This window comes from Vidua chalybeata, chromosome 2 (assembly GCF_026979565.1).
Source record: "Vidua chalybeata isolate OUT-0048 chromosome 2, bVidCha1 merged haplotype, whole genome shotgun sequence".
Taxonomy (NCBI): Eukaryota; Metazoa; Chordata; class Aves; order Passeriformes; family Viduidae; genus Vidua; species Vidua chalybeata.
The window spans coordinates 92,758,631-92,830,719 of record NC_071531.1 but is presented as its reverse complement, the minus strand read 5'-3'; the positions used below and the strand labels follow the sequence as shown (position 1 = coordinate 92,830,719).

At 42.5% G+C, this 72,089-nt stretch overlaps 1 protein-coding gene across 3 annotated transcripts; it reads left to right on the top strand.

Annotated features, from left to right (window-relative positions):
* Positions 1-27,198: 27,198 nt before the first annotated feature.
* Positions 27,199-64,615, top strand: KATNAL1 (katanin catalytic subunit A1 like 1). Of its 3 annotated transcripts, XM_053932042.1 has the most exons (13): positions 27,199-27,285; positions 35,092-35,175; positions 36,061-36,236; positions 42,977-43,137; positions 45,068-45,236; positions 51,902-52,026; positions 52,526-52,631; positions 57,144-57,302; positions 58,496-58,573; positions 58,864-58,921; positions 59,257-59,391; positions 61,707-61,833; positions 63,327-64,615. In XM_053932042.1, the coding sequence occupies exons 3-13, from the start codon at positions 36,075-36,077 to the stop codon at positions 63,523-63,525; spliced, it is 1,479 nt and encodes a 492-aa protein (XP_053788017.1). In that variant the 5' UTR covers positions 27,199-27,285; positions 35,092-35,175; positions 36,061-36,074; the 3' UTR covers positions 63,526-64,615. The 3 variants fall into 3 exon arrangements, with proteins under 3 accessions (XP_053788017.1, XP_053788008.1, XP_053788023.1); XM_053932033.1 differs by lacking the exon at positions 35,092-35,175; XM_053932048.1 differs by lacking the exons at positions 35,092-35,175; positions 58,496-58,573; positions 58,864-58,921 and adding an exon at positions 58,162-58,288.
* The last annotated feature ends 7,474 nt before the right edge of the window (positions 64,616-72,089 follow it).

The window sequence follows — 72,089 nt, the reverse complement described above, 5'->3', positions numbered from 1 at the left end:
GTGCAGAGGCTGAGCTTTTGAAAAGCCTTAAATAACAACCACATTTTAAGGAGGACTGCACTAATGGGGCATGCAGATAAGCACACCAAATGGTGCGACTGCAGAGCACACAGCACTGCAGACAGTGATATATACAGAGCGTATGAAAAGTTTGCTCTGACACGCCAGCCATGCGTACAATCAAAGGTGTGCACATTTTAGAAACATCAGCATCCCTGAAACCTCAATGACTTAGCAATAAAACATCAGGAAATGATAAGTCAGGGTCAGAAAGGTCTGAGAATTCCACACAGCTGAAATAAAGATTGAGCAAGAGGAATTAGCATCAAGAAATCAGACTCAGATGTTTAAAGCTGGTTGTCTGAACCAAGTTAATATAATGCACCATGTGTCACTTCAAAACGTTCGGATCATGCAGCTGGGAAGCCCTTCCCATGATTGTGAAATGCAGCAGTTCACTGTATCTGAGAAGGCTGGGATGGACATGTCTGCCTGGACACGAGCAGGCTATAAATGATGAGTTGGGATTACAGCCTTTAATGTCCCAGTCCAGCTTTACCAGTTCCCCAAACCACTAGCACAGAAAACAAGCCCTGCAGTAAGGCCTCATGAAGATTCTACCTTCACATATTCTGGACTTGCTTTCTCTCTCCATTCATCTCCCCATGGACTGAAAATACTCACGCTCTTTTTTCCAACTGTGAAGCACTGATGATCTGCACCCCTTGCTCTCTTACTTTGATCCTATTTAAAAGAATCCCTATTCAGCTACCCAGTCTTTTCAAGGAAAATGGTCCTCTCTCTGTCCATTCTGCCAAGTCTAGAGTTCACGGCTCTAGAAAATCATGTTTTTAATCTGTCAGTACTATGGGACAATCACATTTTCACTCATCCTCACACTTGCATACAAGGAAGCCCTCACCCGTATGAATGCAGACCAGCACAACAGCCACCTGTGTGGGACACTGTAAGTCTGCAAAACTTGCACAATTTCACTGCTAATTTTTTTAGTCTCAGTTGGATTTATATCAACTTATAGATACACATGTATTGTCTATGCTCCTTCAGCCTAGCAAAGTAATCCAAGAATCCAGCACTGCTCACCTGAAATCCACACCTCGCAGGATATGAGAATTCCATAGGTATGAGGGTTTTGCAGAATTGCAAGATGTTTGTTTTGTGGATTTGTGAAATTATATAGATGGTGGGAGTGGCTCTTTCCTAGAAAAAGATCACACACTCATCAGTCCTTGGGTGAGAAACTGATTAACTGAAGATCAGAATAAATTCTGTAATCTTCCATGCACTGTTTGTGGTGACCAGTTCTGGATTGGGGTGATGGTGTACACACAGAAATATTTGACGATACAGGTATTCGGCTCTCATATCACAGATCTTGTCTCCTGTTCTGTTCACATGCATTTTCATAGCAGCTGGACATGCGTTACACAGCTATGGGCTAAAACTCTCTGGTACATTTCTAGTGAAGCCACAGACAAATGTGACACTGTGATTTATGTTGTGAACAAAACAGACCAGGGAGTGTTCTCTCCCCCATCAGCAAACAGCACAGCAGAGCTTTTATACCTGGCAAGCTCCTCTCCCACAGCCACCCCCAAACAAAATAGGGTGGCCAGCCTAAGGAACAGCATCTCAGGGAGGGCTCACAGACAACAGAACTGTGCCAAGGGATGCTGGAACCTGGGCTCTCTCCTGGGGCAGACAGAACCAAGACAAAGACATTTCTTTCATCTCCAGCACTTGCTGATTTCAGAAGACTCTGTGTAAAATTCAGCATCTTCTGTCACTTGAAGCTGAAGTGCACAGCCTGGGTTTTACGCCCCGGCTATGGGAAGTTTGTTGGGGTTTGCTCTGTTGCTGACAGCTTGACATTTCCATTTGCAGCTCCTTCCTGTTTCCTTTTCAGACATGCATCATACAAACCCAGAGAGGCTGCACAAATGTACCAAAATGGTGAGAAGAGAGGACATTCCTTACCATAGTGAATTTTTTAGTTTGCCTAGTCAACACTGAAGCAGCAGAAGCAGACCTGGGCAGGCACTTCCCATACCCACATCCTGCAGATACATACCTTGGTGCTGATGGCTACTTGAAGTACACGCCTGCAGCTCCCATCCCACCTGGGATGCCACCTGGCATACTCAGACAGCAGAACTTAGGGACTGGGAAGTATGCTGGGACATTTTTTCTTTTAATTTAAAACTTGCAGCACTGCCTCATAGAGAGTTGGGTCATTCACTGCTAGTTGTGAAAGGGACAGTGTGCATGCTGGGGAGGCATACATCCCACATGTCCCCAGCATGGGATGGGACTTCTAGGAGGGATCACTTGGACATAAATATATACCAGACACATCCCTGATTTCATATGTAGGCCACATGGGAAGGCAGGACTTGCTGCCTGGAGCCCATAACTGCCCACAAGCCCTCCAGTCCCAAGATCCCCTGGCTACATGGCACTCCACTATGACTGGGGATCTCCTAGCCATACATCACCTCAGCATGCCTGGCAGGGAGAGCTGATGGAGTCCATGGCACTGCCCCCCCGCCCCTGCTACAGCTATGCACAAGAGCTTTGGCTATCTCCAGTGTCTCTTTGCCTCACCCCATCAGCACAGAGAGTGAGTGGTGCCAGCCACATTGTGAGGAGCAGATGACATATCTAAAACAAGGGAGGAATTTTAGCCCCCTTTGCTTTCCGTTTGCCCCACTATATTGCACCTGCCATTAGAATGACCAAAATTACCCAGTGACATCATTCATCACCCATAGAAAAGCGCAAACCACGCAAATTCCCCACAGAAATTTCCTGAGGAAACAAGCTTTCTAGTCTCTCATTGCCTAGAAAAATTCCTTGACCAGTTACTTCTCTCCTAGACATTTTATCAGGAACTGAAGCTCATTGAATCAGTGATTCACTCCCCAGTCAGTACTGGCTGACAGCATTTTGTGTGCCTTAGGATAAGAATCATGTTTGCTCAGGTCCAGGACACCTCTGATATGTGCTAGAATATCTCTGGTGTGCTACAATTAAGATTATTCCAAATTTCATGGGAGAGGCATTTTCATGCACTGCCTTTTTTATAGAGGACTTCAGCAGGGTCCACCCAAACCACCAGATCAACAACACAAAAAAATCAAAAAACACCTTAGTATGGTGCTTTCCTTGCCTATGTTTGTATAAAGCTTGTTTACAGCCAGCAGGCCAGGATAAAAAGGTCATTTATAGTATGTGTTGTGGCACTGCTTGCCTCAATTTTAGGAGTCAGCAACGTTGATAAAGTCTTGACGCAGCTTGCAGACACAGTTAAGAATGTCTCTTCCGCCTACTGCAGGAAGCTGGTCAGTGTATCAAAGATCAAAGTTGCTCACACCAAAGCAAGAAGGTTACATACAAGCAAAAAAATAACTACAAATGCTCAGGTTTGGATGCAGGATTTGCATGCATTGGTCTCTAAATTTGACCATAAACCACTTGAAGCAATTAAAAAACCCCCAAACACTTGCTGCAGCACTACCCAGATTACTCACAGGCTAATCCTCCTGTTGCAGGGATAGCAAGATGTTATCAAGATGTTTGATATGACTTTGAGGAGATGAGTTTATTGACAGCCGTGTTAGAGACTTAGAGAATGTAATGACCTTAAGTGGATGTGTTTTAAAAGGGCTAACAAAAGAATATGTGACCTGAAATGGGCATATATTGCAGGGAAGTCACTTCCTTCTGCTACACATACAGCATCTACAGAACAGGCAAATATTTATCAGGAACTGAAGCTCATTGAATCAGTTAATTGTTTAAAAAAAAACCCACAAAAACCAACCCAAAAACCCTAAGAGATGTTTTTTTAATATATCTCAAAAAATCAGAAAGGTAGTCAGGACCTTTTCAGAAGTTGTTCCTGAAATAAGTGTCCCTGGGATAAAACACAACTAGGAATGACTTTTGAGAAACTTTTGGTCAGCTCTAGCAGTTTTGATACAAACCTGACTGCTGCTGCAGTCACTGCTACAGGACTGCACAGGGAGGAAAGACTGGCAGGGGAATTCAAGCTAGCATGTCTGCCCTCTCTTCTTCTCTCTTCTCCACTCCACTACAGAATAAGGAATCAGAGAAAAGACAGGCCCGATTTTTAAATTTTTGTGGTGGCTGTAGTGGGCTCTTGCACACAAACAGGATTCAGAATCATTGTGGGTTGATTTCCTTTCAATTCTGCATCCCTGCTCTGTTCTGGTTTGCTATTCTGCAGCTCCCTGTACAAACAGGATCTTTCCTCAACAATGTTCTGCCACATCATCTTCCTTCCTTTGTATACAGGCTGCTCCTGCCTGTTACATACCATGGAGCTTCCTAAGGCACCTCATTTCTCAATGCTAGCAAAAACAGGAACCAAAAGCAAAGCAGTAATAAAACGCTAAATTCTCACCGCAGTTAAAAATGAAATCTTGAAAGTTTCCGATTCAAGATGACTTTTCTGTTAACTGATTATTTTCCTAGTTTAGTGCTCTGCAGTCCACATGCAAATGAGGTGCTTGTAAGTATTTACCAGATTCAAATGCCTCTCCAGCAGAGTTTGCAACACTGACCCACGCTTTTCCTCCTTTATTATTGGTGTTGAAAAGTGAACCCAGCTGAGCAGAGTACACATTGCTTCACTGCTCACCTCTTTTCTGCCATCTTGTAAGGCTTTGCTGTCTGATTTTTGCTCCAGGGAGGTTCAATAGCATGTGTACAGGGACAAGAGAAAACCACAGGCCGCGGTACATATTGCACAAATGCTGTTATTATTCTGAGGCCTGAAGAAACAAGGAAGGAAGCTTGAGGCTGGTGGTTTGGCAGGTGTGAGGCCTTTTTCACACAGACATCTGTTTCAAGTGGTAGCTCTGGGCTCAGGGATGAGCAGGGAACGTCTGTCACTCCCACCCTTTCTCTGTGTCACAGCACAAGGGGGTTTGGGCTCCTGACGAAGCGATGTCAACTCCTTGCTCAATCTGTGCTTCGAGACTCTGCTCTCTTATATTTGTGGGGCAAGGCTGCAGAGTGAGGTGATTCCTCCCTGCAAACTGCATGATACAGGGATGCTGCTGCTGCTGCTGCCATGCCAGCATGCACAAAATGGATGGGGTTAGAGTACAAAATGGGTGAACAGCAACATGTGCACAAGATCAACAAGCCCAGCAAGCTCCATGCGAGGACCTGATAAAAATTGTTTGGATGCTACCACGTACTCCACATCAAAGTGAACTTTTCCAATCCCACTAGATTATTCCTAGTGTTTTGGGCAACCCTACTAGTGATCCCATTACAGTTTTGAATAGACTGCTTCATTTGGCAGGATATTACAGCACAATCTCTGTGGCGCCTTGCACCGTATTTGAAGGAATTCATTAGTGTTTGGTGGTTAATTATCTATGCAATACCATATCTGGGATTCTACCTTACAAATAATCTAAAAAGAACTTAGTTTTTAGGACTGGATCCTGCTCTACTAAACACATGTGTAGGGAGGAAAAAAAGGGTTCACAAATATCCTCCCCGGCAGGGATTCTTTGGGACAAGTTAGTTTTGAGCCACATTGTTATTTTAAATGACAAAAGGTTCTTTCTCCTGTAGTTCATGGCCAGCTTTAATGAACATTTAGCAACTTAATTATCTTTAAGACTGCTACTCCTCTGTTACAGATTGCTGACACTGGTCAGAGAATTCAGAAGTTGCTGGGAGAAGGGCAGATATGCAGAAAAGCAGAGCCTGAGATATATGTGTACAGCTGCCCTCATTTCCATAAGAAATCAAGCTGAAGCAATTTCAAGGTGAGGGACTGTGGTTAATCCCTCCCAACACACTCATTAATACATCTCATAACAAGTCTCCTTGTCCACCGACAAGGAGAGTCAATCAAGCAACACTTTAGTCTGGGCAGGAGAAAGGCTACAGTTTCATAGGGGATGCTGGGTTTTATGGCTTCTTCAGAGGTTTTAAGCTGTGCAGTGCTGATGTGCCTTCATTCAGAACTGAGCAAGGGGTAGGTGAAGTGATGGGAGAACTCAGCTGCTGTCTCTGCTTCATGTTGCAAATGACAGTAAAATCTGCTGATGTCAACACCTGAATGGACAAAATCCTGGCAAAATGAAAGGCTAGGTAGTATTTTGACATTGAAAAGGAAGGCAGAATTCCTGACATGAAGCATCCTTCTGCCATGCTTAACATGATCTCTAGAACCACCATGTCATCTGTGGTGGTCATGTGTGAGGAGCACAACTGAAGCACTCATAGAAATCTAATAAACTTCAGAGCTGGACTGCAAGAAAAAAAATATTTTGTCCAGAGTATTAAAAGAAAAATAAGAAAAGCAAGCCACACACAAGGAAGCCTGATGTTCCAGCTTTGGTATTACATTTTTTTTTTCTTTTTCCTATCTGACAAATAACAGCATGACAGCAAACAGAACCCTCCTAGTTCACACGGCGGCACAGCTTAACTGTGCTGCTAAGTGGTGAATTGGCTCTTTGCTCTAGCATGCCCCTAAATAGTACCATTAACATGTGGTTATAGTCAGAGAGCACATTTGGTAGGAAATGACACCTTGTTACTTCCCAGATTATCTGCTCTCTATGGGGTAAATATTTTAAACATCGTGCCGGGTTTTAGCAGCAACATCCCTATTAAAGCAAATGGGATCTGAGTGAGGGTAAATCCAAGCAGGCAGTGCTGGGACAGCACACCTATAAATCTTCTGTGTCTTACGCTCTGTGCTTTATTCGCTGACAAAGGACAAGTGTTTGCTGCCTTTGTAAGGTTCCTAAAGCACAAAGGGAGGGTGTGTGCTCGGCATTACTTCCTGTAGCTCTGGCTGCTGCTGCAGCACGACAGCCCGAAGCAGGAAGAACACAGGGATTCCTCAGCTCCGCAGCGCAGGCTGCAGCCACGCCAACGGGAGGAATGTGGCTTTCAAGGGCCAAGGAGCTCAGTTCACTCTGGGCTGCAGTTACACGGTGATAAATTTAGTTTTGAAACAGCACCTACCTTTAAGCCAGGAAGTATTTTAGGCAACAGATGCCTTACAGGCCTCTTCAAGCTTACTGAGTATGTATTAAGCAATTTTTGTGTAAATTTTGTCTTCTGCTCGTATCAATCCCATCACAGTAGTGATGATAAGTGCCCCAGTTTATGTAACAGCAAAGGCTGGGAAAGGCCCTTTCCTTAGGGTAGCTACCTTAAAACAAATAACTGGAGTTTGAAAAAAAGAACCTGCTCTCTCCAGTAGGCATCGTTTCATGGTTTAATACGATAAATACAGTGCCTACATGTGCACGGCAGCGTTCTTTGTTACTTCACTAGATGGCGTGTGGTGGTGCCTGGCAGGGGGGAGAGAAGGGAGAAGAATTAATTCAGTGTGTAACTGGGTGCACCGCGTGCACCGCACTCCTGCCTCTGATGTGCCTTTAACAATGTGGATCTATGAGTTAATGTTTCAAGAGTAAGAATTGAATTTCCAGCTGAAACTTTTGCCAGAAGAGTGCCCTTAAATCAGCAGTGGGGCAAGACCGGTGGAAAAGATGTTTATTAGACCAACCTATTTCCTAGGCAAAACATGCTTTCAGAGATGTAAGTTCTTCAAATCTAAAACAGGCCTGAAGAAGAGCTTATGTGTCTGCTTACTACAACATGATGAGCTGGTAGACCTAATCTCTTTCTATAAATTCTTTCATGTTTATAGCCTCACACCATCACTGCTGCTACACTACTCTAAAAACATCCAAAACTTTGTGTGGTTCTTCAAAAGGCAAACCATAAGGTTAATTTGTGCTCTCACTTACCCTAGTGTATACCCTGACATAGCTGTCCTCTTTTGTTCTTCTATTAACTATTTATGCCTCCCACTTGGCAAAAGAACAAGACCCAGCTCTGCCCTAAGGCACTTCCTCTAGTGGGATGACACAAAATCACCCTCGAAGGGCACTCACAGTGCACGTACAGTGAGAATCTGCAGTTTTCTTGCTTGGGAAAATAGCCATTAAATCTTCAAGGCCTCAGACATGAATCACGGAAGTGACTGGATCCATTAGGGATGTTCAGGCTCCCTAAGACAAACACTGACAGTGAAGCTCTCCACAGAGAGGTTTCTTGGTGAGCACACCCACTCTCTCGGCAGCACAGGGGCTGTGTGGTTTCACAACTGGCCTAAGCTGACCTACAGCTGCGCTCCAGCCAAAAGGCAGCTCTCCCCCTCTGCCGACTCTTGTGCTCCTTTGGCTGTAGGGTCTGTGGTGCCAGGGGCTGATTGGTCTCAGTGCAGTCCTCCCCTCCTGTTTTTTTTCTCTTTTTGTAGGGTCAATTTTCAATTGGCTCAGTTTGCTGAATTGGCCAACTGCTTAGGTGGACACTGGAGCTGGCATAAGGGGATGGCCAGGGGTGCCGAGCTGGAAAGTGCAAGTCTGGCCTTTCTGCCATCGGTGTGGGCTGAGCCCCCAGGAGGCAGAGGGCTGTGCACCACAGCTTCTGCAGTGCCCACAAACTGCCCCAAATGCCCGTGGGAGGCCACTGCTTTAGGATGGGATGGATGCAAACATTCCTCTGCTCCTTTGAACACAGAGAAAAGGCGTTTAAAAACCATCTGTTAAAGAATGGTGCCATGAGGAAAACACATCTGATACACATACAAGTGTGGGGTTTTCCTGTGGTGTTTAGGCCTGAGGTGTTTACAGTTTTACCATCCAGCTATGCAACCAAGCTGCAAATGTGTTCAGTGCAACCCATGCACTAGATTTAACACCTGCTGCGCCATGGCTATAGCTACAACAGCCACATATACCCTGGCTGAATCAGCCACATCATGGTCAACACTCTCCCCAAAGAACAAAATTATGTCCAAAATCAAGTGTCTTTCTTTGCTGTTTATGGCTTGTTGCTGATGGGAGAGTGTATTTGGTAGGTACCTGGACTGAGGGAGAGTGTCTGGAGAAGTGCCAGTGCTGCAGCTGTGTGGGGAACTGTGCAGAAAAAGACCTAGCGCTCACACTGACTAGGCAAAACAGTGGCAAACACTGGCAACCAGCTGAACTAGAGGCCCTTCAGCATTCCCTGAAGAGAGAACTCATTCTTCCGTTGTCTGTCAGGTTTGTGTGGCCCCTGTAAGATGAAGACACAGAGTAAGACAAGTTCTGCCAGGGTTAAGCCACTGCAGCCTCTCCATTAACCTTACCCTGAAGCAAAAGAGGTTTAAGATGTTAATGGGAGAGGAAAACCAGGGTCATTGGATGGCTTATAATCTGTTCTGTAGGAGAAGCAAGTCACTACCCAGCTTTCTTCTGTATTACCATGAAATGCTCCTCCGGTTTTAGATCAGCTCATTCAGCTACCTCATCCTCAAAGTGCAATTGTCTAAGCTAACTCATTTGGTTCACATTTCCCCATGCCACTACTCCAATCTAGTAAGTTGAAACATCTGGATGAACCCAGGGGAAAAACCTGCAAGATAAGTCCTTACTTTATTCCAAATAGTCTGTGCTTTGAAAATCACTGTACATGCAACATTTCTCTGCACATAGCCACCAGTATCCTCTCAGCTCAGGCTCCTGGTTCAGGGTCCCATTCTGCTATTCCTTCACTCAATTCTGATAGTCTCCCAGGGTTTAAACCTGTCTTACTGTCAGTATATTGTGTTTGAATTACAGAATTGTTCATATATGTCTCTCCCTCTAGTAAACTTACAGCAAAGAGTAAAGATTCCCATAAGAAAGAACTGTTTGGGCTATAGAGAAATGCTGCCAACTACTGTAACAGGAAAACATTACAGCTCCCTTTTGCCCCAAAAATAACATTTTCTTGCTGTGGGTAAATAGATATTTCAGTTCTTCTGGGAGCAGTAATCCTGGCCCTCCTTTTCTCCAAAGGCAGAGTGGAGTCCTCCATCCCATAGAGAAGCTCATTTCCACAAGGCATGTCCAGACAGCATCAGCATCTGTCTAGGAGTGGGGATAATAGAGGATGAGAACAATGGCAGAGAGGGATGCTCCAAGGGAAGTGGCTCATGCACATGACAGAAGCTAAAAAAGCATTCCTCACCAGAACAGCACTCAAACTGCTTCATATGCCTGCCTGAGAAGGGCTCTCACTTGGTTTCTTCCCCCTCTACTCCATACCCTGGAACCTATAATTCTGAAAGTGAGTCAATGTCTACAGAGACACTGATGGCTGTGTTTCATGCAGTGCCATCTCAATTCTGCACTTTGAGGCATGTCCCCTTGCCTCTGCCATGTTCTTGCCTAGGTTCAATGCATCTGCTGCTCAGGAAGGTCACAGGGCCATGAACTGTTCAGAGCGTCTAGTGAGCAACAGTTCACTGTGATTAGCGGGGATTTCCAAGTACAAAATAAAATAACTGTAAACCAAGGAAAGTAATGACATTTGTCAAACTTGGCTATACCACAAAGAGCAGATAAACAGATACCAAAATCCACCTGTTAGTCTGGTTTTAGTTTGTAGGAGTTTTTCCCCAAAGACCCTTTCCTCACCAAAATGCACAGGTCTTTCTCTTCCTCATATTATCAAGTTGTCAACCCGTAGTAATTTCCAAGCAGCTACTCAGGTTCCATTAGTATTGATCTAATTCAAAATGAACACTGGCCTCATCAGGCTTTACTCTGCTTCCTGCCCCACTGTTCAACAGTGAAAGTTTGACTGAGATAACACCTGAGAAACAATGCTGGTGCTTAGAGCAAAAAATCAGGACAAGTGAATCCAATCCCAGCTCTGCCACTGACAAGAGACAAATCCATGTCCCTTTTGTTTTAACTTTTCTTATCTGTAATGGGAGTAATACTGGTATCTCTTACAGCAGAGGAACAACTGCTTGTTTGTAGAACACTGACATGGTACAGCTTGGTGAGATCTCAACAAGGGTACAAAGTGCTACTGGTGTTTCTTAGGTGGCTGAAGTGTGTCTTCAACTAACCTTGATCTGACACTTCATACATCTGATCCCCTTTCACGTCTCTACTACAAAACAAGCTATGATTTGGGTGACTTGTTTATTAAATATGTAACTTTAAAATTAAAAGACTTGTAAGAGGCTGCTTGTTTTTTAATCACTGCGTATTGAAGATTTGAGATAACCTGAGAAAAGCAAATATATGGCCACAAGAAGAGTTCATTGAGGATGCTCCAACCCTTCTATCGATATGCATCATGTTAATGCAATGTCACCCAGATATTTAGGGTTTATGGAGGCCAAAAAGCTGTGTAAGGTCTTCTGATCCTGACAACAGCATGAACAAGTGGGTTATATAACTGGCAAAGCTAGTCACATCTTGGTAGGCATAAAAGCATTTATTTTCTTGTCACCTAGCAATATGACAGTGGATTATACCTGCTTCTTGCAAGCCTTGCTGCAATATGTGCTTTGTCTGTGGATGCTCATCCAGCAACAAAGGGTGTACTGCAGAAGGGCACATGGCTCTGGATTCCTACCATAAGGCCCTGACTCTGGGGCTGCAGATTGTCCTGTCAGCAACAAACTCATTTGAGGTTTACCCACCTCCCTTCATAGCCCCTGTGCCTTCCCATGTTTAGCTGAACCTGACCTCCATCATGCTCCTTCTCCTCTGCACCCCTTCAGTGAAGTGACAGGATCTCCAGCACAAAGCAGCTCAGGCCTGGATGGGTGTATTTGCACAGATCCTCAGCACTGTCTCCTCTTCAGCATCATGGAGTGCCATGCAGTGTGCACTGATCCTTATCACTGATATGGCAGTGACCACGGAGCACTTCCATACAGGTCCTGAACATGGGGTCCTGGGTATAGGGTCCAATTCCTCCTCTCCTGCAGATGTGACTACATTTATCTTAGGTCTTCTGGATATATAGAAAATGTGTGTCGTCCTCTGAGCAGATGACGGTGAGGCAGAAAATGCCTTAAGTATATATCTGGCCTTACACCATGCCATAGCAGAGCCACAACTGTCTACAGCACACTGAGATCTGCATGTCCTCTGCTCATCCAGAGCTGCCCCACATTGTCTCTGCACATTACAGCACACCAGCCAGCACTTTGCTTCCTGGTTTATGAATGGTGTGTCCAGAAATTGGCTGCTATGCTGGTGCATTTCAGAGAACATAATGCTGTCCTTTTCCGTGCTGCTTATCATAACCCTAATTTCTGACAAATAAAAGAGATAATTCTGGGCATTTTACCAATAATCAAGTGCAGGGTGAGCAAGATGGCTTTACAATATATATAGCCTGTGAGTAGGGCTCAACAAATCCCCCTGATACTGGGTATCACACTTGTACCAGGCCCTTAGACTGATGATTAGTGATAACAGCAGCCAACACTGTCTGCACTGCAAATTGCAGCCCGAGATATAAATAAAACTTCCAAACTAGCAACACAACAACAGCATGGGAAGCCTATGATGTTAAATACATGAAAGGGATGCCCTGGGACTATGAGAAGAAATTGTCTTCAGCACTGAATGGGTAATCCTCAGGAGACTATTTAAAACTCATTGACTCGTTATGCCTACACACAGCTTTGTCAGTCAACAGAGATGTCAAAAGTTTGTGCAGGTGAAGTTTACTCAGGTACAGAAGAGCAGAGCAAGACTTTCCTTTTTGATCAGTTGCCTGGCTCTGTCCTTGGGGCAGAAATCCTTCACACATCTCTCGGGGTTTCTTTGTCATTCGATGGGTTTGCCTCTGATACATGAAATCATGAGCTGAGCTGTATGGCTGAGGCAGGGTGGTAATACCAGATGCAGGTAGGATGTGTGTGGCAGGGTTCATTTCATGTCAGAGACATAACACACAGCATGCTCCCTCTACCTGCGGTGCAGCCCAGGGCCCAGGTGGAGAACTTGAGTGATCTGTTCCTCAGCTCCCTTACACAAACAGAGCTCAGGAGTGTGAACTGCACTGCCCTGTGGATGCCCAGGAGACAGACTGGGCTGCTATTACTCTGCAAGTACAGTATCCTGGCCCTTCCTCACACTGCATTGCTTCCTTCCCTCTGCCAGCCTTCTTCATTTCCATTCTATGGTGACTCTCATCCCTCCCTCCCTACTGATAGCCATTCCTCAGCCCCCAAATATGGCTGGAGGGGTGACATAAGACAGGGCTGTCAGCATTGTGCAGAGGAATGGTGGCAAGTAAGAGAAGAGCCTACAACAAGGTAAACACTCTGCACCCTCTAGTTCCTGCTGGGACACAAATTAAACTGTTCCAGATAATTCATCGTAGTCCTAGATACATGTTGCATGAAGGCACGGCTTGAAAACAGCAGAGAAACCTCTAAAACACAGGCTGCATAGGGGTGATGCCAGTTACATGGGTAGAGTTCATTGAACAAATGTAGATGTTTAAGCAGTAGGTGTCCATTTGGGACTCAGTCACCTTAGGATGCCGTTTTAAGTGAGAAAAATAGACACTTTTGGCATAAGATAGAAATTTACACTCAGCTGAGCACAACTGTGCCTCGTGAGCTCCTGCTGCTCCCCGCTGATAATACATGGAGTCAGGCATAGCCAGCTCCCAGGTGAATGCCTGCATGACACACACCAAGCAACGGGTGAGATAAATCCCATTTTGCACGGCTGCATTCTGACACAGGGATGCTACATGTTCTGGGGCTGCAGAAAGGGGCTTTGTAGGGTGCCTGGTGCAGCACGCTCTGGCACGTAACCCCAGAGGCCAGGGAGCCAGATTCAGAGGAACAGAGACACAGTGACAAACACAGCAAAACCTTTCGGGAACGTGGCTGCTGAAGCAACCATGACTTCATTAGACTTGCTCAAGATGCCCTCTACCCTAGACCTTTCACCTCATTTAATGGTTTCTTGGCCTCAATCCCTTATAATTCTGAAATGAAAAAAAAAAATCTCTTTTGACTCCTGTTTTCAAGCCAGGGCTGTTTGATTTGGAACGCTGCATTGAAGTCTGTGTTACTGATTGATTTCAGGTTTATTATATTTTCCCCTTTGAAAAATGCTACAGTAAAAAAAAAACCCACTTTGTCGTTTTTCATGTAACCCCCCCCCTTTTTTTTTTTTTCAATTTTAGCAAATGCTCAGTCTTTTCCACTTCAATAGCTTGAAATTCTCCCCCGGGAGCCCTAAGCTCTTTAAATATTTTTAGGTTGCCAGATTTCTTATGTTCTCTCTCCAGGAAGCCAATTTTGTTTCTAAGCTCTTGAGAGTAGTCCAGCTTCATCTTTTGCGCACTCACTGCATCACAATAAAATGCTGCCTAATTGCTGCCTCAGCTGAGTCCCAAAGGTGCTGGAGTTTGTCTCTAGGCTACAGTTGTGGACAATAAACTCTTCTCAGACTGGAGTTAAGCCTTTTTATTATTTAAATCTGAGTCATGTAAAATTAGTTTACTAGCAAGTTACCCACAAAGATCTAGTATGGAAAGAAACTCCCACATATTGTTTTCCAACACAATGAGAGAATGATCAGATATAAAGATTTGCAAGTGGCTTGTAATACAAGATGTGTATAGAAACACCAGCATTTAATTTTGCCAAAAAGCCATGAAAATGTTTCTGTGAGCCTAGAAGTTACTCTCAGACCTTGTCTGTTTGGTGTTCTTTACCTTCAAATTGAAACTGGTGGTATGAAAAACTTTCTTTTTTCCTCTAGTTTATCCATGACCTGAAAGACCTATGAAAGAGGAAAGGCAGCTGAAGATAACAAATGCCAGATGGGCAAGAGCTTTCTGTTCTCAGTCTAGCACCACACCAAGATGATTTAGTGATCATTTTGCGTAAAAATAAACAAGAATATACTAAGACCAGCCACCCAGGCTGCACCCCCATCAAGCTTGAGAAGACCCCTGTAAGAAGGGACAAATGGACAGTACAGGGAGTGAGAATGAACACATATTCGCTTTCTCATCAGGACCATATCCATCTATCCTCAATAGCAGAAGACATCTGTATACAGCATTTTCTCTCTTTGTGCTCCTTTTTGTAATCTGTATTTTAAAGTGTTTGTATTTCTGTTGTACAATATGGCTTCTGATGAAAGTGCATACTTCACAGACAGTATATAAAAAGACTTAATGATCATTGTTTTGAGACTCTTAATTCCTTAAGACAACAGTTTTTTTGGATGCATTTAGTGCTGTATGCCCAAATCCACAGTCTTAATTAAGTGAATAGGAAGCTGCAATAGATTGCTAGAATTTCTCAAAATGGTAGAGTGTCCTTTAATTGAAAAGGTCAGACATGGTAACAGAGACCTGACATGGTTTTTGTGGTGGTGCCAGCAGCATATTTGCAACCTGGGACAATCTTGAGCAAGGACAGCACACATCCAGTTCAGGGCAAGCCTGTCCAAAGGGCTCTTCACAGGGCTCCTTTTGTCAGCACAGAGAGCGTGCAGGCAGATGCAGGGATCTGCAGTGACTTGGGGAGACTGTTAACCACACACCACACATTCACCCCCTCCTGTTGCTGGGGTCTCTCATTCCTTATTTAGACTTGTCTTAATCACTTTTTTGGGGGGGAAATGCCAGGCACAATGTGGCAGGCATGGTGTGACAGAACCTCCATTAGTAACAGTGACACAGAAGATGGGAAGGATGCACAGGTCTGAAGTTGACTTTGGAAGGCAGCAGTTAGAAAAGCTAGGATGTGATTTCAGCCTTATTCAGATCAGTGGGAACTTTGCCACTGATGTAAGTGGAATGAAGACTCTGCTCTACATGTCTGCCTGTAATCTGAGAACATGTATTCTGCACATCCTGGAGACTCAGTGAAAACCAGACCCCACAGAGTTCACCTTAGATTCACTGTCTCAAATGAAATGATGTGGATTCTTTGTGCCCCTTTTACTTATCGGTAAAACAAGTATGATAATGCTTTGAGTGCTAAGCAATACAATGTGTGTAGGAAGACAGTATCTTTTATTAGGCCAACTGAAATAGTTGGGGAAAAACAGACAAGCTTTGAGGCTTGTCTGAAATGCTTTGAGATGCTCTGATGAAAGGTGTTTGAGCTGTGCAAGGGATCATTAAATTACATTCTTCCTTTCTCTGGAAATAATTTAGTGATATTTCAAAGGAAAGATGCTGTACAGAAATAACTGATTTCTATTGCAAGTGCTGTCTGGAGCTAAATATCTTCCTTCCTCTTTCTTTATGAACTAATCTAAAGAAAAATATGTTTTAAATTAGCATGGTAAGAACAATGTTGTGGTATAATGTATAGTTCTGTGAAATGTTCTCTGTGAAGCATGACTCACAAGATCCTTAAGCATATTTCAGTACGCTCAGACAAAATGGCTGGATTTGTGGAAATTATGAAGGTATCACTGTAAAGAAATTAGAAAGCATGGAAGGTCAGTGAAAATGGTACATGAAAATTAAAAAGGCAGATATGAGTCAAAAACTACATTATGCTTGTAAACACTGGCTAACAAGCCCCCAGTGTGGTTATCATGCCTTGGAAAGCTGTGAAGCAGCTAGTGTTCATAAAAAGTGTTAAACAGCCAAACACTTAACCCCCTCCTGTCCTCAATTTACCAGGAAGGAGCTGGAAGTGCTGACTTGAAATTAGCCAGGGCTGAGAGCATTAGGGTATTACAACCATGGGTGCAGCAAGATAGATCAGTGCTATTGTGGAGTCTGTGCAACACTGAGGTTACTGAGGGCATGAAGGGGTAGGGGAGGGAAGGTTTAACTCTACATAAATCCTACTAATATCACTTTACTAGTAGTTTAGTTCAGTGTCAAAACACAAACAATGTCAAGCAGAGAGAAAACTGGGGGCAGGGGAATCTTTAAATATGTGAAAAGTATTTGTGAAAAAGGATGAAATAAACTTGTTTATGTTTATTAGAACAAGAAGCAATTGGGATAAATTGCAGTAAAGGATATTTACATTAAACCACTAGATAACAGTCCAGGATTAAGGACAATTAAGCATTGGTATAGACTGCCTAGAGAAATGGTGAAACTTTCATCACTGGAACATAAAAAAAAAATGGCTTAAATAAACACCATCAAAAGTTTCACTATGGATGATCATTCACTGAAGCAGAGAAGACCCAGAGATTGATTTGAGAAAAGTTACAATATGTGACCAGGTCTTCCTGGATGCTCATTTTTTTCCCAGAAAGATGTTGTTGAAGATTTTCTGTTTGTGTGAGATTTTGAGATGCAGTCATCTGAAAATATTTGTCTAAGAGAGGAGGGACCATTTATCTTTTGAAGTCCCTGTTCCTCTCCACTGATCACAGATGCAGTCACAGATGACTGGCTTAGTATGGACACCTACTTATTGAATTTGCAAAGTGAGATGAGACAATTACCATCCTTAATGACAAATTCTGCCCTTTCTCATATATTCCTAAATATAAAACTCAAATCTCCATTACTCATTCCAACTATAATTACTTGTTGTGCACGTATGAGATGGCACCCATAACACATAATCATAATGTTATTTATTGTCCTGCATTAGTAATGTAGCACATTATATTTAGATACCATATGGTCTGATGAAAAATGTAATAAGGACTTCCTATGCAGTGAATAGAAAGCTTTAAGACAACAATTAATATAATCTATTTCACTTTTGCACTGCATTTCTACTAAAAATATCACTGAAGTGTAGGCTATCTCAGGAAAGAAAATGTTATGTTTACATCTAAGACCCAGCCAAAGCTCTGCTGAGTTGCAGGTAAAGCTAGTAACTAGGAATGTAAGCAGTTTTATTTCAGCAGTATGTATGAAAGAATAAGGTGCCTCTGATATATGTTATTAACCACTTGTGTTTCCAAAATCTGCATACAATAACAAAGATGCTCAGCTAATGTATAGGAATGTGTATGTTTATATAGAACTCATCCCACTATTGGACTAAAACTGGGTACATAGGAAATGTCACCACTATGTCCCACACTGACAGGGAGGAAGTCTGAGCACCCAGCCATCCCCTCTGCTGAATTGCAGCTTTCTCCCTGGGGACCTCTTCAGGTACATCCCCTGCATTCACTCTCGAGATTCCCCCCAAATGGCAATAAGGCCAAGAACACTGCATTTGGCTCTCTCAGCCCCGTGTTGTCTTCCAACACTATTCCTGCAGGTTCTGCACTGGGCAGAGATGGACATCACGGGGTACGTCCATATGAGATCCAGGGTACAGGCTGTGTGGCATGGACAGAGCAGTCTGGAGTAGCCCTAAGCATCCTAGGTGTGCATCAGCACACACCAGTGAGCCTTGGGATGGAAAACTGCTCTCTCTTGTGTGGATACAGACTTTGCAGACACTTGCAAATAATGGCATAGGTTGTCTGCCCATATCTGCCAGCACTGCACTGAACAATGGCACTTGGAGACTACCTTCATCAGGTAGAAAAGTCCCAAGGACTGTCTCAATAGGAGGGTTTTTTTTTTGGTGTCCGAGCAAAACAGAAATCCAGAATAAAAATGATAAAAGGTGGCAAGGAGAGAGAGCATATGATTACCTTCCCTATCCTGAGAAATCCATAGAGTATTATTCTCCTGTGCACTTGGAACAACTTCTTTTGATAACCTTTGTTCTTTTGTAAGCTGTAATTATGGAAACCTCAATCTTATATCTTTTTATGCACAAGCACCCTCATCCTACATGTATTTCTACACTGTAAAAGGATGTGAAGACTTAAGGCTCTTGTATTGATTTTGGCTGGGATAAAGTTAATTTTCTTCACAGTAGCTGGTGCAGGGCTGTGCTTTGGATTTGTGCTGGAAACAGTAATAACATGGGGATGTTTTGGTTACTGCTGAGCAGGGCTTACACAGGGTCAAGGCCTTTTCTGCCTCTCACCCCACCCCTGCAGCGAGTGGGCTGGGGGTGCACATGGAGTTGGGAGGGGACACAGCAGGGACCCCAACTGACCAATGGGATATCCCAAACCATGTGGTGTCATGCTCAGCATATAAAGCTGGAGGAAGAAGGAAGAAGGTGAGATGTTCAGAGTGATAATGTTGATCTTCCCAAGTAATCATTAAGCATGATGGAGCCTGGCTTTCCTGGGAGATGGCTGAACACCTGCCTGGCTCTGGGAAGTTGTGAATTAATTCCTTAATTTTCTTTGCTTGCTTGTGGGGCTTGTGCATTACCTATTAAACTGTCTTTATCTCAGCCCGTGGGTTTTCTCACTTTTACCCTTCTGCTTCTCCCATCCCACTGGCTGGGGAGTGAGCGAGCAGCTGTGTGGGGCTGAGCTGCCTACTGGGGTTAAGCCACAACAAGCTCATTTTGTAACTTCATTACATTTAAAAATGCATCAAGTATGAAAATTAAATGCAACACTTCCCCTCCTTTTTTTTTTTCTTTTAAGGTGACATGAAAAATTATTTGAATGAGGAAACGCATACAGGAAGACAGGAGCATATATAGGTTTAACTCCAGCTTAGCATATAGAGGTTTAGCTCCAGCTGTGCTTCCTTGTGGATTTTAGCTTCTTCCTTATTTAAGTCTTTAGGAATATCTTTATTCTCACTTGCGTGGAAAAGGAACAGAAAGAGGTGAGTACTTTAGCTAAAAGAAACAATTAGGTAGGGGAAGCTATAGAAGGTCACAGATAAATATAATTAAACAATCTCTTCATCGGTTATATAAGTACCTGATGACTACTGAAATTTAAAAAGCAGCAAAAGATGCAATGCAAAACTATTTTAAACTACTTATAATTCTCTCACCTCATTGGGTTTGTGGCTCACATTCCTAATACATGCTTGTTTTAAAAGAATACTGTTTTATAACTGGATGGTTAATTCTGTAACAATTTGAAATGCTAGAGACTTTAACTGCCAGAGACTGCAAAAGTGTCCTGGTGGTGGACACCAGTAGCATCAAGTCTGTCTGAACTGGAATGAGTTTTAATAATCAGAAAACGAAGCTTTAGTGACATACTAGCAGCTGAGCCTGGGTGGTTTTAGAGGTCAGCACACAGGGCAGTTGAAGCTTGCTTGTTGTAGTCAGCAGTGCTCCATGTACAATGAGCAGCTGCTCAGCCTGGAGGTGGGATTCAGCTGCCCAAATGTAGGTACTTCATATCTCAGCATCTCTTACAGGTCATGTAAAGCATCATCTAAAAGGCCGGATTTTCCACTGATTTTGAAAAAAATTTAAGACAACTATTTTACAAGCAGATGCCTGCACTGTAAACCATTAAAGGTAGGTACACTGCATCCAGCATGTCTGATGAAACATTAGCAGCCCTTGGCTGATGGGTGGGGAACTTCTTAAGCTACTCCAACTTGACTGCAGCTGCTCTATTCTAGTGGCAACACCATTCTTCTAGGCTTATTTATAAAGTTTGGCACACCTTTTCATGGTACATTTGTAAATACTATAAATAATTCTGTTTAAATTATGGCCACTTTTTACACAGATAACAGAGATACATGGCTAGATTATATCTTTCTTACAGTGGTGCAAACCATAATAAACTTCCATGACATTTTTGAAACTGTAATGGTATAAAAATAATATGCTTGAACAGAACAATCCTTAGTACAAGATTCAGTCTCCTTATCTTACATCTTAAAGTTAAACATATCTTTTTCTTAGTGACACACTTGGCAAAAAGGTCAACAGTGCACTTCTGTCCCTTGCTAAAGATCATCCCTTCCTCAGACCTGTTTACAAGGTCATGCAATTAAGAACATCAGAGACATGACCTAGGTTAAAAGTTACACTTTCTTTTGCAGGGTTCAACTCAGATGATTTCACCAACCTAGCTGGCAGTACCACCACATCAAACCCTATACTAGTTCAAGAGACAGAGCGGTATGTAAAGTAGAAGGCAAGACCAAGTGCTGAGGGGTGGAGACCAGGTAAGTCCATTTAGTTGCCAAGGAAAAGATGCAAAGAATAGCACAGAAAGGCACTCAAAGTTGAAGAGGCTCCTCTAGATAATTCAGAGCAGAAGCCCAACTAACAGTCTGAACTGCTCTCTGGAGGAGCCTCTCTCACTCCTTCAACTATGCAAGGCATCTGGGGAGACAAGCCTCCTAATTTAGGCATCTAAGTTAGATGTTTAAATGTAGGCAGTGAATATTCCCCCCGAGAATGTGAATGGGATGTTATAATAGTTTAAAACATGTTTCACCAAAGCTGTGATGCCAGTGTCTTTTCTTTTATGAGATACTGTTCTTTGTGCCACTGATCCTCTACTGACACAACCATGTTTCTCATTTATAAGATAAATGAGCAACATTAACAGAATGCACATTATTCAGTGATGGTCCAAATTCTGAAGTTAAAAAAAGATTCCCAATTTTACTCTCAAAATACGAACCAGATTAAGTTGTTCACATGGAAACCACTGCAAATTCCCAGCAGTAATCATTTTAGGGGACCAGAAAGGGAAAAGAGATTCTTCACAATGATCACCAGTGTACATTAAACTTTATTGCTCTCCTCAAACATTTTTTAAAAATTTTTCAATTAGGAGCTTTGATCTGTAATTACATCTTGTCTACATTGCTCTTATCTACTCAGAACATTTTACATATTCAGTGATGTGGGTTTCAGAATTTATCAATAAACAACAGAAGTTGTGAAGTTGTTCTTTCAGTGCAGATGCATGGCTTAACTCCAGCCCTGCAAAATCTTGATATTAAGGCATACACCAGAACACCAATTTTCAGTGTCTTTCTCCAGTGTAAACACTGTCATTGCCATTGATCACAGCACTATTCAAAGGACTACTTGAGACTACTTGAGACAGTTGTGGAAGGAATGTTCTTTAAATATAGCAATCTTTTCTCCTGGATGAATATGTTTACAGGAGTGGATTGGTAAAACCAATTCATTTTCTAGTGTCTCACACTGCAGAATTGCAACTAACACACCTAAGAAATCAAACATGCTGGGAAAGCCATTAATACGTATTACACTGTGATTTGTTTATTCTAGTGGTTTGGGCATCTACACAGTGTGTGCAAAAAGCTGCCCAACAGCTCCCTGATTTGAAACTGCCACTGCTAAGTCAGAAAAACATCTACAGGCGAATGAGAATAATATATATCAACCAGCATGACTTCAAATGGCCGTGCCTAAGTTAATGGGTTCAACTGAGGTAACTGTTCAAAATATCAAAGCCTACTATCCTGTGGTGTTGTATCCATTCCCACTAAGTCCCCATCCCTTCAAAAAACTTGCCAATGGTATTGCAACTTGTGCACTGAAGCAGGTGCTGCAGGTATTGTTAAGTGGGGAGCTGCCAGTCATTTTACATGGGCACACTGGGCAGCTTGCTGCCAGATGAAATCTAGAACAGCTGAGCCTGCTTGTGCTCAGCAGAAGCACTAGCTGAGTGTATTTTTTCTACTGTGATACTACAAAGCTAAAAGGAACTTGGTTACACTTCCAACCTTCTGGAAATGTGGTAGAAACTGAGAAGTGAGGCTCAATGTTATTGCAGTGGGACAGACAGTGCAACTCCAGAATGTCACATCTTTAAAAAACAGCTTAAAGTTCACACTTTACCATGAAAGAGTTATACCACCAAACAAAAACACATCACGAGAGATTTTCTCTCAGCTGTCAACCCCAGCAGATGGATTAAGGGAACTTTGCCACTTAATACTGTCCAGTGGTCTGTCACAAAGTTGAGATGGTGTGAATAAACCTTCATTCCTGGTCCAGGTTTTCACTCAACAGTTGCTGACATCCAGCTCCTTACGCATGACTCTACTTTCTCTGAGGTTTCTGTCCAAGTTTCCTCTCTGTTTTGACTGCTGTAAGTTCCCTTCTTATTCCTCTCCAAAAAGTAATACTCCAACATATTAAGTATACACATAAAAGAATCACAATATCCTAGTTCCTGTTTATTTTTCTAATTTCTGTCCACAGACTCAAAGCAGAACAGGTGGGATTTTTTCCTAGTGTACTGTGGGTTTGTTTCAACTCATCTCAAAGACCTGTATTCTCTTCCACCTGTGATTTCCATTAAAGTGACACTGGCCTATTCTTCATAATTTTAATCAACCAACTTAAAACTGCCATGACAGCTTTCCCTCTCTAGGGCTCTAACAACTCAACACATTGGGTAGAACTCCTCTCACCTGCGTTTAGACATCTACAGTGCAAACACACTTAGGTTGATCAGATGAGTCTGCTATAAGCACTGGAAAAAAAAATAAGCACATTCAGGGCACAATCCACTTTGGTTGAAGCAGGAATTGTATCCCCAAAGTCTTAACTCAGAGGCAAAAGTCTACATGACAGATGTCTACATTGACCAGATAAATAAAAACATCCTTGCCTATTCCACATCTCACCTTCTGGCTTAATTGCAATCAATCCTGTTTAAAAATCAACTGCTTTCTCTTACACTGTTCTCTATCAACAATTGACAGCACTTTGAGATGTGCCTTGTGGAAAGGATGTTGATTAAATCTGTCTCAGGGTTCAGAGTCTGAAGTTCTTTCCTAGGAGAAAAATTGGTGGATGTGTCATACTGGTAAATATAATTCCATAAAAATATCTATGCAGAAGAACAATTACTATGTGTGTATGAAAATTAACAGTCTAATGATGCCTTTACTGACTTGTGCATAACTTCCCTTGCAAGGTTAATGTCCATGAATATGTAACATGCACCTTCTTCTCCCTACTGCTTCCCTATTGTTTTTCCCTTTTCATTATTACAGCATTTCTCCATACAGCCTGTAAGACCTTCAGTAAAGAGTTATGTTTGCATCTAAGCATTAAAGCTTATTACTAAGGCACAATAATTCCTGTAGTCTAGTTAAATATAATTGCAAGGGGAAGGGAAGACAGAAGCAGAGGGCAGTTCATAATTCACAGACTTCTCACATGATTTCAACCTTCTCCTTGCAGAACTTTGTGGGTGGGAGGAGGTTACAAATGAAGCTCTCTGCTACTTTGTGCTAAAAGCCTATGCTAGCCCTTTAGTCAGTGGAATTTATGTAATGATAACCAAATCAATTCAGAAACCAGCTTTGTTAATTTGTCAGAGACCCGAAGAGTGCACAGCTTTAAACTTCTCTGACAGTGTCTGCAATTACTCTAGCTGAAGAGACACTTCTGAACCAAATCTAATGTTCATGGCAAAAGAGTTACATTAATTTCTATCAGCTTCTGATTGAACTGACTAGAATAAATCAGAGCGAGCGGGCACACAATCAGCTCTGCTGGCAGATTTGCAGATTGCTGGAAAGGGCCATGATAAGTCTCTGGGGTCTGGCTGTGAGTAATGTTCTCCTCCACCAACACAGCTGGATCCTGCCTAACCACACTCACTGACACCCACCGTCATCATGTCTTATCCAGAACTACTAGGTTTATAGCTTCTATCAAAAAATAAAGAAGTTGTAAGCCATGACAATATGCTCAGAGTAGAACAAGCTTCAGTGGCTTAAGGTGTCACCTCCCCTCCCAGCAATTTCCTACGTCCTCTTTGCCTGAAATTACTGCCTCACAGCAGAATCGGTGGAACGAGACACACACTAGTCCCAGCTACTTCAATACAAGGTCCAGCAAATTAGCCTAAACTGCTCATAAGATGACTTTAACATCATATTTTGCATTAAAATGGCTTAGAAATACTAGTGTTTTTCAATCCAGGGACTGCTGTGGAGGCAGGAACCTTCAGTAAGGAGGTCAGGGAAGCAGTATTTTTTGCAGCAGTTCAGCCAGATTTGCTCAAATTTGACCCAGCAATAGGAAAGACTAAGAAATTTCACACTTAAAGTTATCATTCTTATGGCTTACTAACAGGCTTATGAACTTCTGATTGTCTGGCTGGACTAGATGACCCTTCTGAGGTCCCCTCTAACATGAATTACCCTATATACCTAGTGTGCATAGCCAGGAACCTGAAGACACAGTACTTCCTGCTGACACAAGCACAGCACATCGTGGCAAATTGTGGAGACCCATGCTTACCAAACTTTCCCTCAGAGTGGTCAAAATAGGTTGACACTGGTATTGTTCTGGTGCTGAACAAATGCTTTACAAAAGGGAGGTCAGCTGTAGCATAGGGACCCTCTGCCACTAGGAAGCAGCCCCACTCGACTCAATTGTTACTAAAAAAAGGGATGGGGGAAAAAAAACCCAACCAGAAAAATAGAGATTACACCCAAATAACCAACCTTCTCTGGGTCACAATTTCCTAGCTGGAGGATACAATCCTCAGACACAGCACTTATTGTGTTGCCTATGTGGTAAGAGGTACACAGTCTCGTGGGAAGGGATATTATGGAAGTGCTGGGACGAGGCTGCTTATCATCTGCTCTCCCCTAGAAAGGTTGAATTCTATAAGGTCTGCACAGCTTCTATCTTCTGCCTATGCGAAAAAACATCAGGAATTGATGTTAAGGACAGGCAAGTTCGAAGAAATCTGGAAAAGGGGGAAGCCAGAGTTGCAGCTGTTATGAATTCATCACGATTTTGGTCCCGGTTCCAAAATTCTCACAAAGACATAAGAATCTCCACATGATTTTGAGGGAAGATCTGTAGATATATGAGTGACACATTCATGCATGCTGTATTGTTTAAGAGGCATACTGAGCTTTTAGTTTCAATCCTTGCTCTTTCACTTGTGTCAGTTAGCATTTCTGAGAACCTTACTGTGAGATACAACCTCATGCTGCTGCCTTAAAGTAAAAACAACAGAAATTTTCCAGAGAAATCATATACTACTATCAGGTAGGATCACAAGATCACCACTGGGACACTCTCAGAACCGTCACAAGGCAGTTTCAGCAGTAAGGGCTTGCTGCAGTGGTGCAGCTGCACACAGAAACACAACTCTGATTCACTGGGATTTCAATGGGCTGCTCCTGCCTCCACATCTCCTCTGCCTTCCTTGTGCCTGCAGCAGCTCTACAGACTCAGCTAATTCGGGAACTTTCAGTTCCAGCAGAACTCGGTTAATTTTTTGGAGGAGCAAAACTGGCTCTCCACCAGATCTGATCCCAGGCTTGCCTTGCCAGATGGCATCATCAGCGTTACTGCGGTGTAAATAACAAACAGGAAGGCATATCCATGATCAGAGAGGAATGCAGGACTGCCCCTTTCGGTGGCAATACAGACACAGGCTGTCTTGCATTAACTGTGAAATTACATCCCTAGAAAGGTTTATAATTGCATGGCTCCCTTCGCAGGACACCAGGCTGCTCGTATTGACTGTTAGCTGCACGCTTCAGGAACACTAGGTAACATTCATCCTCAGGCGGTGACACAAACTGGGTGGTGCCACCCTGTGAGACTGCCTATGATCACCAAATACCACTTCGGTCCAGGAACAGGGCAAATCCCTAAATCTGTTCCTTTACGATACTAGAAAAATGTATTACACTGCAATAGAAAAGATAGTCCAGTGCCTTTCTGCATGCCCACGTAGGACAAACGTACGCTCTGCACTTCGTAGACACTCCCACAGACGAGGTGGAGGCACATGAGGTTTGCATTCAGAGTATGAATGAGCTCTGATGTGTATTCAGAGCTCTTCCCGCTGGTTCCAGCTGCAAGGACACGACGCAAGGGCAGAAACTGATGCACAGGAAGTTCCAGCTGAACATGAGGAAGGACTTCTTTAGTGTGCAATGACCGTGCAATGGAACAGATTGCCCAGAGAGGTTGTGGAGCCTCCCTCACTGGAGCTATTCAAGAAGGGTCTGGACGCAATCCTGCGCCATGTGCTGTGGCATGGCCCTGCTTGAGCAGGGAGTTTGCACCAGATGACCCACGGCGGTGCCTTCCAGCCTGACGCATCCTGTGACTCCGTGTTTTCAGCCTCCCCGCCCCGAGCCCTGGCGCAGCACAGCGCAGAGCACGGCCGGCGCTCAGCAGCCAGCCCGGGCGCTTGGCTCCAGCACTCCCTCCCTCCTGGCCGGCCGGGCCCCGCGCCGCTCCAGCTCCCGCAGCGAGCGGGACGCTCTCCGCCCGCCTCCGCCTGGGATGCTCAGCGCGGAGCCCTGCCGAGGGCTGCTAAACGCGGGCTGGGCGGCGGCACCCGCAGCCATCGCCGGCGGTGTCGCGGGGTTTTCCTTGAGGAAAATCCCTTTCCCCCGCCGCAAGGACAAGGCGGAGGCGCTCCGGAGGCCGGAGTGGCGGTGCCGTCCCCTCCCCGCGCCCGCCGCCGCCGCCATGGCAACCGCCCGTCGCCGCGCGCGCGCACCCCCTTCCCCGCCCGCCCCCCCCGCGCCTCTCCCCCCCGGCCCCGCTCTGACAGAGCCGCAGCGCTGCGCCCCCTCCCCGCGCCGCTCCCGCCCGCGGACACGCACCCCCGGCTCTCCCAGGTAACGGCAGGGCCCGGGAACGGGGCAGCACCTCACGGCGCTGCTGCCCGCGGCGGGCGGCGGCTCGGACCCCGCCACGCCGAGAGAGGCGGCGGGGATGGGGGGAAACCAGCGGTAGAGGCTGGAGGAGGGCGGGGGCGCCCCCCATCTCCCGCGGAGCGTGCCGGGAAGTGTAGTCCGCGCCCCCCCTCCGGGCGCTGGGAGCTGCCGGGAGAAGCGGCGGGAGGGAACTACAGCCCCCAGAGCTCTCGGCGGGGGGGGGGGGGGGGGGGGGGGAATGGGTGCTGCGGAGGGGATCCCTGTGGGGACGGGAGGCTCCCTCTGAACGAGGGCACTGAGGCGGCTCTTCCCGCGGAACAGCGAGGGAGAGAAGCCCCTGTGCCGCTGCCGGGCGGGAGGGGCTGGAAGGAGGGGCGGTGCGGCCGGGCCGGCTGGGAGGGTGGGCGCAGGGACTGTGCGGCTGCAGAGGGGAGGCGCGGGGCAGGGCAGTGAATGGGGGGTGGGTGCGGGAGAAACATGGGTGGGTGCCTGCGGTGAGGGGAGGATGGGTTGGGGGGCGTCTGGATGCCAGTGGAGGAGAGAAAGAATACAAGGAAAGGGGCACATGGGAACATGGCTGGATGGATGGAGATGTGCTGGAGCAGATGGACGGAGAGAGCTGTGCAGAAGGCAGGGCAGACTGGAATGTGGGGATGGGTACGAAGGAGGCAATGGTCAGAGGGAGCTCTGGAAAGTTTCCCCAACCAGTTTGCATTTACAGTTTCCAGTTTCACGTCTCCTACAACGCTTAGGCTCTGTTGAGCTTGTTTCACTACATGGTCTGGACACAGTGTAAATTTTTTAAAAATTATTCTGCTACATTTCTATTTTTCCCCAAAAAATTTCTGTCATGATGTCAGCATTTGTCCCTTTTCTCTTTTCATTTCCTCTCCTGACAGTTCTCGTGTTATTCTTTATCTTGTGTTTTCTAACATTCATGAGGGGGAATAAAATTATAGTTTCTCTGTATATCATACTTAAAATACATGTGTTTATGATTGGTATATAAGGGGGTGTCATTTATTCTTCCTGAAAATCTCTATCTTAAAAGCATCAGTACATTAGTACTCCCTTGTATATGAATATTGAATGTCTATTCCTACTAGTTTCACATTTCACAGAGATGGGTTTCTTTCCAATGAATGCTTGATTGCAGTTGCAGATTGTTGAGCAGTTTCTTTTTTCTTCCTTTCCCCCCCCCCCCATCCCTATGTCAGCTATATGCTAGACAGGCTTCAGCTTCTTGCAGCTCCTGGTACTTGCCACACTGCAGAATTGAACATTGCAGCTGCAGCGTGCTTCCAGGGTGCTTGGCTCTTGGAGATTTGGGCTTTTGAGCAAATAATGGGGAGAAATAGAGCCCACCCTGACCTAATCCCAATCAAAAGCCTGAGAGGTAAATGAAATACAAGAAAAAAAAATGATAGGCCTTTATCTGGTTTTCTGTGTAATTAATTAAAAAAAAAAAAACAACAAAAAGAAACTGATTCTGGGGATGAACTGAGAAATCTGAAGAGTTGATGTCTGTAGCACTAACAGCAATATGCATATAAATGCATATTTTTTTAAAAAAAGTATGCTATTCTATTTGAGTAATACATATCCTTAGTCCTAAAGAGCCAATTCTTTGAAATTCAGAGTGGGGTTCAGGAGGTGGAAAATTCAGCCCAAAATTCTGACCTTATAAATCAGGGTTATAAACACCTATGTGAGTGTATTAAACCTGCAATTATTCATGGAAAGCTTATCTGGGATGCAGCTTGGCTGAGCTGGGAATGGAGCAGCAGCAGCACCCAGGCTTTGTGGAGCTGGCTGTGGTCTGGTAGGGCTCATGGGCTGCAGCACAGGGGGAACGCAGGAGTGCTGTATCCAGGCCAGGTGCAGGAGCAGTTTCACTGCCTTTCTTGGCACAGAGCCTGACCTAAGAAACGCTCTGAACCCGAGCTGGCTCTGCGCAGGCCCACCTTGGGAGCCTTTGGTGGCATGTTTGCTCTACCAGAAGTGCTTACACACATGATACACAGAGAAGCAAGTGGCTCCACAAAGGACCAGAAGGATTATTGACTCGGGCTGGGTTCCACTTTGTTGAGCTCCAGACAGAATCCTTCAGGTATCTGGGCCCTGCATCCTGTCAGAGGAGGGGTTGACTCATCCACCTCAGGGCTGGTCCCACCTGAACACGGACCTGGGTTTGATTTGATACTAATGTCAGAAGCCCTGGAGGCTGTGCTGGAGAGGAGAGAGAGGTGTGGAGCCAGCCTGGGTCCAGCAGGGCTAAGGTGGAGCAGGAGCTGGCAAGCCTGTCACTGCCTGACCCGTGGGTGTATGGAGTTATGCTCCCCAGAGTGCCCCACAGCATTTGTTTTAGCTCTTTTCCTTACCCAGCCTTGCTAATGAACACCTCATTACCCCAAGTAATGGTGATGTGGCCATATGGATGTGTCTGAAACTGGTGTATGAGGTGCTTGGAGAAGGATATGGTTCCCACTCAGTTTTAGGAATAGCACAGCTGTCTCTGATTCTCCTTTCTACTTCTTCAGAAAACTGTACTTCAAAGGCTCTGCAAATGGCTGTTTCATTCTCCAGGATGCTTTCTGTTTGGTTCACCAAACTAATGAAATCTCTAATTTATATCTCTAAGTTAATCTTTAATTAAAAGACTGACCACCTATTTAGTGTTTTCTTATGTGTTTACTTTTCACTTGTGGCGAGTGTCTTTACTTCATTTGAAGATTTTTTTTTCACTTGCACTCAAAGTAATTCTCTGTTTCAAGTTAAGAATGCACACAAAAATAGTTTGAGGCCTGCATGCATGCTTCTTCTCCTTCCCACTTCCCATACACATTTCCCTATTAACTCCATGTCTGCTATTGCAAAACAGAGTTTCAGTGCAAAGAGGCCAAAAAACAGTTAGCAGAAAGCAGTTGACTGAATTAAAAGATCCCTTGGTGCTGGGTTTCCTGGACCACAATATGTGTGTGTGTGTGTGTGTTTTATCTGGTGTCTGTACTGCTTTAAAAAATGACATAACCTGCTGCAACCCCAACACTGCTGCTGCCATTGTAGCCAGCCTTGTCACTGCTAATGCACACAGCAAAAGGAAAAAACAGCACTGGCATAACACATTTCTCATCTTTGATTCATTTACATGTAGTTTAAATTCAAATCTGCTGGAACTGAGCCATGTCCTTACTTACAGATATGTTTTTAACAGGAGCTGTGATCCTGTGAAGTCATGATCTTAGTTTTCACACCAGTCCATAAGACCACAGCTGCATGTTCAAACAAAGCCATGTTAACAGGGAAAGATGGATTTAGCTATGGAACTTGGCAAGCCTTTTGTTTGTTTGTTTTTTATCTGACAATGATCAGTTAAAATGTTGTTTTTGTCATGCAAACGTAATGTCTGCAGCATTAGCAATTGCTTCTGAACAGGGACAGATAATTACTGGAAGTGAGGATCATTCTGCACCCAACACCAAAACAAAAGAGATAATCTTTATAATAAAGCAAGAAAGACTTATTTAATTTCTTTTATTTTATTTTTAATATCTTATTCTTAAAAATCAAATAAAATGTATCAAGCACATAAAAAATACAGTCTGTATTTCTGTCAGAAATAGAATTCTGTAGGCTTCTAGTAGGAGTCTTATGTCATGCAGGGAAAAACACTTTTTTTGTTTCTCTGACAATGTTCCAGTTAGTGTTGCTGTTTATACTTTCTCAGGTAAAGAATTGTCATATTGTTACATGTCTCTATTTTAACAATTTTTAAGTTTCAAGAGAAGACTGAAAATCAGATCATTGTGCTATTTTAAGTGAAGACATAATTGAGGGAGAGAGAGCTGTTTGAAACTGGTCAAAGTTGGCTTACAAAACCAATATGGCCTTAACCTAAGAATGGAAGCTTTCAATTAACTGTAATGAAAAGCTTCCAAGCAGTGAGAGGAATTTGAAGAAAAAACAACTTTAGTTTATGACTTCGACTCTGATAATAGAAATGGTTGCACATGAAAAGTATATGAATCCAAACATCAAAACCTCTTAACACTGGACTTCTCTTCCTGCTTTGCTCTGTGTGGCAATTGACCTGTTCTGGGATTGTGCGGTGGCAGAGAGTCATCCTGGCTCTGCCTTGAAGAGGCAAGTGGAAAATGAATTGAAAAATGTACAGTCATACCTCAGTCATAAGCACTGAATTCAGAAGATGGTGCCTAACAGTGTGACTCTCTGTCTTGTGACATTAGTTGTAACTCCTATATTGCATTTCAGGATGCCCAACATCATGCATGGCTGATTTACAGAAAATGAGAAACAGGATTAGTAGCCAATCTTCATCAGTGTATGTCCAGGACTTTCCAGATGTTCAGCTGTCCAGTCAGCAGTACTGCAGGGCTGCCATGATGTGAGAGCATATGTCCAGCAATCTCAGGAAGCTGTAGAATGTTTTTGTTTTGCCTGGATAAAATTTTGATCAGAGAAAGACATATGTCCAGGAAAATCCATGTATTGGATATCCCTCTCAGTGAATAATTAACATCTGATTTGGAGAAAAGTCTGATTAGTAGGTATTAAATAAGGCTTGATGTGACTATTGAAACAATGAGAATAAAGCTAAAGTATCTAACAGCTCACTAAATGACAGTCCTCCATCCTATGCAAGAGTCAAGGGCTTGTGGAGAAAATGGAATGCATTGGTGTTGCTGGTTGTGTCAAAACAAATGCATAAAAGAGAAAGATAGCAGATGCCTTCCATTTTGGCACTTGCAGAGTGAGTGTTTGGGATCAAGCAAGAGGAAAAGCCCTGCTGCAGAACCACTCTACAGGGGGGAGCATTTGCTGCCTCTGGTAACACTGTGGTGATGTAGCGCTGAGAGAGATGGTTTGAAGAGGGCTAGTCCTGAATCCATTCCCACTGGTGTTGCACACAAGTTTGGAATAGTGTGCTAAGCTGTCCCCCTTTGCCTGTCATTCACACGGTCACTGTATCTGCCCATGGATATGTTTTGTGTGTATAATGCTTTGATGTTAAAGTAGAGACTGTCTTTTGGATCTTGCTCAATTGTGCATTGCTTTAGTTCTGGGAGAAAAATTCTTTTCTGACCCCACATAGGGATCAGCTCAGCTTATGCTCCAAAGAATAGAGATTAATATCCTCTGTGACCTTTTAGCCTAGCTACTGCAGGGTTTTTAACAAGTGGGTTTAAGACCCCATGTGTGGCAGCTATGCCAACACGAATGTCCGAATGTCGGTAATGTCTCTTCTTGTCAATGATCCGTGAACTAAGGAATCTCCAAGGACATCCTGACGTGCAGTGGAGCTGTTACTAGTGCAGGAGAGAACCACACAATGATAGAATGAAAAGCTGGTGTCACAAGTAGTGTGTAAGTTGTTCTAAATGTACTTGACAACAGTTGTCCTTGGCTGTATATTTACTTTAAGGATGTGGCTGTGGTGTGGTAGGAAAACTAAATATCTAAACAAAGCTCCAGATAACAAACAACAAAATGCTTTATTTATGATTTTTGTATTTCTGGTTCCTTGGATGTCTCTGATGTTGTATGAACTTTATAATACAATGTAGAACAGATAATAAAGAGTGAGTACATAACATGAAAAGGTCCTCACCTAGTTGTAGTTACTTCTCCCTCCCTCCCCATCCCCATCCCATTGAAAAATGGGATGATCAGAAAACAACACAGGAAATAATTCCTTCCAAAAAATATTTTTTCCTTTATTTTAGATTTATTTGTTTTGATTTGGATATTCTGAAATAACATCACCTTCACTGGTGTGCATAGGAGGCTTGTAGTTTGTTTAAACCATTTTTAGCATTAGTTTTAAATAGCAGTAGAATCTCAGAGAACTGCCTGGGATTCCAGGAAAGCACTGATTTAGGACTGAGACCTACAGATGCTGTTTCAAATAAAGCTCCAGTAAATGGGTGACATTATATTCACCTTTTCAAGCTATGTGACATCTTTGGTGTCTAGGGTAGGTGATAAGTAAAAACTGAAGTGCCTGAATCCACAAGAAAGATCCAGGGGCCTTTGTCAGCCTAGCTCTGGAGGTATTGACCGCTCAGTAGGTACATAGGTGTGCATCCACCAGCCTCCCTCCATGCTCCAAGTTTCAGTGCCTGTCAGTGTTCTATAAGCTCTTCAGTGTGACACACCAGGCATCAAGCTCATGTGTAAGCTTTGGCATCACCAGCATGAGGCAGGAGGCCCACAAACTCTTGGAAGCTGGAGGAAGTGGGAGAGTCTTGTTTGGATTGCTCCTGCAATTTTGAAACTGTGTAAATTTTTCTGCGTCCTGCCTCTCAGCTTCCAGTCTAACCACTGTCCTGTAGTGGGCACGTTTGCATGGCTCCTATGGCTTGCCTCCTGCCTGTGGATTGACCCAGCTTCCACCACAGACAGAGATGAGGAGGTTGTCTCCTCTGGTGAGCAGGGAACTCTTCTGGAATTAAGGGAAGTTGGTTGTGAGTATCAGTCCTCTTAAGACAAAAGGGAGTTAAATATGCCCAGAGGGTGGGAACTAGCTGTAATAAGGAGCAATGAGAGGTTGTAAAGGAAGTATGTGTTCTGTTTAATGGATTTCTAGGACTTGAATTCAGGAGTTCCTTAAAAATGTTTTATTTACTCACTGTCTTTCACTACATATGCGGAAATCCTCCAGAGATTTGAGGAATGTTTTTCTTAATGGTGACAGGCTGGTTGTGAAGCACATCCTAACCTGGATGTGTTTGAAGACAGGTCAGTGGCTTCTGCCCCACGTGGTGTTCTGTTCATTTATAAGCTGACTCATGAGATCTGAATGGGTTATAAACTATCTTCAGTTCCTATAATTTTATGCATTTCCTGTGCAATGTGAGTGACATAACTTTTTTTTCCTATTAGTTACAATTTTCTGTATTTAAAAATTAAATTATCTTAGTTGCTGCTAATCCAGATCTTGGTAATGATGTATCCTGTCTATGTCAGGAAACAAAATTAGGGCTGTCACCCTTTCCACCTTAGATTTTCTCCTGCCCAGTAGTTTACAACAGCCAGCGGGAATGCCGTGCAAGCTGAAAAGTGCAGCACAGCATGAGGACAAGTAAAGCCCCAGTAAGTCCTGCTGTGCTTGGTGGAGTGTCAGCTGCGGGGTAGCAGCATGTTCTTGCTATCAGAGTCATCAGCCACATGCAAGCTGTGTGACCTGTGGGTTTAAGTGAGGGTGGCAGGTTTCCATGGCTTTGTTGCAGGGAGCAGGAGTGATGAGGTGATGGAGCAGACCTGGTGTGCAGCTGTAGGTAGCAGTTAGGACCATCTGTGTGGCACTTTTGGGAGGTGCAGTGTGTGTTTGCTCAGGGCAGAATGGATGTCTGCTTAATTTGTCAGGGGTTTGAATTTTGCTAAGCACAGGAAATACAAAAGCATAAGACACATCCTCCTTATTTCCATCTTGCTCCTGTCTTGTCTGTTTATAAAACCTACTAACATTTTTATAACCCACTAGGATGTAAAAGCTTACTTCTCCCTGTTCTGCCTTCTGTCTGCTACCACCTTCTGTGTGCACTCCTGTAGCACAAGCTGTTTTCAGCTGTGTAGCCTGAACTGTGTTTGTATCCCTCCTTCCCAGTTTCTTCTTCACCTCCTTGGTCTTGCCAAACCCTTGATACATCTAGTGGACCGCTCTCCAGAGCTGACCTCCTCCCTCTTGCTCAATGCAACTCTACATTGCATAGCTATGAATTGCAATTTTTTATTTTTCATTTCCAGGGATTTATATCTGGGTGAATGTCAGGGACCCCACACATACTGAGTCAGAGAACAAGGGAAAGGAACTGATGCTCTTTATCTGTGGTGAGAACCTAAACTTTGGGTCACATGAGATTCAGATAAAAGGGCAGGCACTGCTTCAATCCTGAACCTTAAATACAAACCTAGCTGTACAATACAGCTTAATTCTGAATGTCTGGGTTATTGCTTTCTTGACTGGTTACTGGGAAAAGTTGGGCTATGGATTTGCCTTAAAGTCATGCTGCAATTTGAGGACTAGGGGAAGGTTGTACTTTGGGAATCACTGTTCTAAGGAGTGTTAAATTTGGATTGCTAACTCGGCCATAAATCCCAAAGTGACATGTTAAATTTAATGAAAAAATTCAAGTCATCATGTGGATGGTGGAGTACTTTGAAAGAATATTTAAACAGAATGAGGCTCTCAACTTTGTCTATAGTAGAGCAATCATTCAACCATATCATAATCTCATTAGGGTGAGGGCTCTTGAAAGTGTGAAGTGCAGACATCCCTGATGCTGGTTGGCACATTTAGGCATGTATGTAATACAACAGAATAAAAAGCAATTTAATGCCTCGTGTGATTTGTGATTCACAGCTGATGGCTGCTAATACATTGTGGTGATCTGCAAATTAAAGTTGAGTTTGTTAGTTTCAGTGTGGGAAGGGCATTTAATTCCGTTGCATTAATTTAGCAGGACTGGGGCCAAAGGCAGCAAAGAAGTTGTGTTTTTAATCACTATAAAAGAGTTACGATTTGTGATCTGGAACCTTAGACTAGTAAAGAGATACTCCAGACATAAATGGTTGTAGAAGAGCAGGACTGGATGGGAGCGGTGCTGGAAAGATGCAATTCAGCTATGAGAAAAATAACAAAACTAGAGCATTACTGTCTGAATTATTCTACAGCATGTAAAATTAATTTTTTCTGGTAATTATGTTCTCTTTTAGATTTCTGAGTAAAGATGAATTTAGCAGAGATTTGTGATAATGCCAAAAAAGGAAGAGAATATGCACTCCTTGGGAACTATGACTCTTCTATGGTATATTACCAGGGTGTCATCCAGCAAATCCAGAGACATTGCCAGTCGATCAGAGATCCAGCAATTAAGGGCAAATGGCAACAGGTAGGGTGAAATAACATTGGCCATATTCTATTACTTGATATTTGAAAACCACACTACACCTCCCAAACCTTATAAGATGCAGAGGACTTATATTTCAGTGATGTTGGCAGCAGTTGTTGTACAATATTTTGTTGATATTCACGGGAAAATAATTTTCATGATGTCATCAAAAGGAATTCTATTGTTCTAACTGAATCGATTATTTTGTTGTTTTCACTTAGGATGTCTGTCTAATTCCTGGTCTGTTTCTGTCTGCATTCTCTCTGTGACTGCATACTTTTGAAAAAAATTAAGGATTTTCTTTTGCTCTTGTATCTTTTGGCCACCTAATGTCCAGTAAACTAAAATGTGAGTGGGTGGGTTAGCATCACTAGCATTGTTGTCTGAGTAGCAGCTAACTAAATGACTATAGTGTACAAATTTGGATCAGGTTTCTAAAACTGCAAGTCATACTCTTAGCCTGAATCTTGCACACATCCATCTCCCTGCTAGACAGAGTACTGTTGAACCCATGGAAGTAATCTGCAGGTGAAATATAAGAACCCCATCTATTTATTACTTTTCAGTACTTAAGTCTTCCTCACATTTTTTGGCCCATTTTTCATGGTACAAACTGTGTTCTGTAAACATAAAAAGGAAGAAAACCATATAAAGATGTTTCCTAGAATAAAGAATTCATGTTACCTAAAGACCATGTTGTGAAAGAATAATGTATCTCCTATGAAAGATACAATTTTGCAGTAGGTAGCTAAAGAGATGATTTCAGTAAGAGTTTTTCTAAATATCATATGTTTAAATGATATCACCTAAAAACAGAAGCAAATTTTCCTTTTTTGTTGCAGCAGATGATTTGTTTATAGGTTTGTGTTTGAAACTTCTGACACTAACATAGAGTATTTTATGTACTGGTATGTACAACACTGTTGACAACCACTTTGTAGTAACAGTACTATTCAGGTGTTTATCATGGAACTGTAGAAGTCTGTTTATGAAGAGCTTGTCTGTAAAGCATGTGCATCCAGCAGAGATAGTTTTCCTGGTAATGTAGTAAGCTGGATGTTGTATAGGAGATACTCACATTCGAGTACTTGTATTCAAGCTTTTTCCCACCCCAGGATGTGCTGATACAAGGTGTTCATGCCCAGTACATGTCGTTAGTCCCTGCCAAACTTGCAGCTGATGTGAAGGTAGAGTATGAGGATTTCCTCATTCTGCAGCTGAACCACTGCATTTTCTTCACATCTAGTATTTAGTGTTTCCTCTGATGACACTGATTCTTCCAATAAACTTTCAACAGCTCTTGTGTTGTGAAGGTCACTCAAGTCTCATGTTATTGTGCATTGTTTGAACTGCTTCAAAGAAGTCTGTGCACCATGGAATGTGTGCTACACATTGGACACAAACCTCAAGTACAAAAGGACCATTAACACAGTTTCCAGGATTTATTCCCTGGGGAAGGCAGCTGTCTCTCCAGCAGGGGATCTGAAGTTGACACCTCAGAAATTATCCCCTTTAGGCAAAAGAAGAATAGCCCCTCACCATGTCACATAAATGCTTTAGAGATCTGACCCAAATAAGATCTGCAGTAGGTGGGGTAGCGTCTGTCATGCTTTGCACTCATGTTAATTCTGAAACTTCCCAACACAGTAGTGGCAGATGAGCTTTGTCAGAATATTGCTTTGCTGTTACTGGTGCCAGGCTCAGAGACAAACAGCAAAAAGTAAGAAATGTGACTGAAAAAAAAATGAAGGGCTTCATCCCTAGGTTATTTGCCTTCTCGTTCATTTATGGGAACAAAATGATACAGCCCGAGAGCAAACGATGCAGCCCTGGAACTACTAGCTTTTCCATACCAGAGCTTGCGTGTTTTGGTGAGACCTATAGAGATAGACCTGCTTTCTTTACCGACTCTTTATAAATAATTGTTGTGCTTTCTCGCTCCTTGAGACAGAGTAAGAAGGAGTCTGATGATGTGGATGTTAGCATTGCTTTCCAGCTCCAGCAGCAGCTACATCCAAACTGTCAGTCACAGTCAAGGAGCTGTCTTGACTGACAACCTGTTCTGAAAAAAATTTAACTGAGAAGTTGGATCACAAGTAACATTCATTCACAGTATTAAAACAATATCTAGATATTAATTTTAGATCTTCCTCATTAAAGTGTTATGCCATACACATTATATAAGTTTAGCGAATTTCAGGTCCAACCCACTTGGTACCAGTAACGTGCAGAAGTGAAAGATTCCCATACCAGTGTGGTTCCTGCAAGTGGCTTGAGAAGAAAAGCAACCCTTAAGTCATGGATCTGCTTTGTTGCCTTGTGTATGACAGAGGATTTTCCCGGTAGTTTACTGAGCAATGTCAAAGCCCAGGTGAACCAGAAGTAGTTGGGATTTTGGGTCAGATTCCCAAATGCTCTTGATCTACCTCTCTTTGCATAGGTGTGATTGTTTTAAAATTGCTACAGGTTGGTCTTGACAGAATGATGTTCTGTGCAAATATTTGTTGGGCTGTATTTCATGTCACACAGAGAGACAGCTTCAGCTTTGCAACTGGACATCTTGATTACGAGGATTCCTCCTGCTTGGAGCTGATGGTTAGGATGAGGAGGAATATGAACATATTAACATCTCCTCCCCTTGGAACAACGGACTGGTTCACTTATAGTTAAAGCAGAACTGCTTCTGGGAATTCCAAATCAGTGCTAATGAGGGAAGAGGGATTTTGTTACTGTCTGGCACACCCTGCAGATCTTAAACAGGGCAAAAGATGCACGCTGAGGATCCACCAAAGCAGAGACATGACAGCATAAGAATTTCTCTGACTTCATGGAAAATTCACAGCCATTGATCATCTCTTGACTGGTTTGTCTTGGGGATATCAGGGTGACCTGCTCTCACGACCCATCCTTGTCTTGCATACAGGGAGTTTCCAGCTTGCTCTTGGGTTGGCTGAGTGTAGCACCATTTGCATCTTCATTCCTAGGCCTCCTGAGCTCATTTAAAAAAGTTACTTTGTTGTGCTTTGAGTTTGGCTGACAGGTAGGCATATTAATTATTCATGTAAATGCAGGCTGGGACTGAAAAGATTCAAAATCAGAAGCAACTCATCCTTCCCAAAACTTAAAGGTAGGTTTAGTCGCATGTCCACTACTATGAACTTTACTTGTGTTGACATTCTCCCTGTTTATTCTGAGAGAGTTTCTTGGCTGTTGCAGTGTTTTTACTAGACAGCTGGCTTGTAGGAACGAGCAGCTTCAGTGACAGTTCAGCAGCTGCAGAATGACAGCAGAGCGTGCCCCTGGGAGATAGAACTGGCTTACAACAAGGCCAGCGGCTGTCAAGCAAAACCTGCTGCGTGTTAGAACCATGTGCTCTGTGTTGCACAAGAGCCGAGAGCACAGGGGCCTCCACTGGAGCTCAGGCAGGAGTTCAATGATTCCCTGAGTGCTTGGAGCAGCCAGCAAGGCACCCTCACTGACTGTGGTCACTAGTACAGGTGCACTGATTAGGTGCACTGTATTCCTGCTTAAAGAATAAAGGGTAAATTCTTCCTTTTATTACTTCAAACACATTTCGGTCAATCTGTGCTTTTGTTGTTTTTTGCTTCATGCCTGTTTCATTAACATTAAGTAGGTTACCTCATGATTAATTAAGAAACATTCTGTGGGTAACTCATGAATAGGTGTCATTATAGGAGCTATACCTTCATTCCATGGAATTAGACAAAGTTGCAGGGTATCTATTTTGGATATGGTTTAAGGACCTTTTATTTTCACTTTTTAAAATATCAAGCTTTTTGAATAACTAACACTAATTGCGGGTAGTAATTTCAGGTTTGGAAAACACTTAGAGATAAACCTGATCAGTTTTTCTTCAGCAAAAGAAAAATCCCACACATTATTTGTATTTACCAAGGTACAAATACCCATGCTTATTGCAATGGGTATAGAAGTACAAGCTCTAGCATAGCAAATAAAAGCTGGTGATGGAAAAGGTATAACAGTTGTCAGATTATGAAATACAGAGGTACTCCCTGAAATGGGTTTTGTAACTACCACTAAGAACGAGTGAACTCAATTCTTGTTCACTGTGTTTTATATCCAGATGATAGGATGTGTTTTCTGCTTGGTTACTGGAAATTCTTGAGGTTGGCATGTCAAAACAAAGCTGTGAGGCCATCCTGTGGGCTGAAAGGCTTTTTATTGGGCCTTCCAACGTCACCCAGTGCCCAGAGGAGGTGATGTGGCTGGTAGGGGCAATTGCTGTACCAGAGCCTGGCTCTGGGGACCAGGCAACTTCACGCGGTAGCTGAATCCAGCTAACATCCTGCTATGCCTAGAGAGACCAAGCTCTTCCCTACCTTTTCTTCCTTCCATCTGCACCAGCTTCTCTCCCTCCTCTGCTCCCTGTCCTTTTTTTTTCCCTGGGATTTACATGATCACAGGAAGGTGTGCATATGCAGCTTACTAACCCAGCAGAAGTGTCCTTTTTTTTTTTTTTTTTTTTTTTTTTTACCCTCCTAGGCAATTTTTTTTGCAATTTTACCAACCTGTCTTACTGTATTGAGATGCCAGAATTGAACCCAGAAGAGCAGGGGCAGAGTGTGGTTGGGGAGAAGAAGTGAAGGGAGTTTTTTCTGTTTGGCAGTGGTGAGCTCCTATCTTGGCACACTATCTCTTGAAACTGCTTAAATATAAACAACTTAAAAGCTTTCTTGAGGCTCTCTAAAACCTGAGCTGGAGCCTCCTAAGGGTTCTAGCACATAATGGTGTGTATGATGGGGGACAAGGAGACTGGGTGAGTCTAAACCAGTGATTTTTCCATTTGCATCCTTCCTAGGTTGCTTCAGAGTGGCAGTGATCACTGAAAGACACTGCTCAGTCAACTTTATAATTGTGGCACAGCCTTTTTTGGCCAATGTCTGGGTTGTTTCTCAACTGCAAGGAAGACTTTCTGCACATGTTTCATCTGAGTCAGTTTCTCTAAGGCCTCTAGGAGTTTATGGCTGGTTTTCCTTTGTGGTCCACACGTTGAGGATTCCTTGTTGGTTGATTTGCCAAGTATTGACTGAGAAATAGGGTGTGTATTTCAGAGTTTGGTCTGCTCAGGTCTGGCTAAAAGATGGCTGGCAGACATTAAGTCTGTTTTCATCTTCCAAAGCATCAAATGGTCACTTCCCCTCAGTTTTCAGATACCATCCTCTTGCTGGTCCAGTGTGGTGAACGGCGAACGACAGCACACTGGCTGTTAGTGCTAGAAAGTTGTTTTCCACCAATTTCTCTGCATGTGTTGGAAGGCTGATAGAAGGAATCCTGTCAGTATTCTTGGAGCACTGGAGTAGCTGTCTCTTGTGGAGTGGTGCCCTGGAGGATTTATGCTGTATCATTCTTTTGTACCTCACAGCAGCTGTTTGGCTGGATTTATTTTTGGACAGGAGGGGTGTGTGTGAAGACAGTTTGAAGGAACCAAGTTAGTAATCAATCACATTTGTAACTCAGCTGGAAGCTCTCACACTGGGGAATGTGTTCACTGATTGTGCGATGAGAAAGCAAAGAGAGCAAAGCAGGGCAGGAATAATCCTGCCTGAGCTGGATGTCTTGTGTCTTTGAAATTATACAGTCACCCCATCTGGAATGAGCAAGAAGATTGCTTTGCCCTGGGAAATGATCAAGATCTTCCTATACTTAAGGCTCTTTTTGTACAGGTGTTCATAAACGTTCTGGTAAAGTAAATGCAGTGTTTTAAGATCTGTTCAAGGCCTTGGGGATTTACCCTTCTCTTTCCCTCTGTCCATGCCAGTATCTTGCTGATGACAGTCACATATATTAATAAAATCATGGTGGAAACTCTCAAGCTGGAAGGAAGTCATAAGGATCATTGAGTCCAACTCCCTGCTCCTACGTAAAACTAAACCACATGACTAAGAGCATTGTCTAGACGCTCCTTGAACTCTGGCAGACTTGGTTCCGTGACTACTTTACTGGGGAGTCTGTTCCAGTGACTGACCACCCTCTCAGTGAAGAACCTAATGTTCAATCTGAACTTGTCCTGATGCAGCTTTATTCCATCTCTTGTGTCCTATCTCTGGTCCCCAGGAAGAGATCAGGAGCTCCCTCTCTGCTGCTCACCTTGAGGAAGTTGTAGACCACTGTGAGGTCACTCCTCAGCCTTCTCCTCTCCAAGCTGAACAAGACAAGTGGCCTCAGCTGCTCCTCATAAGTCTTGCCCTTGTCCTTTCACCATCTTAGTTGCTCTCCTTTGGACACACTCTAATGTTGTGCTCCTCATTTTGTAATATTATATTTTAATGATTTGGCTGTTTTTATAACTAGGACATCAGAGACTGTAATCGGAGATCTTTTATGCCAAAATAGTAGCAAATTACTGCAGATCTGCCAACAGCACCCTTACTAGTATGAGAGTATGTGTGCATACATGTCAACATGCACACATAAATCCAAGCATCAGCACATGTTACGGAAGAGTGATCACTGCATTAGCAATCATGTCTGGTCAGGACATTAACGAGCAGGAAAATGAACTCAACAGAGATTCAATTGTTTATGCTGCTGTTAAAGGTCTGTTATCACCCTGATAGGTCTGGGGTTTATAAATAGGAAGACTTGGGAGTCCCTGCCTTTGAGGTTAGCATATGTTCTTGAGGTACTTTCTATGTTTGTTTGGTTCTTTTTTAAGTTTGAATTGTAACAATTTTAAAATAACATATGTATTTCTCAAGGTCCGACAAGAATTAGTTGAAGAATATGAACAAGTTAAGAGCATTGTCAATACTTTAGAGAGTTTTAAAATGGACAGACCTCCAGATATCTCTGTATGCTGTCAAGATGAGCCTTTCAGAGATCCAGCTGTCTGGCCTCCTCCTGTTCCAGCTGAACACAGGTAAGGCTCAAGCAGAGTGGGTGGAATAAAGGTGGATCACCATAGTTTTGTATTTGTTTTTGAATGCTTCTGTAACATGAAAATCACACTTAATTTGCACATTTATTGCATTTAATTTCATCACTTGTAATAAAGAGTGAATTTAATTCATTGATAAAAAAGTTTTAAACTACAGTCAGATTTATTTCTGACATTCTAAAGAGAGTCGCTCCTTTATTCTGGTAGGAGTAATTTAAGTGCCTGGAACTAGAGTCTGCTGCAGAGGTAAGTGGGCTTTTGATGACAGCTGATGTTCTCATGTGCAAAGAGAAAACTTTTCCATTTCAGTTTATTTGAGCAAAAGAATTAATTGATGACTGAAAAATCTGCAAAGAGCTGGAACTGAAGGATCTCAAAGGACATGGTGGTTAGAAATCACTCCCTAGCTACAGATAATTCAACCTGTGTTTAATCCATTGGTTAGTTTAATTGCTAAACTTGTTCTGTTACATATGGTATATCTCTCCTGTAACCATATTTAAGGCAACTTCACTTAGCTAATAGATTTTTTAAAATAGATGCTTTGTGCATTTTCTGAAATCCCTATTTTCAACCTGCTGGTTAGAAACAGATTCAGCTTACAGACAAAAATAGCATTTATCATGCCAGTAATTTTTTAACATAAGAACACAGAATTTTAACGTATGTATACTCACATAAGCAAAGGAGCAAAATAAAATGGCAGATCTTGGTTAACAGAAAGAAATGACAAGCTTATTTATAACTTCCTGTGCTTTATGATTATCAAAAAGATCTTTGCCTTTCAAAAAAAAAAAAAAAACCCTAAGAATATAAGTGTAAAATTATATTAATACTGAGTACTTTTGTGAGTGGTAGAAATAACTCAGATTTTCCATGGTAATGTTTTGTAAAGTTCAAGATGTATTTATTCTTGTGTTTTCCTTAGTGATAAAGCCCAAATAGTTCATCTGCTTCTTTTAAGCTGAAATTTAAATCTTGTGCAAATAAGTAAGGAAACTTAGGCACTGTTCTATGCTGTTAAGTTTAAAGAAAATGCATGAAAAGCAATATGTTGTCGTTGTATCCAGCAGTGTGTTTAAGAATGTGCTTAATTTAAAGCATATTCCAGGAAAATGTTTTTGGGGTTAACAAATTTTGAGTTACAAAACAAGAATCAGTACAAGATTCAATAGTGGACACTTACTAAATTTGGGTGACATTCCTGGCTGTTTATTTTAGTTCTGTATTTCAAATTCAGTCCCTAGGGAAAATGACAATGACGCCTTGTCTTAAAACCAAATTCTTTCTCCTCATTCTGCTGCTGAGTACTCTTTGACATGGTGGGTGATGTACACAAATGTAGGTGATTGCAGTTTGGCTCTGTTTGCTTTTGCTTTCAAGGTAATTTTTATGTTTTGACATTTTCACACAGGGGAATGAAGTCAGAAGTAGGCGGACTGTTTAAAATCCTCTCTGTTTTGTTTTGGGGCCTGTCAAAGATTTTAGCCACCTTTTTTTTTTTATGTCTCTATTTTTTAAATCTTTATTTTACCAGGAATGTCACCTGTTTGTGTAGAATTTGTGCATGTGAGTGTAGCCTAATATAATCTCCTGGTTTGGAGTCAGAGGAATATTCGATTTGAAGAATTTTACTAAATTGTTTCCTCTTTTGTTACATGGGTGTTGGTTTATTGTAAGACTGATTAGGAGTACTGATCTGATAATGTTGTTAAGTTTTTCTTTTTGCATTTTTTCTTCTTACTTTGAGTATCAGACAGAACCAGGAATGTGGTTTTTGATTTGCAGATATAGGGAAATAAGGCTTAGGGTCTTGTCAGCTTTAGTAAGAATGTACTAAGGCAAATTAGAATCCTTCCTTCTTAATGTTGCACTGTTTTTAGCATGTTTTTGTTGTGGTTGCTGTTGTTAGGGCTCCACCTCAGATAAAACGTCCCAACCGAGATGGGAAATCTTTGAAGAAAGACTCCCCAGGACTTCAGCCCCGTGGGCCCATGGGCAGAGCACACATGGTGTCCAAGGGGGAGAAATCTTCAGGCAGCCGTGAAAGGGAGTCCAGAGCCAGAGGAAGAGATGACAAGGTAAGAAGTGGGAAAGGACTTGGCAGGGAGGTGTTGTGATGCAGAAGGTGGCAAAGGGAATCACTCTTAGTTATTTAATACAGATAATAAAAAGTCACGATAATCCCATGTGGGAAAACTTAGTGCTTTCTTTTTCCCCATGATCAAAGCATGTATCATGTTGATATTTATTAATAATCACAGCAAATTAAGAAAAGTTCTGTCATGTTTGCTCTCTCTTGGTGCAAGATTTTTTTGAGGAAGGGAAGCATAGTGTCCTGTTGCTGAGAGTTTCTTATCCTTTGAGTGAAGACCATGGGCTTGTCTCTAATCTCTAAGTGTCATTCAGGCATAAAGTCCCTTCTCCTCCTTTTCTCCCATGTTTGGTGGTTTTTATTTTGTTTTGTTTTGTTTTTCTTAAAGGAATCCAATACAGGGATTTTGTAAAGATATTAATATAAAAAGTGCAAAAGTGAGACCAGTGCCCTTCCCTAGACTTGAAGCATTATGAATGGACTTCTACAGTACCATTGCCTCTGCCATACCATAGTATAATTTAGGCAGACGTAAGAGTTCAGAACAGTTCCATAAATGCATTGATGATAGGTAAATCTGTGCCGAATTATTTGAAGTTACATATTTGAAAATTATATGAGGGAGAAATATTAAAACCAAACTCCAAGCAACTTTCATTTTCTCTGGTTTATGAAAGGGGTTTTGTCTTTATTATGGTGTTTAAAAAGAAGCTTATTGGAACTCTTTTGTTTTAAAAGTAAAACCAATGAATTAAACTAGACTAATTTGGAGATACTTTCTTCTGAAGATCCATGAAAAAGAAGCAGTGCTGAAGTGAAAGAAAAGGAGAAACAGTGATTCACTATAAAGTGGTGTTGTCAAAACCAGGACTATTTCATGGTTGTAAAAAATGTCAGTGTGCAAATCGCTGTTTCTGAGACACTTGCATTTTTTAATTTAACTGTGGAGTTAGTGCCAGGAACCCAAGGACTCTGTGGTATTAGTTATCCAAGTTGAGACTGTACTGAAGTGGCATTACTTTCCTGACAGACAAAGATACAAGACATGCCCTCCTATGAGGGCACACAGTACTGTACAGATCTTGAGAGATGAATAAGAAAATATTTAGGCCAGTTTTCTTCGAAAATTCAGTAAGTTCCTTTGTGACCTTTCTATTGCACTTCTTGACAGCTTAGGAATAACTCAAAGATATGCTTTTTCCATCATAAATTGTTTTCTGATACACAGGAAAAGTCTTAAATTATCCTAGCCCTTATGACCATCAGAAGGTAGGGGCAGGCACATTTTCAGCAGTGCTACTGAGTGACTGTACAGATCAAGCATTTTAGAAATCTCTCTACCCTGGATCAGTAAGATTTAAAATAACAAGTGTGCCTCCTGCAAGCTATAAAAATCTCATGAAGATCTGTGAAATTATTGAAGGATTTGCCAGCTATATGGGGAATTGGAGTCATAGTGTGTGACAGGTTCACCAGATGTGCTTGTGTAAGGCAACCTTCAAAGTCTTAGCTCTAATGAGGGTGAACTCTGCTCTCCAAGCTTTCCGGTGATGAGCATTATAGGGCTTTACTATAAGGAGCCTACAACAACATGACTTGTATAATACTTATCTCTGGGAATAATGTGATTAACAGTACTACTGCTGTGAGGTGCAGGAAAGTCATGAAGGTGTTCCATTTAATGTGGTACATTTTAAACACTGCTCTTATCTGAATAAATTGGTCACTAGGTGGCAGAAGGAAAATATGTCTACTCCTCAAAAAATTCCAATACATGTGCTCTTGTATTCCCTTTTGTCTAGCTCCTGGGTGGTTATTCTAGTTCCTTTGTCTGGGGTATGTGACTGAAAATCACCCCAGGTTACAAATCCTCATGTGCTATATAACAGTTCTTGTAAGGGATCCATGATTTGCCTTTGAGAAACATTTTCAATGAAAGAAGAAATAGCCAGGTGTGGGAAGTGGAAGAAGTTAATGCAACTTCCTATATTTTGCACACAGGCATGAAAATAGGTTTACTTTTCAGTTTTATCCTTTCTTAGTTTACAAGTGTTTGTTCTTCAGTTTCTGAGTTTGAACCATCAAGCAGCTTTGCTCTCTAGACTGCTATGTTGAATCAAAGAGATTTGGTAGCTCATCATGTTCAGTTGAACATGATAATAATAAAAAGAATAATAAAAATAATAGGGCAAACCTGAAGCTTTAAATTAAGTAACCAGGTACCTTTTCTTCTACTAAATATTTCAGCTCTGTAGTTTTTGGGTTTGGGTGCTAGGATAGGACTACTTAGAACATGTAATGAACTATCCATTTCCTAAGACATTGACTGCAGTGTAATAGGTTGCATGCTGTCCTGGCTATAATACCACAATGTAATACATATTTTTTCAAGGTAAATGTAAGTATAGTACATATATTTCAGAAATGCTCTGCCTCACTTGAAACAAATGCCTTATTTCACTGTTTCTCCTCTCCAGACCATAACATCTTTTCATTCTGACAGTAACCATCTTGGGATAGGTAATTTTAACCTAAGTATGCCAATAAAATTACAATTTTTAGTGCTATATAAAATAATTTTGATCTAAACCCACCAGATTGTGTCTGTCCACTTAATCCTTATGTGTCTTTCATTTTTTTCCCTAAAATACTGCTTTCAATTTTTTTTTCCTTCTTAGTTCCACTGAAAATTATTAGGCTTGTTCTCAGGGTACCTTCTGCTGAAGCATTACCAAGAATTTTAGCTTCTGTTTAATAGTTCAGTTTAAAGAGGCAGCATGAATGCTACCAGTATGTCTTTTAGAAATTGCATAATACCATATGTAAGTAGTGGAACACTTTTTTAGGAGTACTCTTTAGATTATTTTAGACTGTCAGTGAATAAGGACAGTAAATATTATGAAGGATATGAAACAGCCAAGGTCTGTGCAGCCATATCAGTGAAGTGAATATTAACATCAATGAAGGTATGACTTAATAAATTAAATTATTTTGGATTGATTATCCTCCTGTGCATCACCAACTGTGACATGAGATGAGATAGTTGCATTTAGGTGAAAGCACAGACCTCCATGCATTGGGACTGGAAGGCTGCATAATCTCCATCTGAAAACACTGAAAGAACTGTTGGGTGAAATTGCAGGGCTGGGAGCACATTTTTAGAGTAAAATTGACTTATTCTGATGCTGTCTCATGTGAATGGTGAGTTGTGTTGACAATGTCTCTATTGAGAAGGGGAAAGGAAAAGCGATCCAGGCTAATCGGAGTTGTTAATTTTTATATGTTTTACAACAAATTTAGAGTGGATGAAAAGCTAAAGACTTGGAACTAATTGAAAAGTGGAATAGAGTGAAATATGGTTTCTTAAACAAAGATGTTGCCTCTGCCAGGATTTCTTTAGAGTTCTAGTTAATGTCTTATAGAAAGAAATCAATCTACCCGGGTAGCACATGGGAAGCAATTTGTTAATCTAGTGTGTGGTGTAGAGGAATTTTGAAGTGGGATTAGGCAGCAAGGGGAATGTAAACAAGCAGTACTGAAAGGAATCAACTGGCATATCATTTTTGACTCTTGCTTTTTATTTAAATTAATATTTTTGTGCCAATTAACTTGTCACAAAAAGGAGGCATGCACTAACTGAATTTGCTCATGACACGAAGTTGGGAAGCACCATCTCCAGAAAAGGCAAATGAGGCTGTTGCACAGGAAGAATTGGATGACTCTGTGTTGGAGTCATGGAAATGGGATAATGTTCAGCAGTGCAGAGCAGGAGGCTGTGTTCTTGGAAATTATAACATGAATTTCTGCTAGAAGCTGGGAGCTCAGCAGTAGAGGAGAAGATGGATTTGGATGTATCAGCAGAAACTGGATCAGGCTGAACTTCTATTTGGTATATTACCTTTTCCTGGTGGTGGTGGGACGGGCTGGCTGTGGGGTGAGGCACAGTCAGGTGCCACCTTTGGCTTTGGCAGTGAGGGGTGGAGACTGCATGTGATAGTTGTTATTTGGCATTTGTATGCAATGGGAAGAACCTACAGGAAGGCAAGGTATCTTCAGAGTCCAGTTCTGGCCATTGCAGCCCTCAGGGTTATTCTATGTGATTAATCTGTTAAGATTGCCTTAAAGGGGGGGACAGTATGATAATGCTATGTATGTGAATGTAAACAAAATCCCAGATTGTTGAGGTGTTACCAGCAGAGAGAAGAGATACCTGTGCCATTATAGGGGATCTGGTGAGAAAACAGCTGGAGTGTTTTGTGTACAACCACACTCAAGAAAGATATGTTAACATTAGGAGGGAGAGAAAAAACAAAGCATTGCCAAAGTGAGTGGGTAATTATGTTCAGCTTATGTTCCAAAAGGAGACTTAGTTTGGTAAATGAAGGGAGAGCACAAGCCTGATGCAAGTGTATCAGTGTGGTGGACACACCGAGAACTGCTGAAACTATTGCAGAAACTTAGTACAAGAGTAGAAATAACATCAATTTTGGAAACAAGGTTTTTGTTCCAATGTGTTAGTGCAGGTCTAATAGCTCTTCCTGATGGAAAGGACAGCTGATTTCTAAATGTTTAAGACAGATTTTGGGTGCCTGAAATTATGCAATAGGATTGCCAAGGGTGGGAATAGTCTTTTGCAGCCCTGTATACCTATCTGGTGGCATACCTTCTTAGAGAGAAGCCATCACAGCAACTTTATTTAAACCTATTTTGTGAAAGTAATACCCAAAGAGATGACTGGAAAAAATATGCTTACTCCTGCTGCCTAGTTTCAGGTGACATTTTTAAAAAATCATTATTTCTAGTCTATGCTCATATCTGCTGACTGAGAATTGCAGGTTGGACCAATTTCGGACCAGCATTAATAATCTTATTACTTGTGAAAACGACAACTACTTTAAATCTTGGTTTAATTACGGAACGGGGGGGGGGGGATAAAAAAAAAAAAAAATTCAGTGTCACTATAATGACAGCCGAGATGATGCTGAGAGCACGCCTGCCCGCTGGCCGCCCTTCTCCATCGTTCCGCTGGCGAGACGTTCCGCAGGGGCAGGAGAACCAGCGGTCCCAGGCACAGCACGTCCCGCAGGAGCGGGGCCGGGATCGGGGCCGGGATTGGGGCCGTGCTGCCGCCCCGCGGCCGCGCCGGGGCTGCCGGCGCCCTCCCGGCCCCGGGCCTTCCTTCCCCCTTTGAGTTTTGGATTTCTGTTCCGCTCCGCTGGGCTGAGCTGCGCCGTCTGCCTGCCGGGCTCGGGGCTCTCGGGGCTGCCCGTGCCCCAGCGTGCTGCAGCCAGCCGCCCTCCCTGCTCCTGCTCTTCCAAGTCCTGCCTTAACTCGGTTTCACTCAGGAAAAAACAAAACCCAAGCGCAACAAGATAAACCAATTGTTCTGTGATGTGCAGAAAAATTTTTCTACTAGGAATGCCAGTCCATTGCAGAACAAGAGGAGTATGTAACAGACAGCAAATACCTTTCATTTCATTGTCCTGTTTTCTTCTTATTTTTTTTTTTTTATTTTTAATGGTTACATTTGGATTGCATTTTATCTCTCCTGAAATCTTGAAAACTCCACAGGGTGTTTTTCGTCGTTTCCTTTTTACACCAGACCACTACATTTTTTACACCAGCTCTTTGCTTAAACACAATTCCGAGCTTCGTTTCCATTGCAAAAAGCTGAGTTAGGAGGACTAAACAACACAAGAGTTCGCTTGGAAGCAAGAAATAAAAGCACTGGGAAGATAAACTACTCCCTCACAAGTCGTCGTGGGCAAACGGCAACTGGGAGGGGTGTAATCGCTACCTTTTTGTTTCTCCACTGCGAAGTTATTTGTGTGTCTCCAGCTGCCTCTCAACCCGCCTTCGTCTAGGATGCTTTTTGTCCAGCCAGCTGGGATTATTTAACTTGCTGCTGATAGTGTTTAGAAGCTGAGTTAAGAGTCCTAAAGTAGCTCCCTACTCAGCCCCCTCCGTTAAACCAGCGCAGCTGCTTTTCAGGCACCCTGAATGGTGGGAGGGGAAGCGATTTCCTTCAGAACTGAAAGAGGAGGAGCGTGAGCCCTGATGCTTCAAAGGGAAAATGTTACTTCACCCCTATAAGCTGAACGAGCTGTGGAAATATTAACCAGAAACTCTGGGCCATTTGGGGCAGAGGCAGAGTGTGGCTTGGTCACTGATGTAGCATTGGTGTGCTGCAAAAATTTTTGTAGTCTAAGAAGCCTGGGTGTCTTTGGAGCTTCTTTAGGGCTTTTGGTGCAGCCCTTAAATAAATATGACATTTGAAAAGCATTTTAATTGTTTATGAAGCTGACCTGCGAATGAGAAGTGAGACATAGACAGTTTGTAGTTGAGGAAAGCAGGTATTGCTGGGCAGAAAGGCTTTAATGAAATGGGGAGAGAATCATGGTTTTGCTCCATCAGACAGCACAGGTGACAGCTTCCCTGTTCCTTTTCAGTGATGATAGTGTCAGATGTTTATTTCTGACAGGTAGGATGGCAACTGTAGCATCTTCAATATATGCTTTCGGTGCTCTGGTCTTCAGCTAGTCATGACACAGCCACTTTTGTGAGGCCGTTTCTGCATTCATGCCTTTGGTTGGCCAGGAAGTGTGTCAGTTGTGTAATATTCTTATGAGCCTGTATGATTTTCTCTTCTAGGGAAAGAAAATACCCCAGGAATTTGGTGATGGGGAAATTCCAAAATTTGATGGAGCAGGTTACGACAAAGACCTGATCGAAGCTCTTGAAAGAGACATTGTGTCAAGGAATCCAAGCATTCACTGGTATGAGGATTTTCTCAATTCAGGTGTTTTTGCTGGTGTGAGAAATGAGAGAAATTACCTATCTTCAAACTCCTAAAATAGGGAGACAAGACAATCGTCTGCAGACAGGCAAAAATGAGATCTTTTGCTTTAACAGTTTATTAATTTGATTAAAGTTAAGCTTTTGTTGCTAATTGATATTATGTGCAGTACATTCATTACAGGTACTGCTGAAATGAACATATGCTCCAGAGATCTTTAAAGATACTGCTTTGGTGTTCTCATTGTCCAAAACAATTTTTAATTAAGCAGCTCTAGGTAACTTGAGTTGAAAATAATTTTTTCCCTGTCTTCCAAAAGTGGATTCAATTTTAGGTCACAGTATGATAGGAGTGCTCTCATGAGGCATATGCTTGCATACTAAAAGAAATGGTACTAAGTCAAAAGCTTTTCTATTTCTCTTGTATAAAAATAGAAGAAATACATGAGAATATTATACAAGTTTCTTCATCTTGCACAGGGATGACATAGCGGATTTGGAAGAAGCCAAGAAATTATTAAGAGAAGCTGTTGTTCTTCCAATGTGGATGCCTGACTTTTTCAAAGGGATCAGAAGACCTTGGAAGGTGAGAATTTATGTGGTGTTTTAGTAAATGGCAAGCTGTACCTATGTGAGTCTCCTGCTGTAACGTGTGAATGCCTGTAGCAAAGGCTAAAAAGGTAAAGATCATGAATTTGTTCATTAAATCCTCTCATAATGATTCTTGTAAAAGGCACTGAAAGAAACAGCTGGAAGTGGATCTGGCCCTTAGGGTAAACGGTATTTTCTGTTTATTTACTCACTTATAGCTTGTTGATATTATATTACTTTCTATATGCCAACCTGTAGATGTAAGTAAACAGATTATATCAACCAAAGCAGAAATGCTTAACAGACAGCTCTACATAGGCTTATGGTGTCCAGTTGTCATCACTTCCCATAAGAAAGCAATCCTTGGACTGGTTTTCTCCAAATGTTTCAACTACCTGTGACTCAGACTGCAAACTGCAACCTGCATGGTACAAGGAAGCAAGGAAAGAGGGGCCAGTCTGGTGACTTAGCTTTGCCAGTTACATTTGCAGCTGGGCCTAGTTGCAGCTGGAGTGAGAAATTCAGAGTAGGAGAAGGAGTTGCAAGCAGGGCAGCTGGAAGGATCTAGGACTGAACTAGGCTGATTGACCAGAAGTGAGCCCAGTCTGGGCTTTGCTTAGAGCTAAGAAGGAAGAGGAGGGAGGAGTTTGGCGAGCATTTCTGTAAACAGCAGACAGCATTATTTTGCTTCTGATGTGGAATGGATTGATGCTTGTTTGGGGAATACCTAGTCACAACACAAGGCCTTTTTGGTTACTGAGAAGCTTTACTGGGGAAAAAAGACTGTTGCAAATTGTCTGATATTCTGAGTGTGGAAGGAAGTGGTGTGTGTAGGAAATGCTGTGTACAAGAGTAGTTTCCTGTTTAGTGCGCTGGTTCAGCAGCATGGGTCGGATCTTGCTGTACTAACACTTGTTCTGTCTTTTCCTGATTGGTCCTTGTGCTTCCCTGGCTTATACTTAGGTCAGACCCAGCAGGAGCTGGGAGATTGCTGCTTGAGAGCTGCTCACAGGTTTTAGTGAGCTGCAGGGAGGGAGCCCAAACATACAGTCAGTGCAAACCTAGCCCCAGGCTATTGGGCCTTTGGAGTTAGAGTGCTTGTGGTCAGTACCAGTAGCCTTGTGGTTAACCTTAGGGTTAACTGAGCTATCATCTTGGACAGAGCCTAGATGTTGTGAGTTACATGTGCAGTGTATTTTAGTGTATTTTGAACAGCTGAATTTCTTCTCTTCTTGGCTTACAGGAAGTTGATCCATACTCTTGTTATAGACTATGGGGGCCCCATCTGTCGAATGTTCAAAATCTTCTAATGGAGTAAAGATCTGCTCTGCTTTTTTTTCACCTGTTAGCATGCACAGAGGATGGCCATCTGTCTTTAAGGCAGGTATCTGCCTTACTGCAGGAAATATGAAAAATGCCACTGACCTTGTCTCCAAGTGTTGTGGCAGTGGATAAAGGAACAACAGCTTGGTCCTTTAAAGAGTTACGATCTCCATCTCTTTGCATGAGACTACCTTTTCCTACTGAGCAGTGTCACCTCTGAAAACCAGGTGGTTGTCAACATGGAAAAGATTCTAAGACTATTTCCTCTCTTCAGTCTGAAATGCAAATTGATTTCTGACAAGGCTATGAAGAGTCTTCATTGTTAGCCTTTTCCCTGGTGACTTGTGAAGCTGTAACTCTCATGAATTTATTTTTCACACAGAACAGCATGTATTTTCCCTACTGTTGACCTCTGACTGTGCTATAAGGATGAAAAGTATTGAAGGGAAGGCTGTGTCTTGCAGTAATCAGTGTAGCAGCAGGCGTTTGTTGAGCCTAGGAATTCAGGACAATAATTCAGGGAAAAAGGCAGCCGAAGCTGGTTTTGGATGCTCAGACTCCCCTGAGAACAATTCCCAAGACAGCCCTCACAGTTTGTGCTTGTATTCAGAGAACTGTGCCTTGTCTGAAGGAGCCAGCTGTCGTCCCTGATTCAACACAGGTGCTGTGTAGTTGCAGCCACGGGTTTCTGAGTGTCCATGGGTTTGCTCTTTCTGTTTCTCTGAAATGTTTTGTGCCAAGAAAGCCTGGTTGCTCACTGTGCTTCCCACTGCTCTGCTAGTGATTGTTACAACAACAAGAAGTAACCCTGCAGTGATTTCATCAAAACACTTACTCCCTGCGGTGCATTTCAGCTTCTTATTGGAATACTTAGGATTAACAGAGCCTTAGAAGAAGAATAAAGAAGTCTTTGTGTTTGTCAAGGGTTTTAAATAGTAAGTGGCAGCCTCCTAGTTTGCAGAAAGAGCAACTTGATCCTATGTGTTTCTGTTTGCAGCCATGCACGTCTTGTTTTGCTGTGAACTCAAGTTCTTTTTCTTTTTTTTCTTTAACTGATATTTCTATTGTCTCTATCCCCAGAGAGCTTATTTTTCCCCTGGCTTTACACCTGGTGTGGCTGCTTTGCACCTGCGTTATGCACATATATAATGCCAGTATCACGCGCAATGTAGCACTTCCTGTAATACTTAGCAGGAGGTGCAAAGTGACACATGGGCTACAGTTTTGGCAGTGTACAGCATGTGTACCTGAAGCCAGGATTTGATCTTCCAGAATAATGGAGAATTGAACCAATATCCCAAAAATGTCATTACTTTTCTGTATCGCCAGGTCCTGTGCTAAACACAGTTTATCAAACACATGCTTCAAATGTGATTTGAATTGAGGTGAAGCTTTTTAAAAAAATATTAAATGAACACATTTGAAGCTCAGAGAGAACAGTAAGTCATCTCTGACCTGCATATTACAGGCTGAGTAATTTTTACCCCGTCACTCCAGGGCTCTATGTGCAATATCAGTATAACTGTGCAGCATCTCAAATCAGAATGTCTGAGTGTTCATGGGGAGAAAAGAGAGTCCATTTACTTTTTATGCTTGCTGCTCTGGAGCTTAGGAAACCTTGAGCAGCCTGAGGAGTGACTTTGGACTGTTAGCTGTAGAGATGGCATTTGAACATTTCTGATTTAATTTACCGATGAATGTATGTTGAGCTTGCATTAGCTAAGTATTAAATGGCAATAAAGGTATTAAGAGTTAATGGAAAATGGAATACAGAGTGGCTATTGCTTTTAAATGGGACATTTTTGAATAATTGCATTCCCGGTTGATTTGTTTTTATAGATCTCTTCCATGTCACTCTTTGTGCTTTTTGAAGTAAATTTTTGTGAGGAACAGATGAAATCTAATTTGCTATATGGCTTGCATTTAACAGATATTTTATTGCTGTGGCATTTTATGTAAGTTATTAATTGCAAAGCACATTATGATGTGCAATTCTAACACTAGCTAATTTGATTACCCTTGCAATACAGTACGATTTTAGGAAACTCTTGTTAGCATGTAATAAGATCTTGCAATTGGGAGGGGAAAAAAACCCCAAGCTGCTTGAGCACTACATTTTCATTGATTTACTTAAAATCACAGGGCCCTATACTAGCACTGTACAGAACATGGACCAGGGTTATGTCCCTCTCCAGTGCTGCTGCTGAAAGGGTTGGAAAGACTACCCATAAAGATGGCTGTATTTAGTAGTATTATCAAGAGTAATTAACCCATCTCAGTGATGAGATCTTAACATGGGTTCTGTGTAAAGCCAAAAAACTATGTAATCATGGGCAAATGTGCTGAGCTACATACATGTGTGCTTCTTTCTTTCAGAGACCACAGATGGAAAGATAGTCTGATGATGTGGATATAAGAATTGTTTCTAGTTTAAAAAGCTTTCTGAATAATCACTGAAGTTCAGATTAGGCTTTTGTGGGACTAAGCAGTAGTCCACATGAGCCACAGTTGCTTATCTGTAAAATAGTAATAGCAGTACAGTCCAATCATCCAGCTTGATGAGGATGGTGTTTCATCCAGGAATTGCTTTGACGCAGTAATGTGGTCATAGGAACATTGAGATTGGGAGATTAAGCAAAAAACAGACTGATGTATTCAGTGAATGCTCTCATGCAAATGTAAACACCAACCAGAGTCATACATATTGTCGGGATATTTTGGGAAAGTGTTTTTCTGTAGAAAATTTCTCTACTGAGGAAACACAACTTACTGTGAAAGTATTTTGGTTTCTGTGAAAGTTTCTCGTGAAGGGGCCTTTGTTCCAAAAAAAGAATTTACTGTCTTCATCTGCCTCTGCAGCCCCTTGTGAGCTGGGAAAGGCCTAAGTTCAAGTCAAGACTCTGATTCTGAGCAAGGCTGTAAATCTCTTGTCCATTTCCTAGGTGTTAGTACAAGCAACAGGTACTGGCTTTTGTGGTTCTGACTCCAGTGGAGTTGTAAGAAGAAATGGCAGAACACTTCCACACTGTCCTCGAAAGCAGGATACTTGTCTTCTGTTTTCCACTGATGATGATTATGTTATTAATTTAAATCCAGATCTTGGCTCATATTGAGATGTTATGTAGAGTACCAATGGCAAAGTTTTCTTAATTTGTTGTTCGTTACCTTTGTTCTCACCTTCCAGGGTGTGCTGATGGTTGGTCCTCCTGGCACTGGGAAGACAATGCTAGCAAAAGCTGTTGCTACAGAATGTGGGACAACATTCTTCAACGTGTCTTCCTCCACACTGACGTCTAAATACAGAGGCGAGTCTGAGAAGCTGGTCCGCCTCTTGTTTGAAATGGTATGTCCTTGATGAGGTGATCTGGGGCTCATTAAGGTGAGAAAGGACAGCGCTCTTGGTTTCCTGCCCTTCCAGTGGCATGTTGGAAGCATGGAGTTCACTGAACTGACACCTCCTCAACCAATTAGAAAAACATAATTTCTAGGTTTCCACATATGGTATGTTATTAAGGATTAAGAAGGAAATGCTTCATCACCCTTGTTTAGGATAGCATTTTCCAGACTAAATAGAGAGTCATGACCTCAACAGAAATTCAGTAGTTGTTTGATTATGGGGTAACAATCCCATATGAAGTAGATTTGAAATTGGAAGGGGTTTGGAGCAATTATTCTAGAAGCCATACATATTTTAGTTCTGTTTTTGTTCTGAATGATGGTCACAAGCCTCTCAGTGAAGCTGTGGGTGCAGTCCATTATGCAGGGTGTGTGAAGGACATATCCATGTGGGCTATACCTCTGAGACCCTCGCTGCACTCCTGTAATATCCACAGCTAAAACCTGAGTCTCTTGAGATTGCTAAGCTCCCTTCTATCCTTTATGCTTAACTCTCACCAGCCCAAAACCTGGACAGGAAAACTGCCTGTATTGTGTCAAGAAGACTATCCGTGTTGTGGTAGTGTTTCTTTTCCCCATTTCAATGTCATTTGCTGGGGAAAGCCAATGAACACTGACCCAAGGAGTACAATTTAAAGTGTATAAACCTCAGCATATGACAGTGTGTAAATCAAGGTCTTGAATTCCTCCCTTGTGACAGTCAGGGAAGATATGTGTGCGGTATCTCCAGCAGGGCTGGGTTGTGGTCTGATGAGGGCTTGTGCTTGCTGAGCAGCCTTAATAGTGATGTTTTCATTTGAATAAAGGCACGGTTTTATGCGCCAACAACAATCTTCATTGATGAGATAGATTCCATCTGCAGCCGCAGAGGCACGTCTGACGAACACGAGGCCAGTCGCAGAGTCAAGTCAGAGCTGCTTGTGCAAATGGATGGTAACAAGGGCTTAGATCTGGCTTTGGGGCTGGGATGCTGTTTCTTTACAGGTGGGAACATAGGAACTTGACCCATCTGGAAAACCTGGCTTTATGCATGAGAGAAAAATGAGACACAACTTGAGATGAGTGTATTTTTGGAGTGTTCAACAACAGATAACTGAAAAGGGTGTTCTGCTTTATTTTTTCTTAAATGGCTATTTTTAGGGTGACTTGAAAGCTCATATTAAAGAGATACAGACTCCACAAGAAGCAGATAATGGAGATTTGTGCAGTTTTATGCAGGTATTTAATTTGTATTCAGTTTAAACAAAATTCCGCCCTTTGCTAGACTCTCCAACTGTGGAACCCTGTTGTGAGATCTGCTTTTGCTGTATTCTATGATGGCAGCTAATATCACCCTTTTAAGTCAGATGTAGTACCTGTTTTGTGCAGTTGCACACAACAAGCATGACCATCTAAGGAATATTGTATGGTGTAGAGGTTTGATAGCCACCTTGATATTGCAGCTATCATGAACTGCTGTATAAATGACTGTATATAAACTACTATTTTAAATGTTCTCAAATTTGCAGGTTCATTGTGGTAAGCTCAGGATAGGAAAGCTTTTGATCTCTTTGCAGTCCTCACTTGGTAAGCTGAGTGACTCCTATTTCTTCTATGACCAGACTCGACAGAGATAGCACTGTCAGTGGGACTAGTAGGGCTACACTCACATATTGCTGTGTTACTAGCGCTGTCCAAGAAAGCCCTCCCCTTACTCAGCAAAATAATGAACTGTCCCTCTTTCTTTGATAATGATGGTCTTGTGACACCTAGCTATGGGAAGTTTGGAAAGGGACACAGGACTATAGAGAGCTGTTGCTTAGCTTTGTCCAGGCTATGTTTGTCTGTGCAGTGTTTCTCAGCAAACATCTCCATCAATAAGAGCTCTGGAGTAAAATTGCTCTGAACTGTTGTGCTTGCAGGGGTAGGTGGTGCTCTGGAGAACGATGACCCTTCCAAGATGGTTATGGTATTATCTGCTACAAATTTTCCCTGGGATATTGACGAAGCTCTCCGACGGAGACTGGAGAAGAGGATCTATATACCTTTGCCCACAGGTCTGTTTGAGAAGACCATTTTCCTTTCCTCTCTTTACAAGATGAGTTTAGGATAACTGCAGGACTGTTGCACTTGTAAGGAATCCTGATAGTTTTGTGATGAGCAGTGTAATTCAGGGGTTAATCATTTGTCTGGATCGCTTTATTTTTAAAGAGAGTGAAAAAAAGAGAAATGCTGCTTGCTTGGGGGCTGAAAAACAAAGAGCTGTGGCATTTCATTGCAAGCCATTGATGGGTTCTTATATTTTGAAAGAGAGTTGGTTTTAATGAGCTTAGAATTATTTTAAATGTTTAACAGTCAGTCCTTGAGTGATCATCAAAGGCAGCCTTTGGACATGTTCACAAATATTGCAAATGCACTCCATGCCCTCGCAGACAAATGGAAAGAAGTAGATCCATGAATTTTCACTTACAGGCTTAGTTCATTGCAAATCACTGCTTGCTTGCCTTTATTACTGTGCTTCCAGTCACTCAGAATGCAGCAGGCTGATTGCTTTCCTGCCCTAAGACATCTCAGCTTGTATTGTCTTTCCTAGCTGTCATTCACCTGTCCTATTAATTTTGAGATTCCTATCACTTGAAGTTTGCATAGCTCCCTTTCTTCTTGGTACAGTGGATGCCTCATCTCCCTGCATGAGCACTCAAGATAACAAGATGCATGTCCATGGTGACAGTGGTTGTGATTGAGTTTAGCAGGTCTAAGGACACTTAATAGCTCTACAGCTTGTCTTTGCAGCTTACAGGCAGTAACAGCTCCTAACAGGATGCCTGTCTTTATGACCAATTAGTTTAAAATCCTATCAGCTCTTCCTTTTGTTTCTAATTAAACCAGATTGTTTTCTAACACAGTGTATCACACCCTGGACAACATAGGAGATGTGATCTGGTTTTATTTCCAGTCTTAGTTTCTGTTGTTTCTGTTCTGCAAGTAAGAATGTTGTGCTACTCTGGGCAAGTCTTGTAACTGTGCTGTGTGATTTGATATAGTCAGGCATTTTAACTGAAAAGGTGGCATGGTAGCATAGATGCACCTGTATATTCTGGAATTTGATGTAAGCATATATTCTGTAGTGTTTAATTTTCAAAATGCCGCACAGACTTGCTTAGCCCCACAGCAACAATTAGAAGAATGTTCTCTGATGCAGGATACTCTCTGCAGGTATGCTTGTGTGGACATTGTGCCCTCTAAATAATAAATCCCCATTTAATAGCTAGTGCCAATTGTGTGTGATGGATAACTCTGTGCTCTTGACAGTTCTGCAAAGCACACAAAACCAGCAGCTCTAGAGAAACTATTTTCTTTTGCATTTCTCCTTCCCCAAAAGTTAAAAAAGTAAGAATTAGGGACATCAATGAATAAAACATACTGTATTTTATTGGACATTTTTTTAAGATTTTTAGCCTTTCCTACTGCTACTTCTTCTGTTGTGGTCGTCCTTTTTTATATGTCATAAAAATTGATCACTTGGGGAATAAAGATGCTGAGCTGGCATATTTTTCCTGGACAGTGAAAGCCAGGAAACCAGTCATCCTCTTCTTTCCCACCCTTGTGCAGAGCAACACGGAGGCCTAAGCTGTCAAATGTGAATTCCCCCTTACAAGCTTAGGCTGCTTAACATGTGTACCCAAATGCACATATGCACGTGCCCTCTGCAAGAGAAATGGTTAATTGAGTGCATGAGTGCTCATTGACACAGCTGGTTATCACTGTGTGCACACTGCATCTGGGTAGGAAAGTGGGATACCAGGACATTGCTATCAAAAATATATTAATATATGTTTATTGTATTAATGTGTCTGTTTTCTATCAGGCTTCAGCTGATTTCTTGGGTCCCAACTGAATAAACTGCTTAAACATATGCTTAGAGTTCAGCCTGTTGTTAAGGGGTTTGTGCTGTCTGAAGCTCTTTTAATAGAATCCTTATTGTAGTTCTAATGAAACTATGACTAATATGCAGTCAAACCCTCGAATAGGGAGTGGATCCAAAGGGATGTGAGAAGAAACAGAAATTTGTAGGATTGTGCTTTTGTGCCCTTGGGTAATATGTGACCAAATGCTTTATCACCTGAGACATAACAGACATTTTTAGTGACAGATCACTTTGACAAATATCTCTCGACTATGCTGTTTCAATATACTGCATTTAATCAAATACTTTACTGTATTTGATTGCACACTTCACTATGACTTGTTCTCTCTCTTTTCTTATATTGAACTCTTTTGTTCATATTTTCCACTGAAAAATCTAAGTTGTGTTTATATATTTTTTAATGTAACTCTTGCCAGTCCTCAAACAAATATTTCTACGTTCTAGCAAAAGGCAGAGCAGAACTACTGAAGATTAATCTTCGGGAAGTAGAACTAGATCCTGATATCAGCCTTGAAGAAATTGCTGAGAAGATTGAAGGCTATTCTGGTGCTGACATCACTAATGTTTGCAGGTATCTCATTGCCCTTAATTTGCAAATAGAACTACATGGGAAGTCATCATTTGCATTATATGATAAAAGGCAATACCCACTATAGCTGAAGCCATGCTCACAGTGTCTGTGTTTGAGGCCCAAATCTATTTACTGTATTCAGGTATTACTATCATGTGGAGCGGTCCAAATACCATGGAGTCTTTCTGTGAGATGTGGTTTTCTTGGATCTGAAGTGAAAAAAATTATCTGAGCAAATCTCATGTTACAGTTGGCTGCATTTACTGTAGTTGTCTGCATTTGTTAATGTAGTGCAAAGCGGATTGTTGGGTTTTTTTTTAAATCCCATTCGTTTAAGAGCTAGAATTCCATAATCCAAAAAATGCCTTTCACAGAACATTTCTTTGGGACTTCTATAGGCTGCATGTTTGGACAGCCCCCAGTGCAGCTGAGTCTTGGTGCCTACCTGCATCTTCTAGGTGCAGGGGGGATATAGATGATAATATTAGTATTTAATTTATTTCCATCCTGTTTCCACAATTTGTTTCATTTTTGACAAATCAGTCTTTTCTGGTGAAGGATAGGTATTTAAAGAAACTTATCTGAAGGAAGTCTATGTTCCTTAAGTATCCTGTCAAGAGAAACTGATCCTGTAAGAGTATGGCTTGGGAATCTTTTTTCTTCTCCCCCTGCTGCCTTTCTGAAAATGTGAAATCACTCCACGGATTTGAAAACTCGGTGTGTGTCATGTAGTAGTGAAATTACCTTTCTCCCTAAGGCTTGTGTTAGCCCTTGCTGGGAAAAACCTGGGGAAAAAGAAAATGTAATTTCAGACTGCTTGTGGGCCATGGTGTTAGAAAATGAGCAGTATTCTTCAAGCCAATAGGCCAGGCTGGCAGGATCTGAGCTGGGGAGGAGTCAGAGAGCAGGCAGAGCATGAGGAGCCACAGGCACCGATGGCCTCAGCACTTCAGGGCCATGTGATGTTGTGTCTGATGCCTCCTGCTCTGCCCTTCACACATCCAGGTGCTATGGACAAGCAGGCAGCCGAGCTGGGCTGCACTCTTAACCCTTGCTGACTGTCCTTTGGAGCTATGCTGCAGGGAGAAAGTTGAAGTCTAAAAGGAATGAGGTGTAAAAATCCAGATTACTTAAAAAAAAAAAAAAGTCTTTGAGTTTGTCTCCCACCCTGTCCTTTTCTGCTCTAAAGTTGTAAAATTTCATCTCCATGAATCATTGTTAAAGGGTTTTCAGTTTTATAGTTTTAATTATCTCTGCACATTTACCATATGCTTAAATGGGTTTTGGTGCCAATGCATTCTTTATGTTGAATTAATGTAGTGATCTGGGAACATGGAAGCTATGAAAGATGTGAACTGCATCTTCTATGGTAAATAAATGCTGTCTTAAATGTTCCTGCCAGTGGTTTCTAGCAAGAGTACACAATCAAAATTCATAGGCTTACAGCAAATTCTGCTAGCAATTAGCTCCCATGAATTGTCCTGTATTTCCAGGGATGCATCTTTAATGGCAATGAGAAGACGTATTAATGGCTTAACTCCAGAAGAGATTCGTGCACTTTCTAAAGAAGAGCTTCAGATGCCGGTTACCAAGGGGGACTTTGAGCTGGCTCTGAAGAAAATCTCCAAATCTGTTTCTGCTGCAGACCTGGAGAAGTATGAAAAATGGATGGCAGAGTTTGGATCTGCTTAATCTCAGTGACAGCTTTCCTTTGCTGGAGTTTTATGGTTTTTGTTGTTCTCACTTTCAAAATGAGTTAGAAATCTTTTTAAAGGTTTAATAAAAGGTCTGCCTCTGCCCTCATCCCACCCCTTTCTGGTGACAGGATGTTTTAAGCTATTTGCCTTTAAAGGGAATGAACACAATAATGAGCTGATACTGTAAAAGATATTTTATCTCTGAAGTAGAAAAATAAGACAAACAGGAAGGGAAAAATCATACTTCTGAGGGTAGTCTTTTTATTTTTCAAATCAAGAGCAGTGTTACTTAACTTCCTCTTAGTCATTTTTTATGGCTGGAGTCAATAAATCAGCTGGGGGATGTGACTCCAGAGGAACAGACAAGGGCTTGCTGTACCCTCCCTGCTCTTAAGTGCTGCTTCTGCCTCCCTTGAATGTGGCATCCAAGTTATTATTCTTTCTCTCTGTGCTCGGATATTCAGAGCAAAGCCTGTGGATTAATTGGCATTACACAGAGGAAATGAGGATCAGTTTTCCATCAAGACATGGGCCAGACTCTCCTCTCATGTACTCCCATTTGGAATTGATGTCACTTCAGGCTGTTATCAGTGTTACCTGCAATGATTTCTGAATGGGAATGAGAGGGAAAGAAAAAGGCATGGATTGTTCTCAGTCCGGTTTATGCTTGTTCTCTGAACATAGTTTGAACCTGTTTGACAAGTAGGCACTTTGACTTAGGTTATAACTTGCACTTTTATGCTTGTGTATCATCTTGTGCTTTGTCTGTGCTATCTAAATGTAATTGTTATTACTATTATTATTATTATTATTATTATTATTTTAGTATTAAGAGTTTAATAAAGACACTAATTTCAAGGCTGTATTTAAAACACAATGCTGTCCTTAGAACAAATGGCTGTGAACTTTCACTTCTGATTAGATACTAATTTCTTCCTAGCATTACTAGGCAATGGGACTTTTACCTTTTTATGTTGTAGAACTGTTCATGCTTTTTTTTTTTTTTTTTTTTGGGTGAAGATTTCTTAAAAATGTATAAATGTTACTGGTTTAATAATATTTATAAAATAATCTGTATGATCTCATTTATGTTCTTAAATGTTTCTTCCCTTCCCTCATACAAGTGCAGTGATGAGAAGGGTTCTAAAGTCTAACATGAGAAATCCTCTCTAGAGGATACTTGTCACATTGACTGTATGAGCTTTTCACAGACTCAGCCTGCGAGTCGGGCACATGAAGTTTTCCTGTGGTAGGAATGTGAAGGAGTGGTCAAACCAGATTTACAGAGAAATATGCAAGCTCTCAGGTTTTTGGTGATGTTGTGAGCTAGGCCTTAAGTATCTTGGTGGATGTGAATTGCCCTGCAGCTTGGTAGGTATTTAACCATTCAGCTCTCTGTGGAGACTCCTAGTGGCACAGACAGATGTGATGGAGTTAGAAACACACAGCACCTCTTATTGAATGGGAATATATCCTTATTTGTTACTTTTTGTTAGTCCTCAGATGTTCCCAGTAATGTCAGTAATTCAGCATACGGGTCTCTTGGGCCATGACATGTTAACCACTAAAAAACCTTAAATCACATACTTCATTTCTCAGGGAAGTGGTAAAATCACCATCCCTGGAAGTGTTTCAAAAATGTGTAGATGTAGCAGTTGGGGACATGTGAACATTTTGACATGTCAGTGCTGGGTTAATGGTCAGATTTGATGATCTGAGAAGTCTTTTCCAACCTTAATTATTCTATAATTCCTCCCAGGGAATAACTGGACCTTTATAGAGAGAAAGCTCTGAAAATACTGCTGTGGACTGTCATTTTTTCCTTATGAAGCTGTAGATGGCCACAGTTGTTCTTAGTTTGTTTGTTTGTTTGACTGCAGTAGAAATTAGTAAAGCTACACAAATCTTTTGTGGCCAATACCAGATTAGCACTATGGGGTCTCTCACTAAAGAGGCCATTGCTGCCCAAGGAGCTTAATCTACACAACCAAGATGTAGAAGGGAGTTGACATAAATGCCAGTAACAACCCTACTCAGCTGCCCAAGAGCAGTGCTGGGATTCAGCAGTTGCAAACAAGTTCCAGTTTGCTCAGTTTCACATTGCAAACTGCAGTGACCTTGCTACTGATGAAAGCACAGCACTTGGTGAAATTGTCATTCCTTAGCTCTTTGATGGACCTTCTACCTTAAGGCATTAAACTTCCCTCTTGGCTGTTAAGCAAAAAACACTGTACTGGGCATTCCCTTTAGTAGGAATTATTCAGGTGCTGCAGTCTTTTTTCTCTAAAGGTCATGGTTTCTACCCCAGTAATGTTTTTACTGTACAGGTCCATTCATCATTCACAGCTGCAGAACAGAAAAGTGAAAGTTTTTGGGCAGTAGATGTATATGATGGTTGTGCCCCAGAATTACTGACATGACTTGGGCCCTGCTAGATCAGGCACCCCAGAAGACTGAGACCATCCCTTCCCTGCTGAGACATTTCAGGAAAGGGAGCTGTCCTTGTGTACTGACTCTTTTATCTGTACCAAGTCATGCTGGCACACCCACCTAGGTAGGCTTAGAGACTGGGTTATTGACTCCAGGGGAGCCAGCAGTGGATGCAGCAAGGAGCAGCCCAGGAGGGAAGGGCAGCCAACAGTGGCAGCAGCTCAAAGCCCAAAGGATGAGCTTGCGGCTCAAAGTGAGACCACTTCACGTGCCAGTGCTGGAAACCCTTGTGTAAGGAACCTGGATTCCTTGGAAAGCAATGTACAAGCATGACACAGCCATGTGTCACAGCAACACTGTTCAATCTGTACCTGTTTGTGTCTAGAGATCATCCACACACGTAGGGTGTGACCACAATAGGTGGTGCTTCAGTAGTTTTATCTAGATTACATAAAGAACATATTTTAGAGCTGCATTTGTGTGTTTTCTAAACATCTGTGAAGGCCCTGCTGGGTGGCTCTGTTAATTTTTGTACAGTACGCGATCTGGCTGTATGAAGTAATAAATGTGCGCTAGAGTCTGTCCGTCTCACTCGAGTGGGGCTGGGAGTGCTTTGCTGCTAACTGCTTCCAAAGGCTGCCATACAATGTGGATCTCTTCAGTATGTCGTGGTGCCCTTTCACCAAAGTCCTGGATGGAGAGCAGTTAAAATCTGGGGGTTTTGGATAAAGCTGTCAGCAATGCTTTCTCTCTAAATTGGCCTTTTGTTGCCACAAGCTATAAAGTGGAGAATACTGCAATGCCCAGCACATAGAAGGGAGGGTAGAGGAGAGCAGAGGCCCCAGCAGATGTTCAGTGTTAGCACCTGATTCAGACCTCACAGAGCCAGGCAGCCTTTTTTATTACTTGCCCCTGGGCTGGAAGTATAATCAGGCTCCAAAGAAGCTGCCTGCTAACCAGGAGACTTTCAAGAGAAAAACTTCTATTAGGAAGGAGCTTTCAAACTTGGAAAGAGAACCTGTGTCTCCTGGGACTGAGTTGATTATTTGAATTTTCTCCCTAACTTCCTTGTGAAAGAATGGAGTTTCCAGTGTTTCATAATGCTTCAAACATGAAAGAGCGAGCAAGGGAAATGCTGATCAGGGGATTTCAAGAGAGGTCAAATCTTTGCATAGGAAGTTCAACTCACCCCAGTTTAAAAGTGACTGAAATAGCAAAGGTGCACTGACTTGTTCTGATCATGGGAAAGATGAAAGAGCTTGTGTGCTGTAAAGAAGTCCTCCATCGAATGACCAAAGACTTCATGGTACAATCCAGGCATGAGGAGGTAGAAGCAGATGAAGAAATAGTGATTTTTTTTTAGTGATTTTTTTTAATCTGTCATTGGAATAAGCCACCCTCAATCAGATTATGAATTGAGATGTTTTTTCACAGCTGTAGTGACAGATAAGTATGTGATGAACGCGCAGGTGACACCGTGCTGCCGGGGAGCAGGCAGGGAGCCTGGGAATCCTAGAGCTGCAGACTGGTGTAAAGTGGGTGTCAGCACCACGGCAGCAGCTGAGCCCCCTCTGTGTGAGCTGTCCACCAGGCAGCACTGTGGTGCAGAGTGGAGCCAAGATGGACAAGAGTAGGCTCAGTAGTGCTCTGGTATAAAGCAGACTGCTGGTGATAGCAAAGGCCAGGCGCTGGTGCAGTTCAGAGAATGTCTCACACGGCCATTTCCCTGCGCACGGTGAGGGTTTCACTGGGGCACTGTGCAAAAGCTTGGCCGTCGCTGCGGATGCCTCAGTCACCCGTGTTCAGAGCCCAGCTGCCACACACAGCACAGCTAACAGAGCTGCAGCAGCAAGTGCTGCTCCTGCATCCCACAGCACAGGAACATTTGACCCTCTCTGCCTTCTGGGCCTCCCTGGCTTTGTGTGCTGGTTGTGACCCGTTCTTGTGACCCACTCAGCACATACATGGTGGTTCAGTACCTCTAACAGAGAAATTTCTTTGTGTGCAGTACAGAGCTGTCTTTTCATCAGCTAAGGTGCCATGCTTCTACACATGTCTGCATGTAGGTGTCTTGGAAATATTCAGGCAATTTTCCTCTTCTTTAGAAGGCCCCAGCTAGCATTAAAAGCAGATGGGATGAAATATCTTGGCTAGGCTAGTTGTCCAATGCAAGAAAACTTAACTCAGCAGCCAAGGAGGTGCCACAAGGAAAGTTCTGGCTCTGTTATGAAGTGGCTAAATGTGGGGATGTTCCCACTCCTACTGCACAGGCAGAGTTAGGGTTGTATCATGTCCAAGCTCTGTTTCCTGGCTTTTGTGTATTTGTGATTTCTTTGCTGCAGTAGGAACATTTTTCTCAGAGTTAGGGGGAAGCCATGGGCTATTTGTTCAGTGTCTGGGCTAGGATTTTGGAGATCCCATGATCTCGTTGGTACATGAAGCAACTGAACTTGTTCCCAGGATGCTTACTTTTGGAGAAACTCATCATGCAACCTGCCTGACTGGCTGTACAGTAAGCAGTGTAGCTTGTGCAAACTCACTTAAATATAATATTTAGAGTATTTCTTGGACAAAGAGAGAAATTTTTACTGCCAGTTTGCAACTGTATTGCTCTCATTTGTACAAAGCCCCTTGCATATGTTATTTAACTGAGGTAAAAGAAAATGTCTTGGAATTAAGATTTTTTTTTTAACTTGACTTTGGAGAGCAAGAAAGGTAGAAAAATACTTGCCTAGAGGAAGATACAAAAGTACTCAAGACATAGCGATCTGCAATTTCTTCTTTTTGTGGCTTTCCTTTTTGTTGCAGTGCTGGGCTGTGCTTTCTGTTTCCAATTTGTTTTGAAATAATTACCATTGTTTATCCATCACTCAGACAGCCTTTGCAGATTATTTGGTTCCACAGAGCCCTCTTTTGCTTGGTTGTTGGTGTTCTGGCACAGCGTGCTGTGTGACATCTGACTGAACAGGCTGATGGCATGAAATCTTCCTTGTGAAGGAAAGGTCACCCAAATGGTGAAGGTGAGAAGAACTGCACAGAATACCAATTGGGCTGGCAGGAACAGAAACCATAGCAACTCTGCACAGGGTTTATAAATACAACCAAGAAGAAAAGGGGAATACCCTCAAGGAGATGCTGACAACACCACAATATGCATTGATAAAAGTGTGGGTCTTTGCGTCTTCACCGGTGAACAGAACCTACGTAAGAGGGTGGAAGTGGCTCAAAGGAAACCAGTTCCAGGCACTGCCAACAGCTTTCATCACCCAGCCTTGCTGCTTTAAAACATGACAATGTCCAGGGGCCAATTTGTTACTGCTGCTACAAAAGCTGCCTTTTAGGTAATCAAATTGGACTTTCCAAAAGCTTGCTGCCCGTCTTGAAATGTCTTCAAACTTTGGCATGTGGTGGGACTGGAGCTGTGCTTGAAGGGCTAGAAGAATAAGGCAGTGTTAATAGTGGTGTATTTCTCTAGGGTCCTGGGGCTTTGTTGTGCTGGGTACAATTTGGGTGTGCAAGAAGAGATGCTCCAAATGCTTACGGGGAGTTGAGATGGTAGAAGGATGGGAGGGAGGTGGAAGGTCCTGGGATCAGCAAAGGAGACAAAACTGTCCCTCTGACTCCCAGTTCCCAACCCTAAAGCAGACAGTAGTATTTCTCAGTTGCTTTTGATTTGCAGCCCTCTAGCATTTATTGTACTGAGGCTGAAGATCTCTGTATTGTGAATTAAATAAAGCAAGTTTTTTTTTTTCTTTAATAGAGCAGGTTTGTTTTTCTTAAATACCTTTTGCAGACCCTTAATAGGTGCTCCTGTGAGCCACAGATGATGGTCTGAAAAGCACTGGCCCATGACATCCTAAGCTTGCCTGAATTTCTTATGGGAGAGAGTCTATAATGGATAGTGCTGATTTTATTTTCTACTTGTTAGTTTGCTCGGAAAGATGAAGCTCAGTGAATGTGAGGTGCTTCTGGGGAGTTTATTTACAGTATGTTTTCTTCTATGCAGATTAGCATTTCATCAGCATATGGCACAGCCATTTAAAATAAATATTTGGCTTTCCTTAAATTATGCTTGTGTAGAAAGGTCCCTGGGTATGCATATCTGTCCCTCTGTTGTATCTAATTAGACATTTCTGCCATGGTGCTGGGGCACCAGACTCCTTCCCCCTCGCCGAGGAGCCAAGAGCCTGCTCCTCCCCTGCCTGAGGGATCTGTGTGCCTCAGCTCAGGGGGAACGAGGCAGGCAATCGGCTGCCAGCCACGCACTGGTGGCACTGCCAGGCCAGCCTCCCTTCCTAGACCCTGGGAATTCAGATTTATTTAAACTGGGGACTGCCCAGCTTAAGCAAATGCTTGGCACCCGATCCAGGCTTCCCTCCTTCACCTGCCAAGGCAGCTGTGCTTTTGCAAAACACAGCCCCGAGTGAAGCCTGTGGGAGCAAACTGTGTGCAGAAGGTTGGGGAGGAGCTCAGGCAGTGTTGGGGGAGGATGGGATGCTGGTCTGCAGCCCTGTGTGCCCACCCAGTCTGGGCAAGGGAAATCAGTGGTGAGAAGAGGGAACAGCATTCCCTCAGACATGCAATATAGATGTGGATGGAAGAAGAGTAGGCAACTTATTTTAAAACACAGGAACAAATGACAAGCTAATCAGTTTTAAGATGGAGTGGAGCCTGTAACCCAGGGGGCCTTTTACATCTCTTTGGCATATCCAGATGTTTTGTTTTCTCACAGATGATTTGGAACTTTTTTCCAATCTAAGTTTTCACTTGATTTGTATCCATTTGATGTTGTGCTGGTAGTGCTGTCTAACAAATATTTCTCACTCCCTGATATTTATCATACATCCCTGAATGCTTTTATAGACTCACCATGTAAAGCAACACCTTGTGCTTTGTTGCACTGTACAAACTCCTGCAGGCTCTTGTATAACTGGATCCTCCTCAGCACCCTTCCTTTCTGACTGATCCTGTTCTTTATTTAACACAGATTATCAGGAGCATACATGGTGGGTCCTTAAGCCACACACAGCAAGTTACCCAGTAAGGCAAAGAAAAAAGTAAATTGCTGTCATGGTACATTCCTGTAATCAAGCAAATAAATAAAGTATTTGGTTTTATAACCTGCAGCAGGGCAGAAGGTTTGGGTATATTATCATTGCACAGCAAACACTCACTAGATAACTGAGGTGTTCATAGGCAGTGGAATACACAGGGAAGTGTAGGAAGATGCAGCAGCTCTCCAGACAGCAGTGATAGAAAAGATGTGGATATTCTGTTTGCAGGGATGCAGCTACGTGCACCCACAAGGTTGAAGACCACAGCATTTGTGTGGATGTTTGGTTGCTGCCCAGACAAAGGGGAAGAAAATATTTGGGACCAGCTAACACACTCCAGGGGTCCATGGCCACCAGAAACCTGGGATGAATGTGGGTGTGGAGGGACAGGATGGATAGCAACTGCCTTCTGCCAGTCTCCCTGCCTCTGCCTTGTTCTTGGAGCCCAGGCACTCACACTCAGGTTCCCACTGCCTTGAGTCCCCAGTCACTCTGTGCAGGACCCTGCTGGAACAGGATTCTCCAGTGCACGCTCCTTGTTCTTGAGCTATCCAGATGCAAAACCAAAGTGCAGCCTCCCAAAGGGAGCTGTTAAGCATTCGGCACCAGAAACCCTATTATGCAAGAAGTCAACCCACTTCAACTGAGTCTGTTCAACAGATTCCCTTCATATCTGCTGGTGGCTCTTACAGCCAAGGTGGGAATAAAACTATTGCTCTTCTGCTCCTCAGGGACCTGTTTTGTGGTTTTTCTGTTGTGTTGCTCTGCTGGGACTCCGTGGGTGTGGCAGCAGCCTGCAGTGGCTGTGTGTAGACAACCACAGCTTTGCTGCTTGGTGACCCTGGGAGTGCAAAGGCTTTGTCTCCCATTACAGACCCAGCAGCTCTACTTCTCAAAGACTTCTTCCAACAGAGGTATTTTGTGCCATGTTTCAACTCTCAGTCCTTTTGACAGAAATTACCTGCAGGCTGCCTGGCCAGTCTTCTCCTCTAATGGTGCAGGGTTATTTTAAGAAGACAAAAAAACTGTCACACTTACGAAAAAATGCCTGGCCAGGTTTAGTAAAGGACAGGAA

Excerpts from the sequence above, each read along its gene's own strand:
- KATNAL1 (XM_053932033.1), top strand. The coding sequence starts at position 36,075 with ATGAATTTAGCAGAGATTTGTGATAATGCCAAAAAAGGAAGAGAATAT. Across the intron at positions 52,027-52,525 it reads AGGAATCCAAGCATTCACTG|GGATGACATAGCGGATTTGG; the intron begins GTATGAGGATTT and ends CATCTTGCACAG. Across the intron at positions 52,632-57,143 it reads GGATCAGAAGACCTTGGAAG|GGTGTGCTGATGGTTGGTCC; the intron begins GTGAGAATTTAT and ends CTCACCTTCCAG.